Source organism: Macaca thibetana, chromosome 1 (genome assembly GCF_024542745.1).
Source record: "Macaca thibetana thibetana isolate TM-01 chromosome 1, ASM2454274v1, whole genome shotgun sequence".
Classification (NCBI taxonomy): domain Eukaryota; kingdom Metazoa; phylum Chordata; class Mammalia; order Primates; family Cercopithecidae; genus Macaca; species Macaca thibetana.
This window is the reverse complement of record NC_065578.1, coordinates 88,458,748-88,530,836: the sequence shown is the minus strand read 5'-3', so window position 1 is coordinate 88,530,836 and position 72,089 is coordinate 88,458,748. Positions and strand designations below refer to the sequence as shown.

At 39.2% G+C, this 72,089-nt stretch overlaps 1 protein-coding gene and 1 pseudogene across 4 annotated transcripts; both read left to right on the top strand.

Moving 5' to 3' along the window:
* The first annotated feature begins 15,846 nt into the window (after positions 1 to 15,846).
* On the top strand, positions 15,847 to 46,198 carry LOC126963792 (guanylate-binding protein 6-like). Of its 4 annotated transcripts, XM_050806439.1 has the most exons (13): positions 15,847 to 16,122; positions 25,840 to 25,901; positions 26,549 to 26,751; positions 27,512 to 27,639; positions 33,640 to 33,749; positions 33,954 to 34,150; positions 34,697 to 34,942; positions 35,982 to 36,262; positions 36,983 to 37,195; positions 38,110 to 38,212; positions 38,537 to 38,730; positions 39,708 to 39,906; positions 43,428 to 46,198. In XM_050806439.1, exons 2-13 carry the CDS (start codon positions 25,891 to 25,893, stop codon positions 43,457 to 43,459), a joined length of 1,917 nt encoding a protein of 638 aa, XP_050662396.1. In that variant the 5' UTR covers positions 15,847 to 16,122; positions 25,840 to 25,890; the 3' UTR covers positions 43,460 to 46,198. The 4 variants fall into 4 exon arrangements, with proteins under 4 accessions (XP_050662396.1, XP_050662414.1, XP_050662405.1 ...); XM_050806457.1 differs by lacking the exon at positions 25,840 to 25,901 and having other exon boundaries at positions 15,849 to 16,122; XM_050806448.1 differs by lacking the exon at positions 25,840 to 25,901 and having other exon boundaries at positions 15,850 to 16,122; positions 26,539 to 26,751.
* A 3,245-nt stretch (positions 46,199 to 49,443) lies between these two features.
* Positions 49,444 to 50,143, top strand: LOC126949477 (calpain small subunit 1-like; annotated as a pseudogene).
* The last annotated feature ends 21,946 nt before the right edge of the window (positions 50,144 to 72,089 follow it).

Sequence of the window (72,089 nt, the reverse complement as noted above, 5' to 3'; positions counted from 1 at the left end):
CTCTAGGCTTAAAAACCATAGAAGAGGGAACAAAATGGCAGAATAGAAACCTACACTGTTCTCCTTCCCCACCACAAAAATGCCACTGTGAAAATATGCTTCACACATTATTTCAAGGATCCTCCAAAAATCCTTCAAGGATTTTTGTCTTCCAAGACAAACAAAAGCTGAGAGATTTCATTAAAACCAGACCTGTATTACAAGAAATGCTAAAGGCAGTTCTTCAATCTGAAAGAAAAGGATGTTAATGAGCAATAAGAAATCATCTGCAAGAACAAAATTCACTGGTAATAGTAAGCAGATGGAAAAAACAGAGTATTTGTAGCACTAATTGTGATGTTTAAACTACTCTTATTTTAAGTTGAAAGATGAAATGATCAACGAATCAAAAACAATAACTACAGCAACTTTTAAAGACACAGACAGTACAATAAGACATAAAGAGAAACAATAAAAAGTTTAAAAGCAGGGGGATGAAGCTAAAGCACAGAGTTTTTATTAGTTTTCATTTTGCATGTCTATGAATTCAGTGTTAAATTGTCATCAATTTCAAATAATGGGTTATAAGATAGAATTTTCAAGCCTTAGAGTAACCTCAAATGGAAAAACACACAATGGAGACACAAAAAATAAAAAGCAAGAAATTAAATCATACCACCAGAGAAAATTACCTGCATAATAGAAGAAGGCAGGAAGGAAGGAAAAAAAAAAGACCACAAAACAACCATAACACAAACAAAATGGTAGGGGTATGTTCTTATTTATCATTAATACTATTGAATGTAAATGAATTACACTCCACAGTCAAAAGGCATAGAGTGGATGAATGGATGAAAAAACAAGACCCAATAATCTGTTGCCTACAAGAAACAAACTTCATCTATACACATACATGTAGAGTGAAAATAATGGAATGGAAAAATATATTCCAAGCTAATGGAAACTGAAAAAGAGCAGGGGTAGTTAAACATATCAGACAGAATAGACTTCAAGACAAAAACCATAAGAAGAGACCAAAAAAGGTCATTATATAGAGATAAGTAATTATGGCAACAAGATTTGACTGTAAACATATATGCATGCAACACTGGAGAACTCAGAAATATAAAGCACATATTATTAGAGCTAAAGAGAGAGATAGAGCTAAATACAATATTAGTTAGAGATTTCAATAACCCACTTTCAGCATTGGACAGATCTTTCAGACAGAATCTCAACAAAGAACCACTGAGTTTAATGTGCACTACAAAACAAATGGACATAATAGATACTTATAAGGCACTTCATCCAAAGGAAGCAGAATACACATTGTTTTCCTCAGCACTTAGATCATTCTGAAGGATAGACCACATGTTAGGTGACAAGTCTTAAAACATTCAAAAATTTGAAATAATATCAAGAATCTTATCTGATCAAAATGAAACAAAACTAGAATTCATCACCAATATAAATTTTTTAAAATCTGTAAACACGTAAAAATTAAACAATATGCTCCTGAATGATGTGTCAGTCACTGCAGAAATTACAAAGAAAATTGAATAATTTCTTGAAATAAATTATAGTGGAAACACAACATACCACAACCCCCATGATACAACGAAAGCAGTACTAAGAGGGAAATTTATAGCTATAAATGCCTACACCAAACAAGAAGAACTTCAAATAAATAATCTAATTATGAAGCATCTTAACAAGTATAAAATCAAACCAAACCCAAATTTGATAGAATAAAAGAAGTAATAAAGATCAGAGAAGAAACACATCTATTTGAAATGAAGAAAACAATACAAAGATAAAATAAACAAAAAATTGGCTTTTTGAAAAGATAACAAAAATTGACAAAACTTTAGTCAGATTTTGAAAAATAAAGAAGAGCCAAATAAATAAAATCAGAGATGAGAAAGAAGACATTACAACTGATACCTCAGAAACTCAAAAGATCATAAGCAGCTACTATGAACATATATATGCCAATAAATTGGAAAATCTATAGGAAATGAATAAACTCCTGGACACATACAACCTACCAAGATTGAACCATGAAGAAATCCAATACCTGAACAGACCAATAACAACATCAAAGCTGTAATAAAAAGTCTCCCAGGTAAGGAAAGTCTGGGACCTGATGGCTACACTGCTAAATTCTACCAAACATTTAGATGAAGTAATACAATTCTACTCAAACTGTTCCAAAATAGGGAGGAGGAGAGAGTACTTCTAAATTCATTCTATGAGGCCAGTGTTACTATGACACCAAAACCAAAGACACACGAAAAAAAGAAAACTGTAGGCCAATATCCGTGATGAATATTGATGCAAAAATCCTCAACAATATACTAGTAAACCAAATTCAACAATATATTTAAAAGATCATTCATCATGACCAAGTGGAATTCATCCCAGAGATGCAATGATGGTTCAACTTACACAAATCAATTAAATTCATACATCATCTAAGCAGAATGAAGGACAAATCCCATATGATCATTTCAATTGATGTTGAAAAAGCATTTGATAAAATTCAACATCCCTTCATGATAAAAACCCTAAAATGACTAAGCGTAGGAGTAACATACACCAACATAATAAAAGCCATATATAACAGACCTACAGCTAGTATTATACTGAATGGGGGAAAAGTGAGAGCCCTTCCTCTAAGAACTGGAACACCACAAGGATGCACACTTTTACCACTGTTATTCAACATGGTACTAGAAGTCCTAGCTAGAGCAATTAGGAAAGAGGAAGAAGTAAAGAGCATCCAAATAGGAAAGGAAGAAGTCAGATTATCCCTATTTGCAGATGACATGATCTTATATTTGGAAAATCCTAAATATTCCACCAATAAAACTATTAAAACTGCTAAACGAATTCAGTAAAGTTGCAGGATACAAAATCAACATATGAAAATTAGTAGCATTTCTATGTGACAACAGTGAACAATCTGAAAAAGAAATTTTAAAAAATCCCCTGTACGATAGCTGCACATAAAATTAAATATGTATGAATTAACCAAATAAGTGAAAGATCTCTATAATCAAAACTTTACAACACCAGTGGAATAACCTGAAGAGGTCACATACAAAAAGGAAAGCTATTCCATATTCATAGGCTGCAAGAATCAGTATTGTTAAAATGCCTATAATGCCCAAAGCAATCTACAGATTCAATGCATTTCTATCAAAATACCTATGACATTCCTCACAGATAGACAAAAAAAAAAATTCTAAAATTCATATGGAACCACAAAAGATCCAGAATAGTCAAAGCTACCCTGAGCAAAAACAACAAAACTGGAGGAATCACATTACCTGACTTCAAATTATGCTACAGAGCTATAATATCCAAAATAGTATGGTATTTCTATAGAAACAGACACACAGACCAAGGGAACAAAAGAGAGAACCCAGAAACAAATCCACACGTCTACAGTGAACTCATTTTCAACAAAGATGCCAAGAACATACACTGGGGAAGAGACAGTGTCTTCAATAACTGGAGCTGGGAAAACTGGATATCCATATGCACAAGAATGAAACTAGACTCTTAGCTCTCATGACATACAAAAATTAAGTAAAAATGGTTTAAAGGCTTAAATCTAAGAGAAAACTTTGGGGAATATCTCCAGGACATAGGTCTGGGCAAAAATTTCTCGAGTATTATCCCTGAAGCACAGGCAACCAAAGCAAAAATGGACAAATGGAATCGCACCAAGTTAAAAAGGTTCTGTACAGCACAGTGAACAATCAACAAGGTGAAGAGACAACCCACAGAATTGGGGAAAATATTTGCAAAGTACCTATCTGACACGGGATTAATAACCAGAATATATGAGGAGCTCAGGCAACTCTATAGGAAAAAGTCTAATAATCCAATTAAAAGTGGGCAACATTTGAATAGATGATTTCACATTACAATAGGTGCTGAGACTTCCTAAGGACAAGATGTTTGTCATCCCTATTTTTCTCTCTGCTTTTCTGTGTTTACGAAAACAATTGACCAGATGATTGTTAGCCATGATATTACAATGAAAAGCCTACAAATAAAAATATATGTGTATGTGTTAGTCCATTTTGCCATGTTATAAAGGAATATCTGAGACTGGGTAATTGTTTTCTTTTTTCTTTTTTCAAATACACTGTATTTTTAGAACAGTATTAGGTTAAAAGCAATACTGAGCAGAAGGTACAGAGATTTCCAGTATACCCACTGCTCCCATGCAAGTATGGCCTTCCCAATTATTGACATCCTGCTCTAGAGTGGTAGTTGTGTGACAATTTATGGACCTCCATTGACATGTCATTATCACACAAAGTTCATAGTTTACATGGGGCCACTCTTGGTGTTGTGCATTCTATGGGGGCAAATGCGTAATGTCAGGTAATCACCATTATAGCTTCATCCAGAATAGTTTCACTGCCCGAATAAACTTCTGTACTCTGTCTATGCACATTGTCCTCCCTTCAACTCCTGGAAATCATTATCCTTTTAGAGTCTCCATGGTTTTGCCCTTTCCACAATGTCATATAGTTGGAATCACATATACCGAGCCTTGTCAAGTTGGCATCTTTTCCTTAGTAATATGCAAGTTCTGGTGAATTCAGATTTCCTTACCTCTTTCTTCTACCATCTTTGGTTTATCCTCCCTGAATTTCTTACTATAAATTTTCATCTTCTAAACTTTTTTCTCCAGGTAAGAACTTTCCCCTCTGGAAGCACAGTGTGCTGTTTCTTGGAAATCCAGTCTTGTCCTGCAAAAGAGAAGTATGTAAACATAGCTGTTTATTAATTCCCTCTCTTTTTCTCTCTTTGGCTTCCTCCTGCCTCCCTCTCTCTGTCTCTGTCTCCCTCTAAACCTCTGTGTTTCTCAGTCTTTCAGTTCTGTAAGAATCAATTCAACTCTCTTAAAATCCCTCTGCTGCCCTCATGTGGACATCTGCTGAGAAGCTGGCATGCTCCTCAAATCTGATGACCAAATGGTTAATAAGGAATGGGTGGAATTATCACCTGGCTCCCATCAATGGGCGCCTTGTGAGTTGCCTCCGTCTCAGGCTGCAGCCAGGACTTTGACCCACAGTCATCGCTTTACCAGTTCTTTGGTAAATTTGATAGACTCAGCTCGTTTCCTGGTGCTGTTTGTATAGGAGTAGTTTTTCCTTCTTTTCTTGTCTTAGTACTAAGGTTTGGTGTCGAGGGAGAAAGGAAAAGCAATTTCCTCATTGAGCGTTGAGGGCTGTCTTTGGAATGAGAAAGGATGCCACCTGTTGGATTGTTTCTTGGTGGGATAAGGATGGTCCTTCTCTGGTGTCCAGACCTTCATCCTGGGCACCAGAGAGTTTCTGTGGGCTCCGGCTGCTGCCTCTTATTTTTCTCCAGGGCTGGGCATAAACTATTTTTAAAGTTATAACAGTAACACATGTTTATTTATACATACTTAAGGAAAAGCAGATGGTGAAAGAAAGACAATAAAAGTCACCTGTGAATCTCAACAGACTGTCATACTGTGGTGATGCTGAGGCATAAGAATCGGGAAGTGAAAAGTTGCAGTCAGCTGAGATCTGGCCGCTGCCCTCCAGCCTGGGTGATAGAGAGAGACTCTGTTTCAAAAAAAGAAAAAAAAAGTTTGCATTCTGTCATCCTCTATATGTATATACATCTCAGAAACATCGTATCCCACTATAGATTAGAAGTGGTTTTATACCACTCTTCTCACAAAAAGCATATTGCAAGCATTTTTCTATGCAACGATACATAATTAGCATCATCTTTTTAACACTATCTAGCCTTTTTCATGCTCACATTAGTGCTTTTGCACTTGAGTTGCTATTTGTGAGGACAGGAAGATTTAGGAGGTCTTCCCCAGTTAGTTTTTTGTCTTTCAAGCTTCGGCTCAAACACCACCACCTCAACCTGGCTTCTCTCAGTCTGAGAAGACTTGTCTTGTGCTTGTCATTTCCTTCATGCCATGAGTCACTCATTCCCTGAAATGATCTTGTTCATTTATTTGTTTGCTTGTTTTGGCTCTCTCCTAAGTAGAATGTAAGCTCCCCGGGAGCTTCTCTATCTTTACCACTCCGTCCCCAGGAATTAGAATCTTATTTCATGCAGAGAATTTATTCAGTTGATATTTGGACTACACACTGAGTCTACTCAATGGCTGGACCAATGTACCAAATGAATTCAAACAATTTTTTACTGTAGAGCTCTTGATTGTACCCAGTTGTTTAATTTTCTTATTTATTTATTTATTTATTTATTTTGGTCGAGGTCTTTCTGTGTCCTCCAGGCTGGAGTAACGGTGGCATCATCATGGCTCCCTGCAGCCTTGAACTCCTGGATTCAAATGGTCTTCCCACCTCAGCCTCCTGAGTAACTGGTACTACAGCTGCATGCAACCATACCAGGCGACCCCCCTACCTTGGACTCCCAAAGTGCTGGAATTACAGGCATGAGCCACCATCTCTAGCCCTCTTTTAAGTACTTTTATAAACATTACAAAAGTGTCTTTGCACACTAGAACAGTTCTTTTCTGCCTCTCAAAATTTGACTTTGAAACATTTTAAACATACAGAAAAGTAGAAAGAATGGAGCAATAAATACCCATATAATGTTCATCAAGATTAAAAACGTGTTAATATTTTGGCATAACTGTCTCTTTGCACACATTTTTGATGAGCCATTTAAAAGTAATTTGCGAACTTCATGATACTTCACCATTAAATGCTTTAGCATGTATCTCCTAAGAATAAGAACATTTGTCTAAATAAATACAGTGCTATTAGCATACCTAGGAAAGTTAATAGTTAACAATTACTCTTTAATATAATTTAATAACCTGCCCATACTTAAATTTTCCATTTGTCTCTAAAAATACTTTAGAGGTATTTTACTCACTTACAGTTTTGAGTCAGGAGCAAACCAAGGTTTATGGCTTATATTTGTATATGTTTAGAATCAATCTAGAATAACTAGGTTTTCTTTTTAGTATTATTCATTTTAAAATCTCAATTACTTTTTGAAAAATCCAGATCAGTTTTCTCACGTTCCTCATGATTTACCTTCTTATATCCTCATGGTGTAGTTTGGCTTATTTTTCTTTCCCGTCTGTTTCCTAATCACTGAAGCTAGGTACTTGCTCAGAGCATGTGGTGTTGATCACTGATAGGCATGATTCTTTTCGATATTCACATTGTCCCGAATTTGTCTGCAGGAAGTGTCTGCAAGCTAGCTTCTGTGCCTTTTTCATGTGATCCTGTTCATCTTTGAGTGTTCCTTTCCTTTCTGGCACAGAAATATGTCATAGCCATACCTTGTGTTTTCTCCCTATTCTTGGAACCTGAGATTTCTCCAAGGAGCATTGTTTTGTTTCACGTTTCTTAAAATGAGTAAAAGTTATTTGCAAACAAAAATCTGGATACTGGCTCTACTTGTAACTATTGGGGTGCTATTGCTTCAACAATCTTTTAGTGGCCTCTCTCTCTCTCTATATATATATGCATATATATAATTTTATTTTTCAGTTCAAATTTATAAGATTTTTTGTAACCTATTTTATTGTATGTTTGTATTTTAAACACTCAGCAAACAAAATACACTGATGAAAATGTTAGATTTATTTTGCAGCAAGGGAGTATGGCACACCCTAGAGAACCATAGAGCATCTCAAAAGTGGGGATTTAAGAAAAGTGCAGGATTTGGGGCTAAACACAGGATGATCTTGGCAGAGGTGGTGAGAATTTATAAACTAGGTGGGTTGCTCTTCTGGAATCTATGTGGCTGAATGAGCTGGTTTTAAGAGTTCAAGCTTAGATCATTGTCCTGCATGTTATGATTTGGTGCAGTTTATTTGTGAAGCACAGTACAGTTTTGCAAGGTGTGGTTTTTACTTCAACTATGAATTTCCCCATCTTGACCAGCTGCCGACAAAATTATTCATATATTTATTTTTAAAACAGCTTTATTGAAGTGTAATTGATGTATTAAAAACTGCACATTTTTATTGTATACAATTTGATGGATTTCAACATATATATTCACCCACCAATCACCACAATCAAAGTAATAGAAGTGGTATTGCCCGATCACATGGTAGTTATATTTTTAATTTTTTGAGGAATCTCCATACTGTTTTCTAGCAGTCACACCATTTTACATTCTCATCCACAATGTACAAGGATTCTAACTTCTCCACGTTCTTATCACATTTATTATCTTTTAAAATTATAGCCATCCTAACAGGAGTGAGGTGTTATGTCACTGTGGTTTTGATTTGCATTTCTCTGATTATTGGTGATGTTGAGCACTGTTCAGTATATTTTCAAATATATTAAAAATTCACAGTAATGAAGATAATAGAATACTGGTGTAAGGACAAGGGTATAGACCAATGGAACAGAACAGAGAGCACAGAAATAAATTTGGGCATAGACAGTCATCTCATCTTCTAAAAGGATGTCAAGAATACATACAGAAAAAGGACAGCCTGTCTCTTCAACAAATGGTGTTGGGAAAGTTGGATATAGACAACTGGGATTACATCAGACTAAAACTGTGATATGTACCTGTTAGCCTTTAGTACACTTTCTTCAGAAAAATGTCCATTCAAGTTATTTGCCCACTTTTTAAAAATTAGGTTTTGTTTTTGTTTTATTGCTATGGGGTTGTAGGAATTTCTTATATATGTTGAATATTAGCCTGTTACCTGATATATGGTCTGCAAATATTTCCACGAGTCCAGATTGCCTTTTCATTCTGTTGATTGTTTTCTTTGCTTGGCAGAAGTTTTTTAGTTTGATCTAGTCTTACTTCTCTATTTTTGCTTTTGTTTCCTGCGCTTTTAGTGTCATATTCAAAAACTCATTGCCAAGACCAATGTCAAGAAGATTTTCCCCTATGTTTTTTTCTAGAATTTTATAGTTTTAGGTTTTACTTTTTTTTTTTTTTTTTTTTTTTGAGACGGAGTCTTGCTGTGTCACCCAGGCTGGAGTGCAATGGCCTTTAATCCATTTCAAATTGATTTTTCTTTATGGTGTAAGATACAGGTCCCGTTTCCTTCTTTTGCATGTGGATGTCCATTTTTTCCAATACCATTTGTTGAAGAACCTATCCTTTTTCTATTGTGTATTCTTGACACTCGTGTCGAAGATCAACTGTCTGCATATGTGTGAGTTTATTTTTAGACTGTCTATTCTGTTTAATTGGTCTGTATGTGTATTTTTATGCTAGTTCCACACTGCTTTAATTACTGTCGATTTGTAATAAATTTTGAAATCACGAAGTGTGATGCCTCCATCTTTGTTCTTCTTTCTCAGATCGCCTTGGCTATTTTGGGTGTTTTGTGCTAAGCTCTTGGCTTGAGTTTGTGGACCATCCATAAGATGTAACCCTGTGATAACCACATTTCTAGTTTATTTAAAGCTTTGACATCTGTGGGCTTTGCTGACCCTAGAGAGACTGACCCTCCCAGGGCTAGCCAGTTCTTAAAGACACTAAGGGATCCTCCTGCAGGTAAAATGCAAGCCAACCAATTTAGAGCCCATACCCCAACCACTTTCCTGAGTGGCTGCCACACTCTGGGTCACCTTCTACCTGCCCTAATCACTGCTAGTCCAGGAACTAGAGAGTAAGAACGATCCCTCTGCCCTAGAGCCCACTGAAATTATTCAAACTAGCCAATGCTAAACCTGCTTGCCCTGCTAGTTCTAGTTTACTCTTGCTCTGAACATTTACTGCAGTTCTTTGCATCCATGACTGCAATTGGCACCACTTGGAGATAGGGAGAGGCTTTAAAAAACATTCATATTCAGCCTCAACTCGAGACTTACTGAATCAGAGTCTCTGGTGATGTTGAAACACTCTTTGGCCTCCTCCCCTTGTTTGGGAATTTGGCCTTTAAGATTATTGATTACAAATCAGTCAACTTTTTAATATTGCTTTAAAATATAATAAACATTTCTTCAGAATTTTAAATTGTGTCCATCACATCTCTCTTTGAATAGATTATTCAGAGCAGTCTACCACATTTCCCAAATCCTCAACCTGAGTTACTGCCAAGACTCATGTCTCTGCATTCTATCTCTTGCTTCTATTCTCAAATCCATCTAGCAGTACCGCCGTGGCAGGCAGTCCCAGCATGCTGCTGTGTCCCCTGTCAAGGGTCTTTCTCCTTTCCTTACTCAGGTTTTACTCCCAGCTGTGAGCCCCTGCCTGTTTTGCCCAAGCACAACTGGGAAATTCAGAGGAGCTAAAGTCCCCTGGGCAATTCTCAACCAATGGAAACTGTGGGCTGTTGAATAAATACTCCACATTGTCCCACAAAGAGACAATTAGGAAATGCACTCTATATAACTCTCCAGAATATCCACTTTGGGGACTGATCTCCAGTTGCCCACAAGGGTAACCAACTCATTAATTCACCCGTTTGGCTTTTTCGTCATCCCTGTCTTACTCTTGCGTTCCCTATTCCTGTCATCATTTCCCAAAGGAACTAGAGACATCCAAGTCTCTTTTCCTTGGAGGGAGAAATCAAATAGAAACACATTATCCCCATGGAAACTTAAGACCTTACCATTTCTCTTCTCATTTCAATTAATCTTTAAAGAACCTCCATCAAGGCCACTGTTTACATTAGAAAATGCCTGTATTATAACAAGTTATTATGAATTTCTATAAATTCTATATTAACATCAATACATTTCTAAAAATTTTACATTGATATCCACAAATCACTTTGCATAGGAAAATTCATTCATGTTACCAGATAAATTACTAAATCGTACCACACGATGGCAGTGCCTGTAAGCACTTATCTTTTTGGTATACACTTGTGATACATCCATGATAATTGTGCTGTTCCTTAATCTGTGCTTGGGGTGAACAGGCCAAATCTAGCCAATGCAAGCAGAAATATCCCTGCAAAGTCTGCATTTATAGCCTTCATCATTGCCACCCACTAGCTTTAGTCATCATGACGTACATTCACACGTTAGGCTTCCTTGTTCACTCACAGTGGGCAGGTGTCCCCCTAGCCAAACCAGGTTCTTCCTCGCTACCACTGATTATGTTCCATCACCACTTCTTTCTCTATTGCTTATCTAGGAGGAGCTATGGGGAGTGCTATGTTTTGGGAGATAGACAATTAGTTGAGCAGACATATCAATGCATTGCCCAGGAACCAAGGTAGAAATTCCCTTCTCTGATACTCAGGTAGATGTTAGTAAACACATTCTTTTTTGGTATCTCTGCTCCAGTGAGGATTTTTACTACAAATCACCTAAGAAGCAGACACTCAGATTGGGAGTCTGAAACTGGTCCACCAACTTGTAAGACAATGATACTTGAGGAGGTGGTAATCCCATTCATGTTGCATTACATTTACCTAATCCAGAGGTCAGCAAACTGTAGTCAATAGGCCAAATTTATCCCAATGGCTACTTTAGTAAATAAAATTTCATTCAGAACACAACCACATCCACTTGTTAGATATTGTCTATGGATGCTCTAGTTGTGACAGAAACCTATGGTATGCAAATCCTAAAATATTACTATTTGATGCTTTTTTTTTTTTTTTTAAAGATAAAGTCTCGCCATATTGCCCATGCTGGAGTGCAGTGGCTATTCACAGGTGCAATTATAGCACACTATAGCTTCCATCTCCAGGTCTTAAAGGATCCTCCTGCCTCAGCCTTTGGAGTCACTGCAACTACAGATGTGACTCAATAGGCCTAGTTATTTTGCCTTTTATGAAAAAGTCTGCGTAGATAAGGACTATGGTAGGGTAAGTGGAGAATGGAAAGGAGGAGGAGAACTCCCTCTGTCTTCACAAAGCCCAGCTTCCTCAGGCATTTCCCTACCTCACCTATCATTTTCCTATTACACACTTTATTTGTTTCTTTCCTCCACAAACAGGTCCATGCAATCACTTTATTTTCTGACTAAGTAGATTCCTTTGAAACTGGGCCAATTTGCTAATTTCTGTAGAAGGGGGATATCTATGTTAAAATATTGTCTGTGTGCTAAGGATGTGCAAGAGTTTGAGCAAAATGCTAATGAGCATCTTTAGATAATGCAATTAATTAAGGATTAGTCATTTTATCTTTAATTATCCTTATTTTCTAATTATTTTATTGCAAAATGTACATAATGTTAGAATGGAGACTGGGCCTGTAAAATCCCTGAGCAAACAAAACCACCCGGGCCTTAAAACTAGCCTTAACGTTGCTTCTACTAGAAACATAAGTAAAAAATAACAGGTCATTTCTGGTTAATGCTTATGTTAGAAACAAAGTTTAAACTCAGCCCATTGAAGACATTAAAACATGCTTTTCTGGCCTACTGAAAGTTTAAAGCAAAGACACTTAAAAAAACAGCTGGTTTTGATCTTCATACTGTTTTTTAAAAGCAGAAGATGAAATTCCCATGTAAAAGATATTCTCTCTATAGTAGAAGGAAAGGCAACATCTTTAGCCCCATGGATGAGAAGTTGAAACAAACAGAATTCTGTACAGACATTGTAAATAGCTTTTATCTTTTAAGCTTCCCCAGATATTAATAATTTAGCTATTTCTAGTTAGAAATAAAGCTATTTCTAACTGCTCTTTGTCCAATCCACTATGTAAGTAACTAACTATAGGGGCTTCTCTGAGTCTTCATTTCTTTATGAGGGCTCTCATGTCATATAAAACTCATCTTATGCTTTTCTCCTGTTACTCTATCTTATATTAATTTAATTCCCGCACTGAGCTGGGATCTAAGAGGATAGACATGGGGGTTTTCTGCTTTTACTCAGTCATAAACAGCAACCTAAAATATGACTGTTTGACTAGGGAATTTCCAACAAGGTAAATAAAAAAAAATGCAATTTTGTAACTGCCATTTTCTTTATTTTGCTTCCATAACTGCTCTATAAATACTTGCCTCTGACACTTTGTCATTGTAAACACTAAGCCTCTTTGGGTTTGGTGGGTCCCAATTCACGAGTTTTTTCTTCCTCAAGTAAAATCTTCGAAAATGTAGGGCACCCCAAATTTACATTTACACATATATGTGTGTATACATACATGTACGTATGTGTGTGTGTGTACATAAGAATACATACATACAGGCATTCCTCATTTTATTACAGTACACTTTACTGCACTTTACAGATACTTTATCTTTATACTGTATCTTATAGGAACTGCATCCCTACAAGAGAGCAAACTTTTAAAATGTGTGCATTCTGACTGTTCTTCCTACTGGCTTTCCCTCTCCTTGGGCCTCCATGTTCCCTGAGATACAACAATATTGAAATTAGGACAATTAATAATCCTACAATTACCCCTGTGTTCAAGTGAAAGGAAAGGTCACAAATCTCTTACTTTAAACCAAAAGCTAGAAATGATTACACTTACTGAGGAAGGCATGCTGAAAGCTGATATAGGCCTCATGTACCAGTTAGCCAAGTTACGAATGCAAAAGAAAATTTCTTGAAGGAAATTAAAAGCGCAGCTTCGATGATCACAGCAATGATGAGAAAGTGAAATAGCCTAACTACTAATACAGAGAGTGTTTTAGTGGTCTTGATAGATCAAACCAGCCACAACATTCTCCTAAGCCAAACTCTAAGCCAGAGCAAGATCATTGCTTTCTTCAATTCTATGAAGGCTGAGAGAGATGACAAAGATGCGGAAGAAAAGCTAGAAACTAGCAGAGATTGGTTCACGAGGTTTAAGGAAAGAAGCTGTCTCCAATAACATAAAAGTACAAGATAAAGCAGCAAGTGCTGGTGCAGAAGCTGCAGCAAGTTATCCAGAAGATCTAGCTAAGATAATTAATTAAGGTGGTTACCCTAAGCAATAGATTTCCAATGTAGATGGAACAGCCTTTTATTGGAAGAAGATGCCATCTAGCGCTTCCATAACTAAAGAAGAGAAGTCAATGCCTGACTTCAAAGCTTCAAAGGTCAAACTGACTCTCTTGTTAGTGGCTAATGCAGTTTGTAACTTTAAGTTGAATTCAATGTTCACTTACTATTTTGAAAACTCTAGGGCCCTTAAAAATATGTAAATGTACTCTGCTTGTGCTCTATAAATGAAACAACAAAGCCCAGATGACAGCACATTTGTGTATAGCATGGTGTAATGAATATTGTAAGCCTACTGTTAAGAGCTACTATTCAGAAAGAAACTTTCAAAATATTAACAATACACCTGATAATTCCAGAGCTCTGATAGACATATACAAGGCGATTAACATTATTTTCATATCTGCTAACACAACATCCATTCTGTAGCCCATGAATCAAGGAATAATTTCAAGTTGCAATTCTTATTATTTAAGAAATACATTTTGTCAGGCTATAGCTACACCAGGTAATGATTCCTCTGACAGATCTGGGCAAATTTATTTGAAAACCTTCTAAAAAAAAAATTACCATTCTAGATGTCATTAAGAACATTTGCGATTCATGGGAGGATGTCAAAATATCAACGTTAATGGGAACTGGGAAAAGGTTGATTCCAGCCCCCATAGGTGACTTTAAGAGGTTCAAGACATCAATAGAGGAAGTAACTGGAGATACGGTGGAAATAGCAAGAGAACTAGAATTGGAAGTGGAGCCTGAAGATGTGGTTGAATTGCTGTCATGAGACAACTTGAATGGATGAGGAGTTGCTTTATAAGGATGAGCAAAGAAATGGTTTCTTGAGATGGAATCTACTCATGGCGAAGATGCTGTGAACATTGTTGAAATGACAACAGAGGATTTAGAATATCGCATCAACTTAATTGATAAAGCAGTGATGAGATTTGAGAGGACTGACTTCAGTTTTGAAACAACTGGGTAAAATGAGATCAAATAGCATCTCATGGTACAGATGAATCTTTTGCGAAAGGAAGATCAGTCAGTACATTAAACTTCACTGTCATCTTACGTTAAGAAATTGCCAACAGCCACCCTAACCTTCAGCGACTATCACCCTGATCAGTCAGCAGCCATTGAATTGAGGCAAAACTCTCCACCAGCACAAAGATTACCACTTGCTGAAGGCTCAGATGATCATTAGCACTTTTCAGCAATAAAATATTTTAAAATTAAGGATCGTAATTTTATTTTCAGACATAATGCTATTGCACACTTACTAAACTTAGACTACAGAATAGTGTAAGCATAAGTTCTGGAAAACCAAAACTTTGGTGTGACTCACTTTATTGCAACATTTACTTTATTGCCATGGTCTTGAACCAAATCTACAATATCTTTGAAGTATACCTGTGTCTGTGTGTTTGCAAGTGAGTGAACATATTTAAAACATTGAAAGCTACTTGTTAAAAAAAGAACCCAAGAATTCCCCTAAGAGAAAAATGCTTACAATATTCTTGGTTTCTGAAGGTTTGTTTATTGTTTCTAATATGGGTTTTCTATTTTTCTTGTGTGCCAAGGAAACTAAAGCTAACTGGGAGAGGTATCAAGAAGAAAGCCCAGGAAGACTTCCAAGGTGGGGAAGACAGAAGAAAGCTGGCAGGACTGTGCTTGCTAAGGTGTGACTGTGCAGCATCTGTGGCTTTTTCTGACCCCTGCACCCAACCACCATCCTCAAACTCAGATCAGGGCCGGGCGCGGTGGCTCACGCCTGTAATCTCAGCACTTTGGGAGGCCAAGGTGCGCGGATCACGAGGTCAAGAACTCAAGACCATCCTGGCTAACACAGTGAAACCCTGTCTTTACTAAAAACAAAAAATTAGCCAGGCGTGGTGGTGGGTGCCTGTAGTCCCAGCTACTCGGGGGGAGGCTGAGGCAGGAGAATGGCATGAACCTGGGAGGAGGAGCTTGCACTGAGCCAAGATTGCACCACTGCACTCCAACCTGGGCGATAGAGTGAGACTCTGTCTCACAACAACAACAACAACAAAATTGAGATGTGCCTCTGCTAATTCGTAACAACTGCATGAATTGCTTTTACTTTCAATTTCAGCTTTATTGCACCATCCCATTCGTGGAAATGACTAGCTTCCTCAGCTCTCTCTCTTTTTCTCCTTTATAAAGGAGGGACACAAAAGAAAAGTGGAAGGAGGAACGAGAGCAAGGGGGTACTGAAAGGCAACTGAAAACTCAAAACTTGGAGCTGTGGTGCTGAAGAGCAGGTATGTTTGCTTTCTTTTACACGCAACTTGGTCCAACTCAAGACTCGGTTTCTGATTCAGAGTGGCAGCTGAGGAAAGGGCAGGAAGGGCAGGGGGCCTGCTGCCTGGCCTGCAGGAATCTGTGACTGGCTTTAGTTCTGGGGAAGCTCAGCTTCTCCCCTTGAACCAGTGACAGCCAAGAGGTCACAGCCAGGCACACCATGTCCCCCTGGATATGCTCCTCCCTGATCATCAACTCAGGACAGCAGTGAGTGGCCTGGAATGAGCCCTGGTGGGCGCCTGCCTGGCTGTCTCTCTCAGGTCCTGCGGCAGGCCCAGAAATGCAGAGAACAAGGAGCTTCCAGGCAATTATAACCTGAAGGGAGAGTTTCTTTTCTATTTGTCTAGTGGTCACACTTAGGAAAGGTTCAGAGTAAGAGCTCTATTTAAGTCTCTATGTAGAAATAAAAGCTAGTCCTTACATCGCTTGTCTTTATGACTTAAAAATAATTACATAGTCTCTCTCTCTGTGTGTGTGTGTGTGTGTGTGTGTGTGTGTGTGTGTGTGTGTGTGTGTGTGTTAGTTTCCCACAGGATCATCAGAGTTACCTGTAGCTCTTGATAAACAGATAGATACTTAGGCCTGGGAATCTGGGTGTTAATCCCCTCAGGTGATTCTTATGTAAATCAGAGTTTGAAAACCAGTCCTGAATAGGATTGAACAGCTGTATTTCATTTAGTAGAAGTTAAAAGTTCTCTGTTTCCTCACAGCTAAGAAACCAGAGACCTGATTTATATAAAGATGTTTGCAGGAGCAGCCACATCTTTCTAGAGCTTCCTTGATTGCTTACTCTAAAGAAGGGACTGTACAGTTGCAGTCACTGTAATGTGATGAACACGTTACAGTGCATTTCATCGTAGAAATCAGGGCCTCATGTTTGATCTCCATTCTCCTTACTCCCCTCAGTGAAGAATCAGACAAGAGCAGGTTGTACAGCAACAGCGTGCTTAAACTTTACTATTTTGCTCTAATGAAAAATTTATCTGTAGTTTTGGTTTCTTAGTAATTTACAGTTTGCATATTTTGTTGAACTGTATAAGCTAATGGACCAATTGTTATTGTAATTATGTAGCTTAACCTCCATTTAATTCAACTTTTACTAAAATCCTATTTTGTGCTGTATGTCATGTTAAGATATAAGCTTGTAATGTCTCATTTTATTACTAAAACACCCTCCGGGTTAGATGTATGATTTAACTCACAGACCCCTATAATTAACAGGCTCATCTAGGTGATGCTCCTTGGTCAAGGCCATATAAGTAGTGAATGATAGAGCTGGTATTTTTGATGGCATTAGAAGCATCTTGAATATTTGACATATGAATACAAAAGTGAGTATATGAAGCATTTGAAGACAATATTATATTTACATATTCTGATTATAAAGAAATACAAATATCATAGAAAATCATTTTAATATAATGGCAATAAAAATGTGCCAGGAGATCTACAGAATAATTGTACTTTCAATACTAAATTTATGGAATTAAACTTCACCTCTCAAAAGCTTGCAATGAAATCCCGTATGCCTTTCACCTCAATTCACTCAACAGTGACACTGACATTATCTCTCAAAAGGAAATCTCTCTAACTTATCTGTGTATAGATAAACCTCTCTCTCTTTATATATCTCTAATCTATCTCTCTGTATAATACGCAATGTTATACGTATTGTTATTCTAATTCTTTTTTTTTTTTTTTTTGTCATCTGTGGGAGTAACTCACTGAGAACCTGACCCTTCTAGGCTAAGTGCTTCAGCCTGTATTTTAATTCTTTAGATCTAGACATGTTTCTGCTTCCCTTTTGAAAAAGGTAGCCTCCATTCTCTAAAAGATTCTCATCCCACGTTGCTTCTTCCCCTTCTCCCTCCAATTTCTATCCCTCTTCTAAACCTGTAGATAAAAGATGAGCACATACAGTCACATTGACAAAGTAGAGAGCATGTTTCAGTGTATGATAATCATTAAAAAGTTACTGCAGGTTACTGATCAAAGAACATATAGGATAACCACTGTCTTTGATTGTCAGTTTGTCAAGGATTTTGTCTTTTACTTTTTTTGTTTTGTGGTGAAATAGGCATAATAAAATTAATAAATTTTACAATTTTAAGAGTATACTTCAGTGACACTAATATGTTCGCATTGTTGTGCAACCGTCTCCAGAATCTATTCATTATTGTAAACGGAGTCTCTCTACCTTTAAACAATGATTCGCCCTTCCTTCCTCCCTCAGCCCATGGTAATTATGCTTCTACTTTTTGTCTCAATGTATTTGACTATTCTAGTACCTCATCCAAGTGGAATCATTTAACATTTGTTCTTTTGTGTCTGGCTTATTTCACTTGGCATAATGTCTTCAAGACTGATCCATGTTGTAGCATGTGTCATAATTTCAGACATTTTTATGGATGAATAATATTCCACTGTAGGTATGTACTACATTTTGTTGATATCATCTGTTAATGGACATAAAGGTTGTTTTCATCTTTTAGCTATTATAATGCTACCATGACCATTGGTGTGCAATTATCTGTTTGAGTCCCTGCCTTCAATTTTTTTGGTGTATATACACAGAAATGAAATATATCTTTTTAATTATTATTTTTTTATTATACTTTAAGATCTAAGGTACATGTACAGAATGTGCAGGTTTGATACATAGGTATACATGTGCCATGTTGGTTTGCTGCACCCATCAATTCATCATTTATATTCGGTATTTCTCCTAATGCTATCCCTCCCCCAGACCTCCACCCACCAACAGGTCCCATTGTGTGATGTTCCCTGCCCTGTGTCCAAGTGTTCTTATTGTTCAGTTCTCAAGTATGAGTGAGAACATGCGGTGCTTGGTTTTCTGTCCTTGTGATAGTTTGCTGAGAATGATGGTTTCCAGCTTCATCCATGTCCCTACAAAGGACATGAACTCATTCTTTTTATGGCTATATAATATTCCATGGTATGTATGTGCCACATTTTCTTAATCCAGTCTATCATTGATGGACATCTGGGTTGGTTCCAAGTCTTTGCTTTTGTGAATAGTGCCACAACAAACATATGTGTGCATGTGTCTTTATAGTAGCATGATTTATAATCCTTTGGGTATACACCCAGTAATGAGATTGCTGGGTCAAATGGTAATTCTAGTTGTAGATCCTTGAGGAATTGCACACTGTCTTCCACAATGGTTGAACTAATTTACACTCCCACCAACAGTGTAAAAGCAGTCCTGTTTCTCCACATCCTCTCCAGCATCTGTTGTTTCCTGACTTTTTGATGATGGCCATTCTAACTGGTGTGAGATGGTATCTCATTGTGGTTTTGATTTGCATTTCTCTGATGAGCAGTGATGATGAGCATTTTTTTCACATGTCTGTTGGCTGCATGGATGTCTTCTTTTGTGCATTGTCTGTTCATATCCTTTGCCCACTTTTCGATGGGGTTGTTTCTTTTTTTTTTCTCATAAATTTGTTTGAGTTCTTTGTAGATTTTGGATGTTAGCCCTTTGTCAGATGGGTAGATTGCAGAAATTTTCTCCCATTCTGTAGGTTGCCTGTTCACCCTGATGGTAGTTTCTTTCACTGTGCAGGAGCTCTTTAGTTTAATTAGATCCCACTTGTCAATTTTGGCTTTTGTTGCCATTGCTTTTGGTGTTTTAGTCATGAAGTCCTTGCCCATGCCTATGTCCTGAATGGTATTGCCTCGGTTTTCTTCTAGGGTTTTTGCGGTTTTAGGGCTAAATTTAAGTCTTTAATCCATCTTGAATTAATTTTTGTATAAGGTGTAAGGAAGGGATCCAGTATCAGCTTTCTACATATGGCTAGCCAGTTTTCCCAGCAACATTTATTAAATAGGGTTCTTGTTTTTGTCAGGTTTGTCAAAGATCAGGTGGTTCTAGATGTGTGGTGTTATTTCTGAGACCTCTGTTCTGCTCCATTGGTCTATATCTCTGTTTTGGTACCAGTACCATGCTGTTTTGGTTAATGTAGTCTTGTAGTATAATTTGAAGTCAGGTAGCATGATGCCTCCAGCTTTGTTCTTTTGGCTTAGGATTGTCTTGGCAACGTGGGCTCTTTTTTGGTTCCATATGCACTTTAAAGTAGTTTTTCCAGTTCTGTGAAGAAAGTCATTGGTAGCTCAATGGGGATGGCATTGAATCTATAAATTACTTTGGGCAGAATGACCATTTTCATGATATTAATTCTTCCTATCCATGAGCATGGAATATTCTGCCATTTGTTTGTGTCCTCTTTTGTTTCACTGAGCAGTGGTTTGTAGTTCTCCTTGAAGAGTTCCTTCACATCTGTTGTAAGTTGTATTCCTATTTTATTATCTTTGTAGCAATTCTGAATGGGAGTTCACTCATGATTTGACTCTCTGTTTGTTAATAGTGTATAGGAATGCTTGCGATTTTTGCACATTGATTTTGTATCCTGAGACTTTGCTGAAGTTGCCTATCAGCTTAAGGAGATTTTGGACTGAGACGATGGGGTTTTCTAAATATACAATCATGTCATCTACAAACAGGGACAATTTAACTTCCTCTTTTCCTAATTGAATACTCTTTATTTCTTTCTCTTGCCTGATTGACCTGGCCAGAACCTCCAACACTATGTTGAATAGGAGTTGTGAGAGAGGGCATCCCTGTCTTGTGCCAGTTTTCAAAGGGAATGCTTCTGGTTTTTGCCCATTCAGTATGATATTGGCTGTGGGTTTGTCATAAATAGATCTTATTATTTTGAGGTATGTTCCATCAATACCTAGCTTATTGAGAGTTTTTAGCATGAAGGGCTGTTGAAGTTTGTCGAAGGCCTTTTCTGCCTCTATTGAGATAATCATGTGGTTTTTGTCATTGGTTCTGTTTATGTGATGGATTATGTTTATTGATTTGTGTATGTTGAACCAGCCTTGTATCCCGGGGATGAAGCCAACTTGATCATGGTGGATAAGCTTTTTGATGTGCTGCTGGATTCGGTTTCCCAGTATTTTATTCAGGATTTTCACATCGATATTCATCAGCGATGTTGGTCTAAAATTCTCTCTTTTTGTTGTGTCTCTGTCAGGTTGATGTTGGCCTCATAAAATGAGTTAGGGAGGATTCCCTCTCTTTTTCTATTGATTGGAATAGTTTCAAAAGGAATGGTGTCAGCTCCTTTTTATACCTCTGGTAGAATTCGGCTGTGAACCTGTCTTGTCCTGGACTTTTTTCGGTTGGTAGGCTATTAATTATTGCCTTAATTTCAGAGCCTGTAATCCGTCTATTCAGAAATTCAACTTCTTTCTGGTTTAGTCTTGGGAGGGTATATGTGTCCAGGAATTTATCCATTTCTTCGAGATATTCTAGTATTTGCATAGAGGTGTTTATAGTATTCTCTGATAGTAGTTTGTATTTCTGTAGGATCGGTGGTGATATCCCCTTTATCATTTTTTATTGTATCTATTTGATTCTTCTCTCTTTTTTTCTTTATTAGTCTTGCTAGCGGTCTACCAATTTTGTTGATCTTTTCAAAAAGCTAGCTCCTAGATTCATTGATTTTTTGAAGGGTTTTTTTGTGTCTCTGTCTCCTTCAGTTCTGCTCTGATCTTAGTTATTTCTTGCCTTCTGCTAGCTTTTGAATTTGTTTGCTCTTGCTTCTCTAGTTCTCTTACTTGTGATGTTAGTGTGTCAATTTTAGATCTTTCCTGCCTTCTCCTGTGGGCATCTAGTGCTATAAATTTCCCTCTACACACTGCTTTAAATGTGTCCCAGAGATTCTGGTACGTTGCATCTTTTTTCTCATCAGTTTCAAAGAACATCTTTATTTCTGTCTTGATTTCTTTATTTACCCAGTAGTCATTCAGGAGCAACTTGTTCAGTTTCCATGTAATTGTGTGGTTTTGAGTGAGTTTCTTAATCATCAGTTCTAATTTGATTACACTGTGGTCTGAGAGACCATTTGTTGTGATTTCTGTTCTTTTACATTTGCTGAGGAGGGCTTTACTTCCAATTATGTGGTCGATTTTAGAATAAGTGTGATGTGGTGCTGAGAAGAATGTATATTCTGTTGATTTGAGGTGGAGAGTTCTGTAGATGTCTATTAGGTCTGCTTGTTTCAGAGCTGAGTTCAGGTCCTGGGTATCCTTGTTTACCTCCTGTTTCATTGATCTGTCTAATATTGACAGTGGAGTATTAAAGTCTCCCATTATTGTGTGGGAGTCTAAGTCTCTTTGTACATTTCTAAGGACTTGCTGTATGAATCTGTGTGCTCCTATATTGGGTGCATATATGTTTAGGATAGTTAGCTCTTCTTGTTGAATTGATCCCTTTACTATTACGTAATGGCCTCCTTTGTCTTTTTTTGATCTTTGTTGGTTTAAAGTCTGTTTTATCAGAGACTAGGATTGCAACCCCTGCATTTACTTGGTAAATTTTTGTCCATCCCTTTATTTTGAGCCTATGTGTGTCTCTGCATGTGAGATGGGTCTCCTGAATACAGCACACTGATGGGTCTTGACTCTTTATCCAATTTGCTAGTCTGTGTCTTTCAATTGGGGCATTTAGCCCATTTACATTTAAGTTCAATATTGTTATGTGTGAATTTGATCCCATCGTTATGATGTTAACTAGTTATTTTGCCCATTAATTGGTGTAGTTTCTTCCTAGCATCAATGGTCTTTACAATTTGGCCTGTTTTTGCAGTGACTGGTACTGGTTATTTCTTTCCAAGTTTAGTGCTTCTTTCAGGAGCTCTTGTAAAACAGGCCTGGTGGTGACAAAATCTCTCAGCATTTGCTTGTTTGTAAAGGATTTTATTTCTCCTTCACTTAGGAAGCTTAGTTTGGCTGGATATGAAATTCTGGGTTGAAAATTCTTCTCTTTAAGAATGTTGAATATTGGCCCCCATTCTCTTCTGGCTTGTTGGATTTCTGCCAAGAGTTCTGTTGTTAGTCTCATGGGCTTCCCTTTGCGGGTAACCTAACCTTTCTCTCTGGCTGCCCTTAACACTTTTTTCTTCCTTTCAACTTTGGTGAATCTGACAGTTATGTGTCTTGGGGTTGCTCTTGTTGAGAAGTATCTTTGTGGTGTTCTCTGTATTTCCTCAATTTGAGTGTTGGCCTGCCTTCCTATGTTGGGGAAGTTTGCGTGGATAATATCCTGAAGAGTGTTTTCCAACTTGGTTCCATTCTCCCCATCACTTTCAGGTACACCAATCAAATGTAGATTTGGTCTTTTAACATTTTTCCATATTTCTTGGAGGCTTTGTTCATTTCTTTTTACTCTTTTTTCTCTAACCTTCTTTTCTCACTTTATTTCACTAATTTGATCTTCCATCACTGATACCCTTTCCTCCACTTGATCAAATCAGCAATTGAAGCTTATGCATGTATCACGAAGTTCTTGTGCCATGGTTTTCAGCTCCATGAGGTCATTTGAGATCTTCTCTACACTGTTTATTCTGGTTAGCCTTTCATCTAATCTTTTTTCAAGGTTTTTAGCTTCCTTGTGATGGGTTTCAACATCCTTTAGCTCAGAGAAGTTTCTTATTATTGACTTTCTGAAGCCTACTTCTGCCAACTCGTCAAAGTCATTCTCCATCCAGAAAAGGTTTGTTCCCTTGCTGACGAGGAGCTGTGATCCTTTGGAGGAGAAGAGTCACTCTGATTTGTAGAATTTTCAGCTTTTCTGCTCTGGTTTCTCCCCATCTTTGTGGTTTTGTCTACCTTTGGTCTTTGATGTTGGTGACCTACAGGTGGGGTTTTGGTGTAGATGACCTTTTTGTTGATATTAATGATATTCCTTTCTGTTTGTTAGTTTTCCTTCTACCAGTCTGGTCCCTCAGCTGCCGGTCTGTTGGAGTTTGCTGGAGGTCCACTCCAGACCCTGTTTTCCTGGGTATCACTAGGGGAGGCTGCAGAACAGCAAATATTGCAGAATGGCAAATGTTGCTGCCTGATCCTTCCTCTGGAAGCTTTGTCTCAGAGGGCAGCTGCCTATATGAGGTGTCTCTCAGCCCCTACTGGGAGATGTCTCCCAGTTAGGTTACATGGGGTTCAGGGACCCACTTGAGGAGGCAGTCTGTACGTTCTCAGAGCTCAAACGCCATGCTGGGAGAACCACTGCTCTCTTCAGAGCTGTCAGACAGGGACATTTATATCTGCATAGGTTGCCTGCTGCCTTTTGTTCAGCTATGCCCTACCCACAGAGGTGGAGTTTAGAGGCAATAGGCCTTGTTGAGTTGCAGTGGGCTCCTCCCAGTTCCAGCTTCTCTGGCCACTTTGTTTACCTACTGAAGCCTCAGCAATGGTGGACTCCCCTCCCCCAGTCAGGCTGCTGTCTCGCAGATGGATCTCAGACTGCTGCACTAGCAGTGAGCAAGGCTCTGTGTGTGTGGTAGTCACTGAGCCAGGCACGGGAGAGAGTCACCTTGTCTGCCGGTTGCTAAGACCTTGGGAAAAGCACAGTATTTGCATGGTAGTGTCCCATTTTTCCAGGAAGTCTGTCATGGCTTCCCTTGGTTAGGAAAGGGAAATCCCCCAACACCTTGTGCTTCCCCGGTAAGGCAACACCCCATCCTGCTTTGGCTCGCCCTCCGTGGGCTGCACCCACTGTCCAAGCAGTCCCAATAAGATGAACCAGGTACCTCAGTTGGAAATGCAGAAGTCACCCCTCTTCTGCATTGATCATGCTGGAGGCTGCAGACTGGAGCTGTTCCTATTTGGCCATCTTGGAATTACCCCAATCAGAAATGAAATATTTTGATGTTAATTCTATGTTTCATCTTTTTTTAGGAACCACCATACTTTTTCTTTTTCTTTTTTTTTTTAGAGACGAAGTCTCGCTCTGTTGCTCAGGCTGGAGGAGTGCAGTGGCGTGATCTCGGCTCACTGCAAGCTCCGCCTCCCGGGTTCATGCCATTCTCCTGCCTCAGCCTCCTGAGTAGCTGGGACTACAGGCGCCCACCACCACGCCCAGCTAATTTTTTGTATTTTTAGTAGAGATGGGGTTTCACCGTGTTAGCCAGGATGGTCTCAATCTCCTGACCTCGTGATCCGCCCGCCTCAGCCTCCTAAAGTGCTAGGATTACAGGCATGAGCCACCGTGCCGGGCCACCACCATACTTTTATTCTTAGTGGCAATACCATTCATATTTCTACTAGCAATGGACAAAGATTCCAATTTCTCCACATCCTAGCTAACACTTGTTTTCTGCTTAATTTTTTTTTGAAAATATTAGTCATCTTAATGGGTGGTTGTGGAGTGGTACCTCACTGTGGTTTTGATTTGCATTTCCCCAGTGATAACTAATGTTGCACATGTCTTCATATGTGTATTAAGGTCATTTATAGGTCCTCCTGGGAGAAATGTTCATTTCAGGGCATTTTCAATTGGGATTTTGTCGCTGTTGAGTTGTAACAGTTCTTCATGTAGTCTATCAAATATATGGTTTGGAAATATATTCTCCCATTCCATGGGTTGCCTTTTTACTACATTGACAGTGCTCTTTGATGCACAAAAGTTTTTAATTTTGATTAAGTGTGGTGTATCTATTTTTTTTTTTTTTTCAGTTTTCTGTGGTTTTGGTATCATGCACAAGAAATCATTGATACTGGAAATCTGAGTAAGGCAGAACATATACTAGAAAGGACAGCCCCCAGTCAGAATAGCAGGTTATAAATAAAGTCTGTTCTACTCCCTTCAGTTCAGGGAAGGGAAGTGAAAACTGGACTGCCACCTCCTCCAGACCACAACCATGCCCTTGAGGTGAGTGGATAGGGAAAGGGCAAATGAAACACCTTGGAATTTCCTACTATTTTGAATGTGCCTTTTTTTTTTCTACTGGACATTTTCTTGGGTGCTGTAGACCTTTGACTGTTTTCTAGAGCTTCTATAAGATAATTTTAGTCATTTTTTCCAGTTGATTTTGATGTCTCCAAGAGAGAAGAAGGACTTGGAACTTCTTAGTCTGCCACTTTGCGCAATTGTCTGGGTTTGTAATCCTGGCTCTATGACTTATGCATTCAGCCTTTGTGAGACTCATTTATCTCATTTACATATATAGGGATATAATAATCTCTAACTTGTAGGTTCTTGTAAGTGTCAATGAGGTCAGATATTTAAGGCAGGCATCACAGGGCTTGGAGTATTGTAGACCCCCTATTATGATAACAATTACTTGAGTTTTATTATTACTATTGAAGAAAAATTATGGAGATGATAATATACTATGTTTCATTGCTAACACCATTACGGATTTGGGAGAATGATGGAGGAAGCCTTTTGTAGTTCACTAATGCTAGGTTACATGTTATCTCAAAGAAATGCAAAAGTCTTATCGGTCCTAAATTTATGGGTGTTTGCATTACTGAGGCAGAGAATGTAACCTTATTTCTACTGGGAGGCTCTTCTAGGTTGGCGGTTGCCATGGAATCTGGACCCAGAATGTTGGCCCCCATTTGCCTGGTGGAAAACAACAATGACAAGCTGTTGGTGAACCAGCAAGCTATACAGATTCTTGACAAGATTTCTCAGCCAGTGGTGGTGGTAGCCATTGTTGGACTGTACCGTACAGGCAAATCCTACTTGATGAACCGTCTGGCAGGAGAGAATCATGGTGAGTGGTATCCTGGGACACAGGCCAATTGCTTGATTCCAGTATCTTAATGCTCTAACCTAGGCATGTGAAGCGCGAACCCAATTCCTTTCAATAAACCAACCTTCTCATTCTGATTCTCACCACCAAATCACTACCTTTCTGTAACCTTTCCCCATATTTTTTCCTTTATTCCCATTAAGGAAAATCTCCCCTACTAGTACTCAGAATCCTCCCATGTCTTGTGTATTCAAGTCCTGGGCTCCCATAATTGTGTCTCCTTTCTCTTATAAGATATTTTACTTTCTTCACATAATATTCCCATCAACATACAAGGATGTTTGAAGGTGTATCATCTTAAAAACTCTTCCTGAATTTCTTGTGTTTGTTTTTGTCTTTAATCACGTTCAATGCAAAAAACATTGTCTCAATCTGCTTTTTTGAATTATTTTTCTTCTCATGTCTTTATTCAACCTACTCCTGTCTGACTTTGAACCCCACCACTTTTCAGGATGTTCTTGTTATCAGTGACCTCCATTTTGTCTGATTCATGGATTCCTCTTCGTCTCCATTTTGAGCACTTTCTTGGCATCGTTCTCACATTTAATGTCCCTTGCTTTTTGAAATTGATGAATCACAGAGAGAGACATTCTTGAGGAAATATAGAAAGCACCATCTTGTATGCTGGGTTAGTTACAATCCAACCAGTCTGAATCCATGGCCCCAGGGCTGCTTGGCTGCTCTGCTGTCCCCATGCTTAGCTTCCTCCTCTTCCCTGCAGGCTTCCCTCTGGGCTCCACGGTGCAGTCTGAAACCAAGGGCATCTGGATGTGGTGCGTGCCCCACCCCTCCAAGCCAAACCACACCCTGGTCCTTCTGGACACCGAGGGTCTGGGCGATGTGGAAAAGGTAAGGCAGGGAGTCATAGGCAGGTTTTTTTTATTCCAGACATGATTCTTGTAATTTAATTGTTGTGATATATTTGTGAAAACTAGAAATCCAACTACAGTGAATAAGGCAAACTTTGACCTGTTTGAGTCACACTTCCAGACAAGATTAGATATCATGGTATATTAGGTAAAACATTCTTTTATTTCTTGGCACAGTGGTGAATGATTTGATTCAATTTCATAAAATCTTGTTAAGCAGTTGAGTTCCAGGCCTTTGGGCTGAGTAGCGTAGACATTGGTGAACAAAGTAAAGGTCCTGCCCACAAAGAGCCCTCAGGGTGTAGAATGATTGGGAAAGAAGTAGGTTGCCGAGAGGGAGGAGATTGGAATGCAATGCAGTCCCTGCCCTCCGTCAATTCCACCTGGAGCTCTGTGGCTGGAATGGTCCTTTTGAGTTACCATGTTTTGGGACAAGGGTGTTAGGTCTTCATCCCTGGTGCTGGTCAGTCACTGGAAGTCTGTCCTGGAAAACTCTCTCATTAAGAGAGCTGACACCTGTGATCCAGGCAGCACCTCACAACTTTCACCATGTACAGTTGCGTATAACAGTGCCTTGATAAGAAAGAGAAGAGGTATTGACTCCAATCTCAGGAGATGAGGAAAGGCCTCTCACCCACCTTCTGAGCTACCACGTGAAGAGTACATTTGAGGGTTGGAATTAAGAGAGTTCAGTTTATATTTCTCAGGATGAAGCTCATCAGCTACCCACAGAGCATTCTGGAAGGCTTTGAGACACTTCTGATTGTGCTCGTCATATAAAAGTATTTGTTCTTCCTACAATAAACATTATAAGATGAATTTTTGGTGTTTAGCTTCTTATGAATGGGTGAAATAAATAATTTCTCTCTTTTTTTGTCTTAGTTTGAGACTTATTTGGGAATAGTTTCTAAATTTCTATATATATACACTTTATTTTTGCCCAAACAGGCATTGGAAATTCTGTTTGTTTTTTGGCTTTAGTGTTGTATAATTGACAAATAAAAATTGTATATAATTAAGCTGTACAACTTGATGTTTTGATATGTGTATACACTGTGAAATGATCACCATAATCAAGCCAATAATATAGCCATTACCTCACATAGTTATCATTTTGTTTTTTCTATGCCCTTTTTTTATTTTTTGGTGTGGTAAGAACAATTAAGATCTGTTCTCTTAGCAGAAGTTAAGGTCACAATCAATATAGTATTGTTAGTTACAGTCACACTGCTGTACAGTAGATCTCCAGAGTTTATTTATCTTGCATAACTGAAATTTTATACTCTTTGACTAACATTTCTTCATTTCTCCCATCCCCAGCCCGTGGCAACCACTATTCCACTCTGCAGCTCTGAGTTTGACAGTTTGACTATTTTAGATTCCACAAATAAGTGAGATCATGCAGTATTTGTCTTTCTATGTCTGACTTATTTCACTTAGCCTAATGACCTCAGTGTTCATCTATGTTGTTGCAAATGACAAAATTCCCTTTTCTGAGATTGAATATATATTATATATAATATTCAATATTCAATAAATATATATATGCATGCTATGGATGGGTTGGCTGTGTCCCCACCCAAATCTCATCTTGAATTGTAGTTCCCATAATCCCCACATGTCGTGGGAGGGACCCGGTGGGAGGTAATTGAATGATGTGGGTGGTTTCCCCCCGCTATTCTTATGATAGTGAGTAAGTTCTCATGAGAGCTGATGGCTTTATAAGGGGATTCCCCCTTTACTTGGCTATCATTCTTCTCTCTCCTGCTACCATGTGAAGAAGGATGTATTTGCTTCCCCTTCCACCATGATTGTAAGTTTCCTGAGGCTTCCCTAGCCATGCTGAACTGAGTCAAACTTCTCGCCTTTGTAAATTGTCCAGTCTTGGGTATGTCTTTATTAGGCAGCATGAGAATGGACTAATACAATGCATATACATGTACTCTGTGTTTTCTTTTCTGTTTGTCCATTGATGGACATTCAGGTAGTTTCCATATCTTGGCTATTGTGAATAATGCTGCAATTATTACGGATATATTTAAATATTCATACTTCCTTATGTAAATATAAATATGAAAGTACAGATATCTCTTTAAAATATTGATTTAATTTCATTTGGATTTATACATAAAAGTAAGATTACTGGATCATATTGTAGTTCTATTTTTAATTTTTTGAGGAACCTCCATATTTCTTCCATAATAGCTGCATGAATTTACACTCCAAAAAACAACAATGTTCCCTTATTTTATATTCTTGCCGATAATTGTTATTTTTAATTCCTTTGGAAATAGCCATCTTAAATGTGTCAGGTGATATCTTATTTTTGTTTTAATTTGCATTTCCTTGATAATTAGTAATTTTATACACCTTTACATATACATATTGGCCATTGGTATGTCGTCTTTTGAGAAATGTGTATTCAGGTTCTTTACTCATTTTTTAATGTTTATTTTAACTTCAGGGGTACATGTGCAAGACGTGCAGGTTTGTTACATAGATAAACATGTCATGGGGGTCGGTTGTACAGGTTATTTTATCACCCAGGTATTAAGCCTAGTGTCCATTAGTCATTTTCTCTTCTTCTCTCCTTCTTCCCCTCCCACACCCTCCCATAATCCCCAGTGTGTGTTGTTCCCCTCTAGGTGTCTGCATGTTCTCATCATTTAGTTCCCACTTATGAGTGAGAACATGTAGTGTTTGGTTTTCTGTTTCTGCTTTAGTTTGCTAAGGATAATGCCCTCCAGGCCCATCCATGTCCTTGAAAAGGACATGATTTTGTTCTTCTTTGTGGCTGCATAGTATTTTATTGTGTTTACTTACCACATTTTATGTATCCAGGCTATCACTGATGGGCATTTGGGTTGATTCCATGTCTTTGCTATTATGAATAGTGCTGTAATGAAAGGAAGACATGCATGTGACCAACAATCATATGAAAAAAAAGCTCAGCATCACTGATCATTACAGAAATCCAAATGGAAACCACAGTAAGATACCATCTCACACCAGTCAGAATAGGATATTAATAGAAAGTCAAAAAATAACAGATACTGGTGAGGCTGTGGGCTTTTACACCATTAGTGGAAGTGTAAATTAGTTCAACCATTGTGGAAGACAGTATGGCAATTCCTCAGAGAGCTAAAGACAGAACTACCATTGAACCCAGCAATCCCATTACTGGGTATATACCCAAAGGAACATAAATCATTCTATTATAAAGACACATGCACGCAAGTTGTTGCCGCACCTTTGCTCATTTTAAATGAGGTATGAGGTTTTATTTGCTATTGAGTTATATAAGTTCCTTATATATTTTGGATATTAACCCCTTATCAAATATATGGTTTGCAAATATTTTTCTCCCTTTCCATTGGTTGCATTTTCACTCTGCTGCTGGTTTCCTTTGTTACCTGAAGCATTTTAATTTGATGCAATCCCACTTGTCTAATTTTGCATTTGTCACCTGTGCTTTTGGTGTCATATCTAAAAACATCATTGCCCAAACCAACGTCAAGTTTTTTCCCTGTATATTCTTCTGGTATTTTTATGGCTTCATATCTTTTTTTCCCTCTTCTATATAACTAAAATTTTGTGTCCTTTAGCTAACATTTTCCAACCTTCCTTTTCCCCTCTCCACTAGCTCCTTGTAACCATCATTCTACTTTCTGCTGCCATGAGTTCAACTCTTAGATTTCACATGTAAGTAAAATCATGCAGTGTTTGTCTTTCTGTGCCTGGTTTATTTAACTTAGCTTAACATCCTCTAGATTCCTCCAGGTTGTTGCCAATGACAGGATTTCCTTCTTTTTGGAGGCTTAATAGTATTTCATTGTGTATAGATTTCACATTTTTTAAAATTCATTCATCTGTTGATGGAAACAGGTTGACTCCATGCCTTGGCTATTGTGAATAGTAAGCAATAAATATAAAAGAACAGATATCTCTTTGACATAGTCACTTCATTTTCCTTGATGTATACACAGTAGTGGGATTTCTGGATCCAGTTTCTAGCTGTCCATTTAAGTCTTTAATCCATTTTCATTAGTTTTTGTGTATGGTGTAAATGGGATCAAATATAGATCTCCTGCATACATGTGGATATCTATTTTTCCAGCACCATTTATTGAGGAGACCATTGTTTCTTTAATGTATATTCTCAGCACATTAGTAAAAAATGAGTTCACTGTGGATGTATACATTTATTTCTGCATTGTCTATTCTGTTCCATTGATCTATATGTCTGTTTTTATGCCAGTATCATACTATTTTGGCTACTGTGGCTTTGCAATATATATTGAAATGAAGAAATATAATGCCCCAGGCTATGTTCTTCTGGTTCAAGATTACTTTGATTATTCAGGGCATTTTGTGATTCTGTTTTAATTTTAGGATTGTTTTTTATATTTATTTAAGAACATTATTGGGGCCAGGTTGAGACAGTGGAGATGGCTTGAGGCTAGGAGTTAGAAACCACCGTGGGCAACATAGTGAAAGCCCATCTCTACAAAAAAATAATAATAATAAACAAAATGCCTTTGGGATTTTTATAGGTACTCTAAAGTCATCTATCAAACAGTAATATACTCCTGTCTAAATAGTTTATTGTTTGTCACGAGTCCCACTTCTAAGAAGAATCCTCATTGATTACTTTTTTTAAAATTAGGGATTGTTGGGCATAAAGTAATGAATAGGCTATTCTTCCTACCTCTAAAATTTCATATAGAATCTTCTGGAATTATGTAGAAATCTCTAGATCTCAATTTGTATATTTGTTTTAGGAACTAGTTACATATGCTTTTTAGGGTAGAAATAATTCCTGGACTATCTATAATTTAGACATGCTCTAATTTATAAAACAAATTTAGCCTGACATTTAGTGTCCTTAATCAACCAGGTACTGGAGCTCCCTATTCAGTCTTATCTTCTGCACTTACCCTCTGCTCAGTCAGACCAATAAACTCTATTCTTATTGCAAAGATTCCTGAAATCTACAATCTCTAATTTTGTTTCTGTGGGTCTTTCTACTTGCAGAATCACCTTCATTTCTTCAAATCCACATTCTATCAATTCTTTAACATTCAGCTCATGACTTCCAGGAAGCCTTCATACTACATACACTTTCTTCAATTTTCATAGCTCTTATCTTCTAGGATAGACTTGTAATTTTTAATTTAACATTATAGCTATGGGTTCCACTTCTTATGTACATTACTAAGATGTTATCTCTTTAAAAATATTGTCATTTTTATTGGATTCATCATTATGAATGTTTGTCACAACTTTGAAATAGTCATCTTGAGAGTAAATTTATTAAATTTGCTTTTCTAAACATAAGAACAGTGAGAAACATTCTTCAGTTTCCTATAAGTGTTTGCTGAATTTAATTGAATATAATTACAATCCCCAGTTATGCATACTATGGTATGGTTTTTTTATATGATGCATGGCCAATATATATGTTTAGACTGAAGAAGTGTTAACACTCATCATGAATATCCAACTGAGAACCAGATATTTTACTAGTTTTTCCATATATGCATCTTATTTCATCCAATTGAGGAAAAGAATAACCCTATGAAGATTAGAATCCTTTTATATGTAAAGAAATTGTGATTAGATACAAAAAAAAAAATTAGCCAGGCGTGGTGGCGGGTGCCTATAGTCCCAGCTTCTAGGGAGGCTGAGGCAGGAGAATGGCCTGACCGGGGAGGCGGAGCTTGCAGTGAGCCGAGATCACGCCACTGCACTCCAGTCTGGGAGACACAGCAGGACTCCGTCTCAAAAAAAAAAAAAAAAAAAAAGAAATTGTGATTAGAAGACATATTGTACTATCAAATTGTTGTTTACATTCATGTCTATCTTCTTTGTACAGCAAGTACATTAGCTGAAATCATAAATGAAAGACTGACAAAATAAATGTCTCTGTGAATTTCCAAAGACTACACTCCTAAGTCCTTTGCTCTAATGTGCTTTTTAGGGTGACCCTAAGAATGACTCCTGGATCTTTGCCCTGGCTGTGCTCCTGTGCAGCACCTTCGTCTACAACAGCATGAGCACCATCAACCACCAGGCCCTGGAGCAGCTGCAGTATCCTTCCAGGAATAGAACAGAATCACCAAGTTTCATTGATGTTATAGGAATGGAGATCAAGTCATTTCCTCCTTCCCTTTAATTGAATTACCTTTGGTGCAGCCTAGGGAACCCAATACAAAAGAGAGTGTTTATAATATTTTTTTAAAAGAAATGTGTGAATTGTGGGCAGACAGTTGCTTTTCCTTACCTAAGTCCTAGTTATGTGACGGAGCTCACAGAACTCATTAAGGCAAAGTCCAACCCAAGGCCTGATGGAGTAGAAGATTCCACAGAGTTCGTGAGTTTCTTCCCAGACTTTATTTGGACTGTACGGGATTTCACTCTGGAGCTGAAGTTGAATGGTGACCCTATCACAGAAGATGAGTACCTGGAGAATGCCTTGAAGCTGATTCAAGGTATCAGCAGGTGGCCTGGGTTGTGGGTGGTCCAGTGGGTGTGTGATCTGCTAAACACTGCCCATCATCTCTTGGGTTTCATTTGTATTTGAGACTAGATTGAGGTCTGTAGAAATGGGGACTGAGGGGTGTGTCGAAGAGCTCTAGGAATGGAGCCTAGTTCACTTAAGAAAAGTAGAGTCTAAAGTGCAGATAAATTATTCAAGACAGATTTGTTCTTTGTACAATTAGTACTGTAGCATTCAGATTACAACGGGTGCTAAGACTTTCTAAAAACAAGATGCTTGTGATCCCTGTTTTCCCCTCTGCTTTTCTGTGTTTAGAAAATGACTGACCAGATAATTGTTAGACATGAAATTACAAAGAAAAGCCTATCTAATAAAAATATATGTCTGTGTTAGACCACTTTGCATGAATGTTTATGTTAAAGGAGGTCTGTAAACCTAGAAGATGGCAAAAAGACAATATAAACCCTGTCAAAAATACCTTTAGCTCTCTTATACCAAGACTATTTTCACTATATTCTCCATTTTTCTTATCCTTCAGGCAAGAATCCCAAAGTTCAAGCATCCAATTTGCCCAGGGAGTGCATCAGGCATTTCTTTCCAAAACGGAAGTGTTTTGTCTTTGACCGGCCAACACATGACAAAGACCTTCTAGCCAATATCGAGAAGGTGGCAGAAAAGCAACTGGATCCCACATTCCAGGAACAAACAAACATTTTCTGTTCTTACATCTTCACGCATGCAAGAACCAAGACCCTCAGGGAGGGAATCACAGTCACTGGGAATCGTGAGTCTCCTTTTTACATTTCTATGGTCCCGCATGTGTGTTGAATATATTGTATAATGTGTTTCTCAGAATTTTTGTTAGATTCCATATAGAACTATGTGTATACAGGAATCCATGCTCAATGAAGAAATGTGTATAATTATCACACTTACTGCAATTTACAAATTCCTCTCCAATATTGCAAACTCTGTCACTGATATCTGTGACTTCCTCATATCTGAAAAAAAAAATCCTCTGATGATAAAATAACTAACTGAATATAAAAACAGACATATAATATTTTCTTAGGGTAAGTCTTATATGTTCAATATTCTTTGCAAAGAGAATACAAAAGATATGTTGAAGTTTAAAAACCTCTAGAAGGCTGGGGGTGGTGGCTCACACCTGTAATCCCAGTACTTTGGGAGGCAGAGGCACGCAGATCACTTGAGCTCAGGAGTTTGAGACCAGCCTGAACAACATGGTGAAACCCCATTTCTACAAAAACTACAAAAATCAGCTGGGCATGGTGGTACATGCCTGTAGTCCCAGCTACTTAGGAGGCTGAGGCAGGAGAATCACTTGAGCCTCGGAGGCGGAGGTTGCAGTGAGCCAACATCACACCACTGCACTCCAGCCTGGGCTTCAAAAAAAAAGTCTAGAAATAAATAAATATTAGCCCATAATTCCCTGAAAATACATTGGTAGCTTCAGAATTAGGAATAAATGCGATATGATTTGCCCTGCATCATTTTATCTGTGTAAACTACCTTTCTTATAATCTTTAAATGAGAATTTGTACTTCCTGTATACCCTCTAGTATGTTAGATAAAAGTAGATATTTAAATTTTTTAGCAGTGTGGACTGGTGATCCATAAAAATGAAGAGTCATTATGAAAAAAAGTGATAATAGCAGAAAGAGATAGGGATGTGGGTGTATGTGTTTGTATGTGTGCACATGCGTGTGTGTGCATGCATGTGTGTGTTCTCAGAAATGTAGCCTAGGATCCCATTGAGCTTTAATTTCATATTTAGCCCCTAAATCTCCTGGTCCATTTAGGTCTAGGAACTCTGGCAGTGACTTACGTAGATGCCATCAACAGTGGAGCGGTGCCTTGTCTGGAGAATGCAGTGATAACTCTGGCCCAGCGTGAGAACTCAGCTGCCATGCAGAGGGCAGCCAACTACTACAGCCAGCAGATGGCCCAGCGAGTGAAGCTCCCCACAGACACGCTCCAGGAGCTGCTGGACGTGCATGCGGCCTGTGAGAGGGAAGCCATTGCAGTCTTCATGGAGCACTCCTTCAAGGATGAAAACCAGGAATTCCAGAAGAAGCTCGTGGTAATTTGCCTTAGTCATTACTGTTCATCATCCTTCCCCTTGAAGAATGAAGCCTATACTTGCCTTTATTGACACCAATGCTCATCTGTCACTGAGGAATAACTTATCATGGATTCTCATGAGGGATAGAGTTTCAAAAGACTACATATCCCTCTTTTATCTCCCCAAACCTTAAGCACTTAACCAGAAAACCTTCTGATAACTGAGGTAAAAATCAATACAGATCCCTTAAGATCCTCCTTAAGTGAACACTTCTAAGGATTCCTGGCCTGCTCTGAACACGCACAAGTCATCCCTGAGCGGTGCAATTTTTCTGTGCATAGTCTACCTTTCCCAGAAAAACAAAGATTCTCTTACCAGATCTTCATTCCGGGCCGTTGTTTAACTTACATTGCTCCTTCTTGTATCCTTGTACCACTGAGGACAGGAGCACAGGATGCTACCGCTGCAACAAACCATAGAGATTATGGGATGTAGTCCCATCATGTCACCGATGAAGAACCTGAAGCTCAGGAAGGTTAATGAACTTTTCCATAGCCTTGAATAGAATTTTTAGCATTGTGAATATATGAAATTTTGTGTTTCTGATTCCACATCTACTCCACTAGAAAGTTTTTCTCATGAGGACCACAGTTAGATTGACTCTTCTACCAGATTCTTTAGAATTTCATCTCCTCCATATGTTTCTTCTGGTGACATCTCTCTACATTTCCCTTGCAGGAAATCACAATGAATAAGAAGGGGGAGTTCTTGCTGCAGAATGAAGAGTCCTCTGTTCAGTACTGCCAGGCTAAACTCAATGAGCTCTCAAAGGGCCTAATGGAAAGTATCTCAGCAGGAAGTTTCTCTGTTCCTGGAGGGCACAAGCTCTACATGGAAACAAAGGAAAAGATTGAACAAGACTATTGGCAAGTCCCCAGGAAAGGAGTAAAGGTGAGGAATAAGGGGAACATGGGGAAGTTTATAGGATAGAGTGAATGGAGTCTTTGGCACCAGCCGTGGGTAATAAGAGGGCAGAGGGATAGCATAATGCCTTAGCTTTCAATGTCCACTATTTATTATTTATTTCTTAGAATAAAAATTTTCATCCCCACACAAAGAATATAGTATCAGAAATCCAGGAGAGACAGAACGAAAATTAGCCATGTGCCAAGAGCTGGTGATTTGTGTGGTTAAAGTAGAATCTTTGCATTCAAAGTTGATAAAAATGAGAGTATGAAATAAATAGACAATTGCACACAGAGTAATGATATTTATGGACCTGTGGAAAATGGGCTACCTATCTGGTGTTTATTACCACCACCTAGGTGATGGTAATACAACTAACTCACAATGAGCTGTTATTACCTACAGTGTATTGTTAAACTCTTCCCTAGACATTTTAATTTCATCTTCCTAATGACTTTAAGAAGCACCCTTATTTTGGAAATTTTGCAGATCTGAATTTATACCCAAGGATGATTATATAACTTGCCTAAAGTTGTAGCCAGCAAGTGGCAGGAGAAAGCAAGAGCATAGATTAGAGGCAGCATTGCATAGTGGAAGACAACCATATATAAGCATCAGAGATTGGGAGTTTGTACACCTGTGCACATAGTTCTGCCTGGCCAGAACCCAAAGCAGGTACAGGGAGATATTATAGCCGTGGGAGAGGCACGGGAGGGAGACAGGAAGCAGGAGTTGAGGAGGGGCTCTGGTCACACTTAAGAGCCTGCACACTTTGTAGGGGGCCACTTTAGAATTTTAAGCATCAAGCAAAAGTTACAAGACCATAATTATTTTTGCAACACTAATACCCAGAACATCAATTTTCAAAGAAATCTAAGTGCTTTTTCTTGCTTCCATAGGCAAAAGAGGTCTTCCAGAGGTTCCTGGAGTCACAGGTGGTGATAGAGAAATCCATCTTGCAGTCGGATAAAGCCCTCACTGATAGAGAGAAGGCAGTAGCAGGTATGGGGCAGGGCTCAGCTGACAGCAGGAGGACTATGTTTATACAATGCCCTCTAACAGATCCAAAATGAGGAATTTCCTCTTGTGTGGAGCACACACTCTGCTAAATCTGAAAATAACAAGGGGAGCTATGATTGTACCTCAGCCAGACAGGCAGAGCCTTTCCCATCACATTCTCAAATGTGCTCTTAATGGTGTGGACCTGGGTAAATTCTGTGATTTCTCACCCTGCCTTTCAGATTTGGTTTAGTCTCTGAGCTCAGAAAAGTGGAGATGAATCTTCACCTATTATTTTCTTCTCTTTCTAATACCTTCATGGAGCAGTGGATCGGGCCAAGAAGGAGGCAGCTGAGAAGGAACAGGAACTTTTAAAACAGAAATTACAGGAGCAGCAGCAACAGATGGAGGCTCAAGAGAAGAGTCTCAAGGAAAACATAGCCCAACTGAAGGAGAAGCTACAGATGGAGAGAGAACACCTCCTGAGAGAGCAGAATATGATGCTGGAGCACAAGCTGAAGGTAAGTCTGCCCTTGGCCTCAGCAGGCCAGACGGTCCTTGCCCAGGTACCTCAGGAAGGGCTGGTGAAGGTTACAGCAGCATCTTGGAAGGAAGCACATCACCATTTGCTGCTTGGGAGTCACTAAAAGCCCTGAATCCTTCTGTGTGTGTGTGTGTGTGTGTGTGTCTGTGTCTGTGTGTGTGTGTGTTTCATTGTTTCAGTAAGACTTGGAATTCTTCTCTATATTCTCTATACTTAGATTCTGGAGAGGTGAGGTTGACTATGATCCCTACAAGTCCTTGGGGAATATAAATACGGTTGGAGCTGCTGTTTGGGGAGATTTTAAAAGTAATCTCAAGAGGTTAAACATACATTCCACACAGTGTATTAGATGTGAACGGCAACTGGTTTCCTTCACCAAGCACATATTACCAGGAGCTCTACTACCACCCAAACACCCTGAGGTGGATCTATGCTGACGTACAACTCTCAGAAATTTCCGGACTTAAAAGGACAGAAAAGGGAAACTTGCTGCAGTTGTTACCCTGTGTGGGTAGCCTGCCCAAATTAGCACACAGTGTAGGGAGAATTCTTGCGTTGTCCATCTGAAAGTTCTCTCATAAGGGATTTCTGCATCAGCTTATAAGTTCCTTTCATTCCTACAATATGGGTGACCATGCTGCCCAATTGGGACTGAGAATTTATGCAATCAGACCAATGACTACCTCCCAACTGGCATCTTTTGGGCAGGAGCATGTAGAATTTGTCCTCATACCTGAGTTAGCACCATAGCAAAACCATAATGTGGGTGAATATTAGTAAAGTTGTAAACTATGCTTCCTCATAATGTCTAAGTCCAAATTCTCCTCTAATCATTGATAAAATGTTTTTAGGAGTAAAATAAAGGAAGTTTCACACAGGTCTTAAATACAAAATGTAAGTCTTAAGAGAATAGGGATTTTTAAAAATTTACTTTCCTTCCTACATTTTCTTTAGGTCCAGAAAGATTTGCTTGATGAAGGATTTAAGAAGAAATGTGAGGAGATGAATGCAGAGATAAATCAACTAAAACATATGATTGATACTACAGAAAATGATGATACTTCCTGGATTGCGCATACCTTGGACAAACTTGTCAATGAGCTAACTTCAATATTGTCTGGTCCTGCTAAATTAATTGGTCAGGTTGTCAAAGGTGTGAGTTCGCTCTTTAAATAGCATGAGTTCCTCTATTAAGGATATTATAGATCATACATATATGCTTTGCACTATTTTTGATCCTGATCTGTACGTTTTTCATTTTCATTCAGCAAAGTTTTTTTTTTTTTTTTTTTTTTTTTTTTTCAGAGAGTCTTACTCTGTCGCCCAGGCTGGAGTGCAGTGGTGCAATCTCGGCTCACTGCATCCTCTGCCTCCTGGGTTCAAGAGATTCTCCTGCTTCAGCCTCCCTAGTAGCTGGGATTATAGGTGCACACCACCACACCGAGTTAATTTTTGTATTTTTAGTAGAGACGGGATTTCACCGTATTGGCCAGGCTGGTCTCGAACTCTTGGCCTCAAATGATCCACCCGCCTCGGCCTCCCAAAGTGCTGGGATTACAGGCATGAGCCACCACGACCGGCCCTCATTTAGCAAAGTTTTAAACATAAAAGGTGCTTGTTAGAGGATATCAGTGCCTGGCCCACATGAGATAGAACAGATCCATACACACTTTGAAAAACTATGTTCACTTTTAGGAAATATAATTTTGAAAAATCATTTACATACCAGAGGTCCACTGGGCCATTGCTTTTAATGGCAAAATATTGGAATGTACTTGAATGTCCTTCACGTAAGATTGGTAAGATAAATTTTAGTATGTGCATGTACTGGAATACTATATAGCCAGTAAACAAATTGACAGTGAAGCTCTCTTTATACCAGTAAAGAATGGTCTTGAAGAGATATTGTAAAATGAAAAAACAAAACAAAAAAAACAAGTTGTAAAGCAATGTAGATTATCTTATCACCAATGAAAAAATGCAATTATTATATACAAGCATGCAAATATATCTCTGGAAAGATTAATGAAAATCTATTATTATTAGCTCCTTCTGGGAAGAACCAGGTGAATGTAGAGGTTGAAGGACCACATACTCTTCACTTTAAACTCTTGAATTTTGTAAGGAAATCTTATTTTACCTATTCAGAAATAAATAAGAAAATGTAAGAGACAATGCTAATAATGATAACAATAAAAAAAATGGTGAAATTGGCTATCAGATGATGAAATTGCTTGTTGCTTCTAGGAATTCTATCAGCCAGCCCAATGAGGGGTCTAAGACTAAGATCTGAGTACTAGAATGCAAAAAAAATTGAATCCTATTCTTGTTTTCCTTTTGGCCTGGTTTTCCGATTGCTTCTATTTGTTTTGAGACTAAGGCATACACTTTTCTGTGGCCTTTGAAATCTCAGCTACAGTAGCCTCTACTTCCTTTCTCTGAATTCAAGTGTTAAGGTGTTAGAAGCATAAATTACCAAACATTAAGATTAAGCACTGATAACAGGGATCCTGCCAACCTTGTCACTAGTGGTCTCTTTGCAGTAGCCTCAGATAGAAAGGACAATGTGCCTTTCCAGAACCGAACACCCTGATGGGGGATGATAGACCCAGACACATAGAGGCCTGGTGTTGACCCTTCATTGTTAGAATCTAAGAAGATTCACTTACAGTAATGAGTGGCAGACAGCTAGGCCTGAATGAATGACATAATTCTGTAGATGGCCAATACAGTGGACCAGCCATAGGGTTAAATGGAAAGGAGAGAAAACAATCAAGTGAAATAAATGCTGTCTACCAGGAGGTTGAGAGGTAGCCCCGATAAAGTGTCACATCCATAGCCTTGATCTGAGCTAATTTCAGACCCTGAACTCAGCTGGAGTGGAGGGCAGTACCCCAGGAAAAGGACACTGCAACTCCAGGACCCAAATAAATGATAATGATTTCCCAAGTTCTCCCCCTAGGAAACCTCTGGAGCCATTTACTGGATACCCATATACTAGGGAAATACAAACACTCAAATATTTCAAGGACCCTTGGAATCTGGATCCAAGTTGCCCATGGTACCCAGATCATGGAAAATCATCATAAAATACCTGTTAAAATAGGAAGTTAGGGCCTCCAGGTTATAAATATAGTCTTGGCCCACATGAACTTATTGCAATATAGTATTTGTTCAAATTAAAAGATAAGGTTTGCTTGAAGACAGATACCTTGCTTATTTTTCTGTCCATCCCCTTGGGAGTATGTTCAGACATAGGATGTGCTAAAGAAGCTTCTTTTATAAAAACAATAGGATGATGCATGAATGATTATTTTCAATTGGCAAAATCTCGTGAACTTCCCAGAGATCAGTGGTAATAAGTTGTTTGAATTCTCGACACCAGGTTAAGGTCTCTGAGGTGATTTAAAGGCTATGAGGCCAGGTGCAGTGGCTCACGCCTATAATCTCAGCAACTTGGGAGGCTGAGGCAAGTAGATCCCTTGAGGTCAGGAGTTTGAGACCAGCCTGGCCAACATGATGAAACCCTGTCTCTACTAAAAGTACAAAAATTAACCAAGTGTGGTGGCACATGCCTGTAATCCCAGCTACACAGTAGGCTGAGGCAGGAGAATCATTTGAACCTGGGAGACAGAGGTTGCTGTGAGCCAAGATTGTGCCATTGCACTCCAGCCTGGGCAACAGAACCTGGGTGACAGAGCGAGGCTCTGTCTCAAAAAATAATATACAATACAATACAATACAATACAATACAATACAATACAATACAATAAAAGCTATGAGAAGAAAAGAAATTTTCCTGGTACAGTGTACTCTCAAACTCATGTCTTACAGTCTCTGTGAAACTGGGCCAAAGATGGAATTTTTTTTTCTCTGCTTTATGCAGTGAGTCAGACAAATCTATGAGCTCACACAAATCTGTAACTTCATGTATCACAGTCTCTATAAAACTGTATCAAAGAATTTTTCTCTGTGCTTTATAGAGTGATTCACCCAGATCTGTAAAGAAATGAAGACAATTTTAGAGCTTTCAATATCTGATATTTCACATCAGGTCAAATCTGATACTTACAAAACTGGATAGATCTATTTCAGATAGCTTTGATGCTTATAATAAGAATCTCATTCAATGTTATCTAAGGACTATAGTTCAAGAAGACTAAGACACTATTCAGTCGGGGCACAGTAAGAACACCTTATAAGCACCACTCATCCTTCCTTTTCTGAGCATGCTTTTGGCATGTTTCAATGATTCAGAGACATTCTAGTGAATCCCATTTTGACAGCAAAGTGGGATCAAGAGACCCCAAGGCCATCCTCAGGATCAATGACTCTTTAGAAGACATGGAACTCAGAGATACATCCCATCAGTATCTAATTTATTGAGAGTTTTTAGCATGAAGCGCTGTTGAATTTTGTCATAGGCCTTTTCTGCATCTGTTGAGATAATCATGTGGTTTTGTCTTTGGTTCTGTTTATGCTGGATTACATTTATTGATTTGCGTATGTTGAACCAGTCTTTTATCCCAGGTATGAAGCCCACTTGATTGTGGTGGATAAGTTTTTTGATGTGCTACTGGATTCAGTTTGTCAGTGTCTTATTGTGGATATTCACATCAATGTTCATCAGGGATATTGGTCTAAAATTCTCTTTTTTTATTGTATCTCTGCCAGGCTTTGGTATCAGGATGATGCTGTCCTCATAAAATGAGTTGGGAGGATTCTCTCTTTTTCTGTTGATTGGAATCCACAGCCAATATGATACTGAATGGGCAAAAACTGGAAGAATTCCCTTTGAAATCTGGCACAAGACAGGGATGCCCTCTCTCACCACTCCTATTCAATATAGTGTTGGAAGTTCTGGTCAGGGCAATCAGGGAGGAGAAAGAAATAAACGGTATTCAATTAAGAAAAGAGGAAGTCAAATTGTCTCTGTTTGCAGATGACATGATTGTATATTTAGAAAACCCCAACGTCTCAGCCCAAAATCTCCTTAAGCTGATAAGAAACTTCAGCAAAGTCTCAGGATATAAAATCAATGTGCAGAAATCACAAGCATTCTTCTGCACCAATAAGAGACAAACAGAGAGCTAAATCATGAGTGAACTCCCATTCACAATTGCTTCAAAGAGAAAAAAATACCTAGGAATCCAACTTACAAGGGATGTGAAGGACCTTTTCAAGGAGAACTACAAGCCACTGCTCAATGAAATAACAGAGGACACAAACAAATGGAAGAACATTCCATGCTCATGGATAGGAAGAATCAATATCATGAAAATGGCCATACTGCCCAAGATAATTTATAGATTCAATGCCATCCCCATCAAGCTACCAATGAGTTTCTTCACAGAATTGGAAAAAACTGCTTTAAAGTTCATATGGAACCAAAAAAGAGCCCACATTGCCAAGATAATCCTAAGCAAAAAGAACAAAGCTGGAGGCATCATGCTACCTGACTTCAAACTATACTACAAGGCTACAGTAACCAAAACAGCATGGTACTGGTACCAAAAGAGATATATAGACCAATGGAACAGAACAGAGCCCTCAGAAATAATACCACATATCAACAACCATCTGATCTTTGAAAAACCTGACAAAAACCAAAAATGGGGAAAGGATTCCTTATTTAAAAAATGGTGCTGGGAAAATTGTCTAGCCATACGTAGAAAGCTGAAACTGGATCCCTTCCGTACACCTTGTACAAAAATTAATTCAAGATGGATTAAAGACTTAAATGTCAGACCTAAAACCATAAAAACCCTAGAAGAAAACCTAGGCAATACCATTCAGGACATAGGCATGGGCAAGGGCTTCATGTCTAAAACACCAAAAGCAATGGCAACAAAAGCCAAAATTGACAAATGGGATCTAATTAAATTAAAGAGCTTCTGAGCAGCAAAAGAAACTACCATCAGAGTGAACAGGCAACCTACAGAATGGAAGAAAATGTTTGCAATCTATTTATCTGACAAACGGCTAATATCCAGAATCTACAAAGAACTCAAACAAACTTACAGGAAAAAAACAAACAACCCCATCAAAAAGTAGATGAAGGATATGAACAGACACTTCTCAAAAAAAGACATTTATGCAGCCAACAGACACATTAAAAAATGCTCATCATCACTAGCTATCAGAGAAATGCAGATCAAAACCACAATGAGATACCATCTCACACTAGTTAGAATGGCGATTATTAAAAAGTCAGGAAACAACAGGTGCTGGAGAGGATGTGGAGAAATAGGAACCCTTTTACACCGTTGGTGGGACTGTAAACTGGTTCAACCATTGTGGAAGGCAGTGTGGTGATTCGTCAAGAATCTAGAACTAGAAATACCATTTGCCAGAAATCCCATTACTGGGTATATACCCAAAGGATTATAAATCATGCTGCTGTAAAGACACATGCACATGTATGTTTATTGCAGCACTATTCACAATAGCAAAGACTTGGAACCAACCCAAATGTCCATCATTGATAGACTGGATTAAGAAAATGTGGCACATATATATCATGGAATACTATGCAGCCATATAAAAGGATGAGTTCATGTCCTTTGTAGGGACATAGATGAAGCTGGAAACCGTCATTCTCAGCAAACTATCGTAAGAACAGAAAAACAAACACTTCATGTTCTCACTCATAGGTGGGAATTGAACAATGATTACACCTGGGCACAGGAAGGGGAACATCACACACCGGGGCCTGTCTGGGGTCGGGGAAGGGGGAGGGATAGCATTAGTAGATATACCTAATGTAAATGATGAGTTAATGGGTGCAGCACACCAACATGGCACACATATACATATGTAGCAAACCTGCATGTTGTACACATGTACCCTAGAACTTAAAGTATAATTTTAAAATATTAAAAAATAAAGACATGGAACTCAGAAAAATGTTATGCTCGCAGTTACAGCTCATTACATTGAACAGCTACAAATTGAAACCAACAAAAACAAAAGGGACATGGACCAGAGTCTGACACCAAGCATAGGCTTGCATTTGTGTTCTCCCTTGAGAGTTGCACAGACATTATTTAATTCTCCCACAAATAATGTGTGACACATGTCAACCAGGGATGGTCACACAAACTTTAGTGTTTTTATTAGAGGGCAGTCATGTAGGAATGGGGTGCCCATGTGGCTGATCTTATTTGCTCAGACTCCTGCCTCTTCAGAGGTCAAACTGGTGTGGTATATCCTAAGACCGCCACCATAAATCACATTTTTAGCATAAAGTACCCGGTATGGCCCAAGCCCTCAACATGTCCAAACATTTATTATAAGGCTGGTTGTTCTAAGGGCCTACCCTTTATGTCCCAGGAACCAGTTGAGGGCCAGACCTTTCTTACAGAATTAACCTTTTATTAGATAGTGTTAAAGAATGAAGAAGGTGATAACATGAGAAATACAAAATAAAGATTTGTATTGTCTTACTGGAAGAATATGTCTATTTTTTTCTTGACTTTTGAAAGTATAAATATTCTCTCTCTGAAAGATGTAACTAGGCTCTAGCAAAATATGCTGTAAGTGTATGTTTTTGAAAGTAGTTTATTTTATTTCATTGTTATTCTGTGCTTAGCAACTTCCAATCTGATTACAGTTGACCCTTGAACAACGTGGGTTTGAACTTTGAGTTCACTTACCATGGATTTTTTTCAAGTAAACACAGTATGAAAATATACTGTTTGAGGAATGTGAAACCCATGTATATGGAGGGCCATCTTTTGGTATACACGAATTCTGCAGGGCCACTGCTGGACTTGGGTATGCAAGGATTTTGGATGGATTATCCACAGTGGTCCTAGAACCAATTCTCTATGTATGCTGAGGGATGACTGTAGTTATTTTTCTTGATATAGAATAGAAAAAGTATTTAATAAGGAATATATGTATATGAGACTTAAGAAGTTATAACACTGATTATAACCTGGATATGGTACAAATTTCATGGTACTAATTGGCCTAAAATCACTTGATCCAACATCGGGCCCAAATTTCCTTAATGTGTTCAAACTCAAGCTGCTGGAGTTTCTCAAGGAATCATAACCCATGAAAATAAATTATCAATCACCTTTCAACAACCAGAAATCACCACTGAAACAGGCTTTGATCAATCTTAAAAATTGACATCAAATTTTTAGGTTGATTCCCACCTCCTATTGAATTTTCTACCACCAAGGTCATGCTCTGTCACCTAGAATCAGTTTTAAAACATCCTTCAGATAGTCATCTCTGGTAGTGGGGCATTGAACTATCTTCAGTTACAGCACAAAATCCCATACAATTTAAACTAAGCTAAAAAGAAATTCCAAACTCAGTGAAGTTTTCTCCTCCACTCTAAGTGAGGATCGTGCCCTGGTTAGCTTTGTTAGTTCAACCACATAGATAGACCTTATCTAAGGAAAGATAAGTACCCTATCCCACAATTTCCAAATATCACTTAGAAACGAGTTTTATGAACTTCTCTTTGGCCTTGTATCCTCTTATCTCCAATCTTGATTTTGAGTTATAGGAAAGAGGAACAGTCTTAGTTGCCACTCCTGTAAAATCAGTAAATCATGGTGGTTCAGGTCCTAGAAGGATGCCACAGCTTCTCCTGAGCCTGGTGAGTGATGGTACTCATGGTGTTGTGACAAAGTGCCCATTCGAAAGCACTATCAGTGCAAAAATCCACAAGTCGTTCTTGCAATCAATCTAGAAAGTATATGGCAGCAAGAGATTTAGGCATCTACTCTTCGTTCATTCATTTGTTCACTTGCTATTTCAGCTAGGCTATATACAGCTAGATAATGGGACAAAAAACACGTATTTTTGAAGACAGTCTTAAGTTCAAACTTCAGATGTGGATAAGCATTTCTTTAGCAAATTTTTATCAGTTATGGGCTGTATTGAGGATAAAAATGCTATGAATTAAACCCAACAAGTGTTTATTGTTCATCCACTAAATGCCAGGCACTGAATTTTATTTTATGTATGATTCAATATACCAGTCTCTGCCCTCATAAAGATGACTTTTTGGTGAGGGAAATAAAGAAGTAAAACTATAAATGCAACCAGGGTGATAATATTTGCCAGAAATGTTATGAAAAACTACAATGTAAAAGAAAATGTGGTAATTCCAATAAATGGGAACAAGTACTCTGTGAGTTCAGAACAAGAAGAGACTATAACCATAAAAAACAGCCCTAGGCTTAAAATAACTGGTCTTTTAAAAAGTTATACAAGGTGTAATTGTAGAGATAAAGGGACCATTCAAGTGGAAAGACCAGCATAAGCCAAGTCAGATATGTTAGAAAGTGTAGGTCTTACTAAAGGTACTGTAGAATTATTCCATTTGCCTGAAGCACTGAATAGGTGTGTTGAAATGAAAGATGAGACTGGAAATGAGATTAGGGCTTGACAAAAAGGGACTTGAAGATCAGGAAAATAGAATTAGACATCTTCAAACCATACCAGAATTCCAGATTTGGCTTATGGTTTTACTGCCATCAAGAGCTTATAATTTGGTATAATGTGGGGTTTTTTTATCAGATTCTTAACAGATTCTATCTGGAAGATTGGAAATAATTTATATTTTGAGGAAAAATCATATCCCCAGATCCCTTTGTATTATTCCTAAAGTAATCAATTTAAATTAAAAAACAAACAAAAATAGGACTTATTTCAACAAAATCAATTTATTTTAACATTGGGAAATCATATGGGTGTTTTCTGAGATTATTATTGAAAATTCAAACTGGGAAATCCATGTTTTAAAAGTATAGGAAGCCAAAGATCTATTTATGAACTACTTTCAATTTATATTTAGAATAATGTACAATAAAGAGAAATGATTCATTGCAAATAATACTATAAAATTATCCCATGTATAATTTTTTCAATGAGTCCATTTTATAATATCAGACAAACAAAAGCTGAAGTATTTCATCAATAACAGACCTGTCTTACAAGAAATGCTAAGGGATTCCTTCAATCTGAAAGAAAAGGATATTAATGAGCAATAAAAAAAAAAATCAACTGAAGGTACAAAACTCATTGGTGGTAGCAAGTACACAGGGGAAAAAAAGAATATTACGTCACCATAATTGTGGTGTGTAAACTCCTCATATTGCAAGTAGGAAGACTAAAAGATAAACCTATCTAAAATAACAACTATAACAACTTTTCAAGCATTACACAGTATAATAATAAATAGAAACAACAAAAATTTGAAAAGCATGGAGATTAAATTAAAGTGTAGAATTTTTATTCATTTTCTCTTTGCTTGTTTGTTATTTGTTTATGCAGTCAGGGTTGTCATCAGTTTGAAATAATAGCTTATAAAATATTATTTGCAAACCTCATTGTAACCTCAAATCAAAAAACATACAACAGATACACAAAGAATAAAAAGCAAGAAATTAAAACATACCACCCGAAAAATCACCTTTGCTAAAAGGAAGACAGGAAAGAAAAGACCACAAAACTACTGGAAAACACATAAAATAGCAAGATTAAGTCCTTACTTATCAATGATTACATTGAATGTGAATGGACGAAACTCTCCAATCAAAAGCCATAGAGTGATCTTCCACTGATCAGGCCTCCAAGCACGTTCCCCAGGCCCCTATCCAGGTCTTCATCTCTCCCATTCCTGCCACTGCCACCTCCACCCTTCAAGAATGAGTTAACTAGGAACATGTCTCCTCACACCCAGAGGTCTGGCAATCAGTTCTTCAGCAGAGGCAGAAGAGGTGGCAGAGTGGCCATGTGCTTCCTAGGTGGAATCATTATCTCCATCATGGAGGTGGCTACACAGCACAACCTAGAGCCCCTGCCTCCACACACACATTGCTCCAACACTGAGGCCAACAAGAGTGTGGAGGTCCATCATTTCTGGAGAGTCTTTGCCCAGTTGGCTGGAGATGGCATCAAGGTCAGCGGCGCAGAACTGATGAATGTTCTCAACAAGGCTGTTATCAGTAGGACTGAACTGAAGACTCATGGTTTTGGCATTGATACATGTCAAAGCATGATAGTCATGATGGATAGTGACATCACAGGCAAGCTGGACTTTGAGGAATTCAAGTACCTGTGGAACAACATCAAAAGGTGACAGACAATATACAAGCAGTTTGATGTTGACTGATCTGGAACCATTTGCAGCAGTGAACTTGCAGGGGCCTTTGGGGCAGCAGGGTTCCACCTGAATGAACAACTACAACATAATATTCTGACACTATTTGGATGAAGGAGGGAACATGGATTTTGACAACTTTATCAGCTGCTTGATCAGGTCAGATGCTTCGTTCCATGCCTTGAAATCTCTTTACAAAGATGACACTAGACCCCTCCAAGTGAATATCCAAGAGTGGCTGCAGCTGACAATGTGTTTCTAAATGGGAAACCCAGGCCTGCCCCTTCACTGCCTTACTACAGGAGTCACCTTGGAGCCTCAGCCTCTCCCAGCGCTGATCCCGTTTGCAATCACATCTTCATGGGTCCTGCTGAAAAATGGGCCTTTTGTTCTTCCAGCCCTTGGCACCCAGCTTCTCAGTCAACATCCAGGGTCAAATGTGCCCCAACATGCCATGCCCTGATTGGCCCCAACTCTAAAACATGCTAACACGCTCTTCCAACAGTCACCCCACCCCACCATACCCATCTCACTCTCACGCCATAACCTCACTCTTGTACCTGTGCCAACCTCAACACTTGCATTGCTCGAATGCCCCAAGGGCCCTCTCTCAGTTCTGGGAGGATGACTCCACTCCCTACACTCCCTGGTCCACGCATTCACAGTTACCACCCAAGCAGTCAAACATCAGGCTATTCCAGTCCCACATGTTCCAGTGCTTTCGTCTGTATTCTGCTCCTAGCCTGCCAGGCCCAGGAGGAAGAAAAAATGTATGAAAAAAAGAAAGGGAGAGAGAGAGAGAGAGAGAGAGAGAGAGGAAGGAAGAAAGGGAGGGAAGGAGGGAGGGAGGGAGGAAGGGAGGGAGGGAGGAAAGAAAACAGAGTGGTTGAATGGATTTTAAAAACCAAACCCCAATGATCAGTTGCCTACAAGAAACACACTTCACCTATAAAAATACACATCAAATTAAATAAATGGATAGAAAAGATACTCTATGCCAATGGAAACCAACAAAAAGCAAAAGTAACTATACTTATATCAGACAAAACTAATTTCAACACAAAAACTGTAAGAAGAGACAGAGAGGGTAATTATATAATGATAATGGAGTCAATTCAGCAAAAGAATAGCATAACTGTAAATCTATATGCACCAACATTGGCAGCTGTTAATGTATTGGGGTCTATCTCTCTCTTTAGCTCTAAAGAGATAATAGCTGGAGATTTCAACACCCCACTTTCAGCATTGGACAGATCTTCTAGACAGAAAATTAACAATAACAAAAATCAGATTTAATCTGCACTAGACAACAAATGCACTATAGACCAAACAGATACTTAAAAACTTTTCATCCAATAGCTGTACAATGCACATTCTTCTCTTTAGCGTGTGTATCATTCTCAAGAATAGACAATATGTCAGGCCACAAAGTAGCCTAAAAAATTGAAATTATAAATAGAAATGAATAATAAGGTGATCATTGAAAACCATACCTATATCAAAAAAGTAGAAAAATGTCAAGTAAACAACATAATAATGTATCTTAAAAAACTAGAAATGCAAAAGCAAACCAAATCCAAAATTAGTAGACATAAAAAATAAGAAAGATCAGAGCAGAAATAAATGATGTGAAAATTAAAAAAATACAAAAAACTAACAAAACAAAGTTGATTTCTTGAAAGATAAAATTGACAAACCATTAGTCTAAGAAAAACAGGGAGAAGATGCAAATAAATGAAATCAGACATGAAAAAAGAGATATCACAATGGACACCACAGAAATTCAAAAGGTCATTAGAGACTGCTATAAGGAGCTATATGCCAATAACGTGGAAAGCCTAGAACAAATGGATAAATTCCTAGACAAATACAATTTACCAAGATGAAGAAATCCAAAATCCAAATAAGTCAATAATAAGTAATGAGATTGAAGCCATAATAAAAAATCTCCCAGCAAATAAAGCCTGGCATTCAATAGCTTCACTGCTTAATTTTACCAAACATTAAAAGAAAAACTAATATCAATCCTACTCAAACTATTCAAAAAAAATAGAAGAAATGGGAATACCTCAAATTCATTCTACAAGGCTGGTATTATGACACATCATGATACCAGATGAAAGACATCAAAAATAGAAATAGAAACATACATCAAAAATAGAAAACTACAGGCCAATATCTCTGATGTATATATATTTTTAATTTTTATTTTTAATTTTTGTCAGTACTGAGTAGTTGTATATATTTGTGGGGAACATGAGATACTTTAATACAGGCATGCAATGTGTAATAATCACATCATGGTAAATGCAGTATCCATCCCTCAAGCATTTGTCCTCTGTCTTGCAAACAATCCAATTACATTCTTTTAGTTATTTTAAAATGTACAATAAAATTATTATTGACTATAGTCTCCATCTTGTGCTATAAAAAACTAGGCCTTATTCATCTTTTCTAAGTACTTTTTCTACCCATTAATCATCTGGGCGATGTGGAAAAGGTAAGGCAAAGTGTCACAGACAGATTCTTTCCATTCTGGATTTTCTCCTAATCTCTTCATGATCCTTGTAATTTAACTGCTGTGATCTATTTGTGAAACTTAGAAATCCAACAAGTGAGGCAAACTTTGGCCTGTTTGAATCACACTTTTCGGTAAGATTAGATATCATGGTATATTAGGTAAAACACGCTTTTATTTCTTGGCACTGTGGTGAATGATTTGATTCAATTTGATAAGAACTTGTCAAGCAGCTCAGTTCCAGACCTCTGGGACCAGATATATGCATTCGGATTTAATGTTGTGTGACTAAGAAAGAAGCAGGTTGCCAAGACAGCGGAGTTTGGACTCCAGCGCAATCCCTGCCCTCTGTCAATTCCACGCGGAGCTCTGTAGCTGGAATGACTTTTTTCGGTTTTTCCTGTTTTGGAACAAGGGTGCTAGGCCTTCATTCCTGGTGCTGATCAGTCATTGGAAGTCTGCCCTGGAAGACTTTCCCATTAAGAGAGCTGACACCTGTGATCCAGGCAGCAAATCACAGCTTTCACAATGTACTGTTGCTTATAAGAGTGCCTTGTTAGGAAAGAGAAGTATTGACCCAATCCCAGAGCATGAGGAAAAGCATCTCATCCACTTTCCGAGCTACCACGTGAAGGGTACATTTGAGGGTTGGAATTAAGAGAGTGAGGTTTATATTTTATATGGTAAAGCTAATCAACTACCCACAGAGCATTCTGGAAGGTTTTGAGACACTTTCGACTGTGCTGGTTCTATGAAAGTATGTGTTCTTCCTACAGTAAACATTTTAAGATGAACTTTTTAGCTTCCTAAGAATGTATGAAATGAACAATTTCTCTCTTTTTTGTGTTAGTTCAAGACTTATTTGGGAATCATTTCTGAATTTCTCTACTCTTCATCTATGTCCAAACAGGAGTTAGAAATTCTGTGTTTATTTTTCAGCTTTAGTGAGGTAAAACTGACAAATAAAACTGTATATAATTAAGGTGTGCAGCTTGATGTTTTGATATATGTATACATTGTGAAATGATCACCACAATTAAGCCAATAATATAGCCATCACCTCACATAGTTACTATTTTTTTTTCTATTCTCTTTTTTTTTTTTTTTTTGAGGTGGAGTGAGAACACTTAAGATCTATCCTCTTAGCAAAATTCAAGGTCACAATTAATAAAATATTGTTAATTATAGTCACACTGCTGTACAGTACATCTCCAGAGTTTGCCTTGCATAACTGAAATTTCTTTCTCTTTCTTTCCCTTCCTTCCTTTCCTTCCTTCCTTCCTTCCCTCCCTCCCTCCCTTCCTCCCTCCCCTCCCTCCCTCCCTCCCTCCCTCCTTCCTTCCTTCCTTCCTTCCTTCCTTCCTTCCTTCCTTCCTTCCTTCCTTTCTCTTTCTTTCTTTCGAGACGAAGTCTCACTCTGTCACCCAGGCTGGAGTACAGTGGCGCAATCTTGGCTCACTGCAATCTCCACCTCCCGGGTTCACGCCATTCTCCTGCCTCAGTCTCCCGAGTAGCTGGGACTACAGGCACCCGCCACCATGCCCGGCTAACTTTTTTTTTTTTTTTTGTATTTTTATTAGAGACAGGGTTTCACCGTCTTAGCCAGGATGGTCTCAGTCTCCTGACCCTGTGATCTGCCTACCTCGGCCTCCGAAAGTGCTGGGATTACAGACGTGAGTCACCACGCCCGGCATGAAATTTTGTACTCTTTAACCAACATCTCTCCGTTTCTTCCACCTCCAGCCCCTGGCAACCACACTATTCTACTCTCTGTTGCTATGAGTTTGACTATTTGTTTGGCTATTTTAGATTCCACAAATAAGTGAGATCATGCAGTATTTGTTTTTCTGTGTCTGGCTTATTTCACTTAGGACAATAACCTCAGTGTTCATTCATGTTGTTGCAAATGGCAGGATTTCCTTCTTTTTTTAAGATTGAATGTATATGTGTGTGTATATATATATTCAAACACACACATTCTATATATAGAGAGAATCTACATACACACACACATATATATATAAATGTGTGAATATATACAGATATATAAAATGCATGTGTAGGTATACATATGTATATATGTGCATACAAACACACTTTATGTATCTATCTATATATATACACTCTTTTTGCATTTATCTATTGATGGGGATTTAGGTAGTTTCCATTATCTTGGTTATTGTTAATAATGCTGCAATTAATATGGATATGCTTAAATATCTGTACTTTCATATTTAAATATAAGTATGAAATTTTACAATTATTTACATATAAATGTGAAAGTACAGATATCTCTTTGAAAATACTGATTTCATTTCATTTGGATTTATAAATAGAAGATTTCTGAATCACATGGTAGTTCTATTTTTAAATTTTTAGGAAACCTCCATATTGATTTCATAGTGGCTGCACCAATTTACATTGCAAAAATTACATCCCAAAAAACAACATACCAAAGTTATCTTTTAAAAGTATTCTTGTTGGCCAGGCACAGTGGCTCACTCCTGTAATCCCAGCAATTTGGGAGGCCAAGGTGGGTGGATCACCTGAGGTTAGGAGTTCAAGACCAGTCTGGCCAACATGACAAAACCCAATCTCTACTAAAAATACAAAAATTAGCTGGGCATGATGGTGCATGCTTGTAATCCCAACTATTCAGGAAACTGAGGCAGGAAAATCTCTAGAACGCGGGAGGTGGAGGGTGCAGTGAGTTGAAATCACACCACTGCACTCCAGCCTGTATAACAGAGCAAGACTCCATTGAAAAAAAAAAAATCTTGCCAACAATTGTTATCTGTGGGGGGCGGAGCAAGATGGCCAAATAGGAACAGCTCCAGTCTCCAGCTCCCAGCACCAGCGACAAAGAAGATGGGTGATTTCTGCATTTTCAACTGAGGTACTGGGTTCATCTCACTAGGGAGTGCCGGACAATCGGTGCTGGTCAGCTGCTGCAGCCTGACAAGCGAGAGCTGAAGCAGGGCAAGGCATCGCCTCACCTGGGAAGTGCAAGGGGAAAGGGAATCCCTTTTCCTAGCCAGGGGAACTGAGACACACAACACCTAGAAAATCAGGTTACTCCCACCCCAATACTGTGCTTTACCAAGGGTTTTAGCAAACGGCACACCAGGAGATTATATCCCACACCTGGCCGGGAGGGTCCCACACCTGCAAAGCCTCCCTCATTGCTAGCACAGCAGTCTGTGATCTAACCGCAAGGCAGCAGCGAGGCTGGCGGAGGGGTGCCCGCCATTGCTGAGGCTTAAGTAGGTAAACAAAGCCCTGGGAAGCTCGAACTGGGGGGAGCCCACAGCAGCTCAAGGAGGCCTGCCTGTCTCTGTAGACTCCACCTTTGGGGACAGGGCACAGCTAAACCAAAAAAAAAAAAAAAAAAAAAAAAAAAAAAAAACAGCAGAAACCTCTGCAGACGCAAACGACCCTGTCTGACAGCTTAGAAAAGAGCAGTGGATCTCCCAACACGGAAGTTGAGATCTGAGAACAGACAGACTGCCTGCTCAAGTGGGTCCCTGACACCTGAGTAGCCTAACTGGGAGACATCCCCCACTAGGGGCAGATTGACACCCCACACCTCACACGACAGGGTACACCTCTGAGATGGAGCTTCCAAAGCAAGAATCAGACAGGTACACTTGCTGGTCAGCAATATTCTATCTTCTGCAGCCTCCACTGCTGATACCCAGGCAAACAGGGTCTGGAGTGGACCTCAAGCAATCTCCAACAGACCTACAGCTGAGGGTCCTGACTGTTAGAAGGAAAACTAACAAACAGGAAGGACACCCACACCAAAACCCCATCAGTACATCACCATCATCAAAGACCAAAGGCAGATAAAACCACAAAGATGGGGAAAAAGCAGGGCAGAAAAGCTGGAAATTAAAAAAATAAAAGCGCATCTCCCCCTCCAAGGGAAGACAGCTCATCTCCAGCAACGGATCAAAGCTGGACAGAGAATGACTTTGACGAGTTGAGGGAAGAAGGCTTCAGTCCATCAAACTTCTCAGAGCTAAAGGAGGAATTACGTACCCAGCACAAAGAAACTAAAAATCTTGAAAAAAGAATGGAAGAATGGCTAACTAGAATAATCAATCCAGAGAAGGCCATAAATGAACTGACAGAGATAAAAACCATGACACGAGAAATACGTGACAAATGCACAAGCTTCAGTAACTGACTCGATCAACTGGAAGAAAGAGTATCAGCAACTGAGGATCAAATGAATGAAATGAAGTGAGAAGAGAAGTCTAAAGAAAAAAGAGGAAAAAGAAATGAACAAAGCCTTCAAGAAGTATGGAATTATGTGAAAAAACCAAATCTACATCTGATTGGGGTGCCTGAAAGTGAGGGGGAAAATGGAACCAAGTTGGAAAACACTCTTCAGGATATCATCCAGGAGAATTTCCACAACCTAGTAAGGCAGGCCAACGTTCAAATTCAGGAAATACAGAGAATATCATAAAGATACTCCTCAAGAAGAGCAACTCCAAGACACATAATTTTCAGATTCACCAAAGTTGAAATGAAGGAAAAAATGTTAAGTGTAGCCAGAGAGAAAGGTCAGGTTACCCACAAAGGGAAGCCCATCAGACTAACAGCAGATCTCTCGGCAGAAACTCTACAAGCCAGAAGAGAGTGGGGGCCAATATTCAACATTCTTAAAGAAAAGAATTTTAAACCCAGAATTTCATATCCAGCCAAACTAAGTTTCATAAGTGAAGGAGAAATAAAATCCTTTACAGATAAGCACATGCTTACAGATTGTGTCACCACCAGGCCTGCCTTACAAGAGACCCTGAAGGAAGCACTAAACATGGAAAGGAACAACCGGTACCATCCATTGCCAAAACATGCCAAAATGTAAAGACCATTGATGTTAGGAAGAAACTGCATCAACTAACGAGCAAAATAACCAGTTAATATCAAAATGACAGGATCAAGTACACACGTAACAATATTAACCTTAAATGTAAATGGACTAAATGGTCCAATTAAAAGATGCAGACTGGCAAACTGAATAAAGAGTCAAGACCCATCAGTTTGCTGTATTCAGGAGACCCATCTCACATGCAGAGACACACATAGACTCTAAATAAAGGGATAGAGGAAGATCTACCAAGCAAATGGAGAACAAAAAAAAGCAGGGGTTGCAATCCTAGTCTCTGATAAAACAGACTTTAAACCAGCAAAGATCAAAAGAGACAAAGAAGGCCATTACATAATGGTAAAGGGATCAATTCAACAGGAAGAGTTAACTATCCTAAATATATATGCAGCCAATACAGGAGCACCCAGATTCATAAAGCAAGTCCTTAGAGACTTACAAAGAGACTTAGACTCCCATACAATAATAATGGGAGACTTCAACACCCCACTGTCAACATTAGACAGATTAACGAGACAGAAAGTTAACAAGGATATCCAGGAATTGAACTCATCTCTTCACCAAGCGGACCTAATAGACATCTACAGAACTCTCCACCCCAAATCAACAGAATATACATTCTTCTCAGCACCACATCGCACTTATTCCAAAATTGACCACAAAATTGGAAGTAAAGCACTCCTCAGCAAATGTACAAGAACAGAAATTATAACCAACTGTCTCTCAGACCACAGTGCAATCAAACTAGAACTCAGGACTAAGAAACTCAATCAAAACCACTCAACTACATGGAAACTGAACAACCTGCTCCTGAATGACTGCTGGGTACATAATGAAATGAAGGCAGAAATAAAGATGTTCTTTGAAACCAATGAGAACAAAGATACAACATACCAGAATCTCCAGGACACATTTACAGCAGTATGTAGAGGGAAATTTATAGCACTAAATGCCCAGAAAAGAAAGCAGGAAAGATCTAAAATTGACACTCTAACATCACAATTAAAAGAACTAGAGAAGCAAGAGCAAACACATTCAAAAGCTAGCAGAAGGCAAGAAATAACTAAGATCAGAGCAGAACTGAAGGAGGTAGAGACACAAAAAACCCTCCAAAAAATCAATGAATCCAGGAGTTGGTTTTTTGAAAAAATCAACAAAATTGATAGACTGCTAGCAAGACTAATAAAGAAGAAAAGAGAGAAGAATCAAATAGACGCAACAAAAATGATAAAGGGGATATCACCACCAACCCCACAGAAATACAAACTACCATCAGAGAATACTATAAACACCTCTATGCAAATAAACTAGAAAATCTAGAAGACATGGATAATTTCCTGGACACTTACACTCTCCCAAGACTAAACCAGGAAGAAGTTGAATCCCTGAATAGACCAATAGCAGGCTCTGAAATTGAGGCAATAATTAATAGCCTATCAACCAAAAAAAGTCCCAGACTAGATGGATTCACAGCTGAATTCTACCAGAGGTACAAGGAGGAGCTGGTACCATTCCTTCTGAAACTATTCCAACCAATAGAAGAAGAGGGAATCCTCCCTAACTCATTTTATGAGGCCAACATCATCCTGATACCAAAGCCTGGCAGAGACACAACAAAAAAAGAGAATTTTAGACCAATATTCCTGATGAACATCGATGCAAAAATCCTCAATAAAATACTGGCAAACCAAAGCCAGCAGCACATCAAAAAGCTTATCCACCATGATCAAGTGGGCTTCATCCCTGGAATGCAAGGCTGGTTCAACATACGCAAATCAATAAACGTAATCCAGCATATAAACGGAACCAAAGACAAAAACCACATGATTATCTCAATAGATGCAGAAAAGGCCTTTGACAAAATTCAACAGCGCTTCATGCTAAAAACTCTCAATAAATTCAGTATTGATGGAATGTATCTCAAAATGATAAGAGCTATTTATGATAAACCCACAGCCAATATCATACTGCATGGGCAAAAATTGGAAGCATTCCCTTTGAAATCTGGCACAAGACAGGGATGCCCTCTCTCACCACTCCTATTCAACATAGTGTTGGATGTTCTGGCTAGGGCAATCAGACAAGAGAAAGAAATAAAGGTATTCAGTTAGGAAAAGAAGAAGTCAAATTGTCCCTCTTTGCAGATGACATGATTGTATATTTAGAAAACTCCATCATCTCAGCCCAAAATCTCCTTAAGCTGATAAGCGACTTCAGCAAAGTCTCAGGATACAAAATCATTGTGCAAAAATCACAAGCGTTCTTATACACCAGTAACAGACAAACAGAGAGCCAAATCATGAGTGAACTCCCATTCACAATTGCTTCAAAGAGAATGAAATACCTAGGAATCCAACTTACAAGGGATGTAAAGGACCTCTTCAAGGAGAACTACAAACCACTGCTCAGTGAAATAAAAGAGGACACAAACAAATGGAAGAACATTCCATGCTCATGGATAGGAAGAATCAATATCGTGAAAATGGCCATACTGCCCAAGATAATTTATAGATTCAATGCCATCCTCATCAAGCCACCAATGACTTTCTTCACAGAATTGGAAAAAACTGCTTTAAAGTTCATATGGAACCAAAAAAGAGCCCACATTGCCAAGATAATCCTAAGCAAAAAGAACAAAGCTGGAGGCATCACGCTACCTGACTTCAAACTATACTACAAGGCTACAGTAACCAAAACAGCACGGTACTAGTACCAAAACAGAGATATAGACCAATGGAACCGAACAGAGTCCTCAGAAATAATATGACACGTCTACGGCCATCTGATCTTTGACAAACCTGAGAAAAACAAGAAATGGGGAAGGGATTCCCTATTTAATAAATGGTGCTGGGAAAATTGTCGAGCCATACGTAGAAAGCTGAAACTGGATCCTTTCCTTACTCCTTATACAAAAATTAATTCAAGATGGATTAGAGACTTAAGTGTTAGACCTAATACCATAAAAACCCTAGAAGAAAACCTAGGTAATACCATTCAGGACATAGGCATGGGCAAGGACTTCATGTCTAAAACACCAAAAGCAACGGCAACAAAAGCCAAAATTGACAAATGGGATCTAATTAAACTGAAGAGCTTCTGCACAGCAAAAGAAACTACCATCAGAGTGAACAGGCAACCTACAGAATGGGAGAAAATTTTTGCAATCTACTCATCTGACAAAGGGCTAATATCCAGAACCTACAAAGAACTCAAACAAATTTACAAGAAAAAAACAAACAACCCCATCAAAAAGTGGGCAAAGGATATGAACAGACATTTCTCAAAAGAAGACATTCATACAGCCAACAGACACATGAAAAAATGCTCGTCATCACTGGCCATTAGAGAAATGCAAATCAAAACCACAATGAGATACCATCTCACACCAGTTAGAATGGCAATCACTAAAAAGTCAGGAAACAACAGGTGCTGGAGAGGATGTGGAGAAATAGGAACACTTTCACACTGTTGGTGGGATTGTAAACTAGTTCAACCATATGGAAAACAGTATAGCGATTCCTCAAGGATCTAGAACTAGAAATACCATTTGCCAGAAATCCCATTACTGGGTATATACCCCAGGATTATAAATCATGCTGCTATAAAGACACATGCACATGCATGTTTATTGCGGCACTATTCACAATAGCAAAGACTTGGAATCAACCCAAATGTCCATCAGTGACAGACTGGATTAAGAAAATGTGGCACATATACACCATGGAATGCTATGCAGCCATAAAAAATGATGAGTTTGTGTCCTTTGTAGGGACATGGATGCAGCTGGAAACCATCATTCTCAGCAAAACTATCACAAGAACAGAATACCAAAACACCACAGGTTCTCACTCATAGGTGGGAACTGAACAATGAGACCACTTGGACTCGGGAAGGGGAACATCACACACCGGGGCCTATCATGGGGAGGGGGGAGTGGGGAGGGATTGCATTGGGAGTTACACCTGATGTAAATGACGAGTTGATGGGTGCTGATGAGTTGATGGGTGCAGCACACCAACATGGCACAAGTATACATATGTAACAAACCTGCACATTATGCACATATACCCTAGAACTTAAAGTATAATAATAATTAAAAAAAGACTAAAAGCTTCAACTATGAAAATGTTAGTCAAATATCGACATTTTTTTTTTATCAGGTTTTAAGGAATATTCTGTTATTTAAACTTTTCTCACATGTTTCCCCTACTTAGTGGTTCCTCACTACCTTGTTTCGCATTTATAGATAAGAACAATTTCACAATTTTAGAAACGTATTTCCTCATATCACAACCTTAATTGGAAATTACCATATGTTAAATGAGCATTAAAAATAACTTTAAGATTTTAATTTACACAAAAAGTTTACCTAAAACATTTATCCCATTCATTGTACTCAATTCTTTCACTTTTAACAAGGGAGACATGAGACATCAATCAACATAAGTAAAATGAACCTTGGTTCAGTCCAGAAAAGTGGGACAACTCAAAGTGGGGAGGGGGTTTAGGGGCTTCCAGGTCACAGGTAGGTGGAAGACAAAGGGTTCATTCTTTAGAGTCCCTGATTAGCCTTTCCAAAGAAGGCAATCAGATATGCATTTATCTCAGTGAGCAGAGGGATGACTTTGAATAGAATGGGAGGAAGGTTTGGCCTAAGCATTTCCAGCTTGAATTTTCCCTTCAGCTTGGTGATTTTGGGAGCCCAAGATATCTTCCTTTCATAAATTACTCTCATTCATCAAAAGGAAGCATACAAACCAAGATCATCTTGTATATGATGTGTTTAGCTTGTATATCTTGTATAGCTGTGTTTATATTTTATAACCTTCTATGCCAAGCACTGACATCCCAAAATATCTAGCAAAGACATACTAAAATCCAGACAAAATGTCTGCTAGCAATTCTAAAGGCATTTCTATTTTTATTCTACCAATAATTTTAAAGCCAGCTTGTTCAGTAAAGATTTAAGTATAAATCACATGAACTTGAAAATTGCTTAGACTTGTTTATTTAATTTATGTGTGCTCTTTTACTTATAAGCTAATTTGGTAGACACATATAACAATAAATGTACATACAAATAAACACATCTAGACATGTATACACACACATAAATGAAGATCCAGTAGCTTGGAACCTTAGTATTGAGACAGCAGTATAAGCTTAGTGGTTTTACTTTGTTTGCCCCAATAGATAATCCAATGAAGGCTGTGAACCAAAATTTTGGGTAAAGCAGTTTCCATGGCAGTTTGATTTTTAGAGGTCAAACCTACCTGGACTCCAAAGAGCACTGGGGCCAAACAGCACCAAAAGAGAGCATCACACATTAATCAGGTCCCCTGCTTAGAACAGCAGCACAAAGGCCTGGATACATGCAACGCCATCTCACTTTCCCATTCAACAGTAAACTCCAGACTCCAAACAATATTGGGCCAAACAGTATCGCAACTCCAAGAGAAAATTCTAAGGAGGGCTTAGTACTAGAACTCAGAAACTCTGCAGAGAGTGTCCCCTTTGGAGAGGCTGAGGTGTGGGGGATTCCCAGTGTAAAAAGTAAAGTAGAGGTTCCTCTTCAAAGACTTTCCTCCCCATCTAATTAGGAATAAATAGTAACTTCTCCTAGAAGCAAACTTCATTCAAAGATCTGTGCTCCTAAATATTTCCCCTGGCATGCTTATACTGGTCCAAGCTAGCACTAGGTCATAGCCTGTTCCTATTCTTTATTTAAAAGTGTTTTTACCTTTCTCAGCATTCCACAAGTTACATCCTCCTTCCTTTGTTCTCCTCTACCTTTGCCTCTTTTAAAAAGTTCTAAGTTGCTAACCAATCGGGACAAATACAGAATGTGAGGTCCTGTTCCATCCAATGGAAACCGGTCACAGCAGTAGAGTGGATGTATCAAGTTATAAATGACCCTGTCTCCTTTGTTCGGTGTACTCTTGTGGTAAAACTGCTGGCAAGTGTACCCTTTCTGCAGGAAGTAAAAATGGCCTCACTAAATAAATTAAATTTATGTTCAAGTGCTATTTCTTTACGGCACTGGGGAGGAAGGATTTCAAACACCAGGGTGTCTCCCTGAGGGGTTCAATCTTAGAGTGTCAGTTGTCTCTGACCTTAGGTGGGCACCAGTGCCACGTGCATGTTTTCCCTCCAGGTGCAATGGCCTACTATGAGCTTTATAAGGATAGCCATGAACTCTAATTATAGGAATTGGAGGTTGGGTGGGCTTCTTTAGTCCTTAGCTAGTACAGTAGGGGAAGGGAAGAATTTAGCATAGGAAAAGGAGGTTTAAGTCACCTGAAACATGTGTGAGTTTGCTCCAAGTTGCACCACATGTAGGGATCAGGTACCACAACTGGAAAAGATAAAAAAGAGTCCTTCCCCCTTCCAGGCAGGGCAGTTACCCCCGTTGACTGCTTGGCCTTCAGGCAACACTGGAGAGTGACCCCCAGCCAGTTGCCCACAACTTCCAAGGAGCTGCTAGGAAGCAACCACTGAAAGACTGAAAAAGAAAGAAAAGAGGAAAAAAAAAAAAAAAAAAAGGAAAAAGACTCTGGTCACTTAAGTGAATCTGGAGGTGGTGGTTAGGTGCTTCCACATGGAAACCCCTTAGTTTCACTGGTCACGGCAGAAACTTGCAGTTGCCTTCATGTTTAGGTGCTGCCCACCAAGGGTCCTGAGTCGGAAAGAAAAACAGAGAGAGACTGAGACAGATGGAGAGAGAGAGAGGTTGATTCTTTGTAAGGAGCAGAAAGGAAAAGGAGAAAATAAATCCCAAACTTTGGGCTTACCTCCTCCTGGCTGGCTTATCAAAATATGTTACCAGTGGAGGGAGTCCAGATTTTTGGCATCCTGAACAAAGAATTAGACAAAATGCACAAACAAAGCAAGGAAAGAAGAATCAACGAAAGCAGAGATTTATTGAATGAAAGTACACTCCACAGTATGGGAGCAGGCCCAAGCACAGAGGCTTAAGAACACCATTACAGAATTTTTAGGGGTTTAAGTACCCCTCTAGAGGTTTCCACTGGTTACTTTGTGTATGCCCTATGTAAATGGAGAGGATGAAGTAAAGTTACAAAGAAATTTACTCAGCTTACACCTTATGTAAATGGAGAGAATTGAAGTACAGTAACAAAGTCATTTACTCAGCTTACATCTTACGTAAATAGAGAGGATATTTCCTGTCATAACTGAAGTGTGAATTAGCCTTATGTTCCTGGCTTTCAGACCCTATTTTCCTACCTCAATATCACCCATGATAATTAATTTTCAAGGAATGAAGTCACCACCGTTAGGTCCCTGCACAATCATGATGTTTAAAATAATAAAGAAAGTGCCAGTATCATGCAAACCTCTCACTTCTACCATATTTCTTCTATGATTTCAGGCCACTTCTGGTGAAATAAAACTATTCTCTTGTGAACCCCCAAAATTTGAGGCAGGTCTCAGTTAATTTAGAAAGTTTATTTTGCCAAGGTTGAGGATGCACACTCGTGACACAGTCTCAGCATGTCCTGATGACATGTGCCCAAGGCAATTGGGGCACAGCTTGTTTTCATACATTTTAGGGAGACATGAGACATCAACCAATATATATATGAAGTGCATTGGTTCCATCCAGAAAGGCAGGGACAACTTGAGGCAGGGAGAGGGCTTCCAGGTCAGAAGTGGGTAAGATCAAATGGTTGCATTCTTTTGAGTTTCTGATAAGCATTTCCAAAGGAGGCAATCAGGACATGCATCTATCTCAGGGAGCAGAGAGATGACTTTGAATACAACGGGAGGCAGGTTTGCCCTCAGCAGTTTCCAGCATAAATTTTCCTTTTAGCTTAGTGATTTCGGGGACCCAAGATCTTTCCTTTTCACACTCTTCAATATGATGATCAAAACCTCTCTGAAAATGAAATCCACAGGCTGACAGAGTAGAATAATCTACACATTGTCCATAAAGCCATCAGATAGCAACACTGTGATTACTCATTTCTTCCTTCCCTCTAAAGTTGTAATAGCCTAGCTCCATTTTTTCAGGGCTTTGAAGCAATGCATAGGCGCCTTCCAGTTTCCCCAACCCAAACCACTAGAATAAGTCTTGCAGCTGAGCCAGTCACCAAATAGCCATTGGTACTACTCAGAGGAATGCCCTAACACTGCCTATCTGGGTGGTCTGGAAAAGGGCAATGAGGGGGCAAGAGAGAACCCTTCTTTCCCATTAATTCTCTCCAACACATGACCAGCAATGGAGATATAAAACAGTGACTAGAAAATGCTGGCATGAAATTATAGCTGTTTATACATCAGGAAGGCATCATATTGGAAAATGTTCAGTGCCACCAAGTGAAAATAGCACTCAGGCAAAAGTTTTCTCAGCAAGGCAATTTACTTCTATAGAAGGGTGTGTCTCGTGGGTGGAGCAATGGTGAGAACACACCATACAAGGGACGGGAAGGGGTTCTTATCCTAATGCAGCTAGACCCTACTGCTATGTCTTCCCCCTATTGGTTAGGGTTGAACTGCACAGTCTAAGCTAATTCCAATTGGCTATTTTAAAGAGAGCAGTGGTATGAGCCAGAGTGGCAGGGTAAGCAGTTTTGGTAGGAAGGATGGTTACAGAGCAGGTGACTAAGGATGCCTAAGGACGGAACAAGTGATAGAAGCTAAGAGAGGGTTGTTTACTGGAACTAGGGGCAAGGAAGGTAAAGAACAAGGAAGTTAAACTTTGAAATGGAGGACAAAGAACAGGGAAGCTGACATGTTAGTTCTTTGAAGAGGAACTCAGAACTCCTACTTAACAATTTTTCTCCCTCTTGAATTTTAAAGGAAGTTAACAGGCTAAACTTTGAAGAGGAATTTACTGTATCCTACAATCAAGAGTGAGAATAAGGACAATAAAAGCAGAGAAAATGATTCTCCACCCACTTTGATGTTCAAGCATAAGTTATCATTTCTTGAAATAAAGTTATATACATCCAAAATAAGGCACCGGGCAAAAGGCCTCTCACATACTTAAAAATTACTAAATAATTGGTTAATTGCTGAATTTCTCAGACTTTGTCTGAAGAAGAAATTAATGAAATCAACTATAACCAAATAGTAGTAGTAATATAAATTTTAAAATCCTCCTAAAGTTGCTGCAAACTGTGACCCCCCCCATCCCTTACACTCAAGTTAAAAGAGAATATTAACAGCCTGTCTTCTCTTTGTGGTCAGCGGACCTTATCTATACTCCCCAACTCCACATTCCTCAAAGTTTATTCCTCAAAGGCCCAGCGAGTTCCTACTTACCTCCTGCATGGCTGCAGGGTCACAAGACTGATAAGTTTAAGTTGCAAGACATGTTTCTCTCAAGATGTAAGAAATGTTTAATGCTGCCTTTGTTTCTTGCTTCTGTAACTCACTTCCCGCCTCACGTAGTTCTCGCTTTAAGATGTTTAAAAGTAGGAAAAGCCCTTTGTTCGGGGCTCAGACTTTCTGGACCTATGTCCAGCTGAGTCGGTGATCACCTTTAATGTAACAAACTCTCCTGAACCTTTTTCGGTCTTTTAAGTCTTTGATTGTCCCACAACATTTCTGGGGGCCTATCCAGGATTCGGGATTGGAGACAGCAGATTTTCTGTCTCCTTTGCCTGTGGGTTAGAGCCCCAGGACAGGGGAGACCTGGGGTCCTTGGCACCACCGGGAGAGTTTCAGCCCAGAAGGAGAATGGCCCTCCTGTGTTCCAGAGCCTTCCACCAACAGTGCAAATGGAACCAGTGGAAAGGGTTGCAAGACAGTCACGGGAGCTGTGTGCAGACATCTGAACAGCAATAAGGTTTGGGCCCTAAGGCAAGACCTGTCCCAAAAGGATGGAAGGGGAGCCTGATCACCTCCCAGGGCATGATGACTTGTCCGATCTGAGGGGGTTGGGACAACGGGAGAGGTCCGTTAATTCGGATGAAACTCACACCCTAACCAACACCAGACGCAGGTAGGGCTCGCAAGTCAGTCAGAAAGGAAAACCGTTTTGGGGACGGGGGAGGCGTGTGAAAGTGTGTGAAAGAGACGGCCTCAGGAGGGACCAGTGTGGGGCATGGTGTGGGGAGGCAGAGATCTCTTAGTGTGGACTGTGTGCTGTGAGGCGAGTGTGGGAAATACCAGACCTAGGACACTGCATACAACCTATAGGACCAGTTCCATGGCTGCATCGAACTGTGACAGGAATTAAGGCACACTCCTGGCTAAGCAGTGTCTGAACCTCCGGTGATAGGACCCAGTCTGGTGGATCCAAGAGTGAAAGTGTGAGTGAAAGTGTGCCATGAGGTAGGAAACGGGAGGAAAAGGGTCAAAGCCTACGCCACTGGAGTGCATGCTGAAAAACTTTAAAAAAGGTTTTAATGTGATTATGGGGTTAAGCTAACTCCACAGAAACTGAGAACCCTTTGTGAGATAGACTGGCCATCTTTTAATGTAGGGTGCCTGTCTATGGGGACAATAGATGGGGAGATAATCGGCCAAGTGTTTTGGGTGGTCACCAGGCTTGGAGAACAGCCCAGGCACCCAGGTCAGTTTCTGTATATCCACTCCTAATTAAGTGTAATTCAGACCCACTCTAAGTGGCTGCAGACCAGCATTGAGACCTACTGTAAGACTCTAATGGCCCATACAAAACCATAGAAAGAGACTGCAAGGCATCAGAAAAAGAAAAGGAGTCACAGGAAAAGAAGAAAAAAAACATGTCCTACAGGCTTCACCTGTTAGGTGAAGAGTTAGAAAGTCCACCCCTCTATGCACCAATTTATCCATCCCTGGCAAGCCTTAGACAGGAAACTGCCCCAGCTGCTTCTGGAGATTCAGACTCCGAAGAAAGCACCTCTCAGGCAACACCATGCAGAGAGGAGCCAGTGCCCTTTCCTGAAAAGCCAAGGGAATAACTCCAGGGGGATGAGGTCAACTGCCTTAGTCAGGCCATGCCCGAGCAATGCTGATGCCCCTCCAAGAAACACAGGGACAAATTTACTCGAATGCACAGAATGAAGTCCAAGGAGAACCGTTTGTCGTTTATCAGCCCTTCTCTACTACTGATTTCTTAAATTGGAGACAACATACTCCCTCCTATACAGAGAAGTCTCAGGCTCTTATAGATCTAATTCAGTCCATTTCCCTAACTCACAATCCTACCTGGGCTGATTGCAAACAATTTCTGTCATTATTTAATATGGAAGAGTGCTGTAGAGTTATACAAACCACTCTCCAGTGACTGGAGAACAATGTGTCTGCAGGCACAGGAGATATCAGGCAATATGCACAACAAGCACTCCTGATAGAGGCTGACCCAGGCTGGGGCCCTAACCGGGCTCAAGGGCTACAAAGTTTGCAGCGGTATCGAGAGGCACTCCTAAATGGAATAAAGGCTGGAGGGAAAAAGGCCACCAATATTGAAAAGGTCTCAGAGGTCTGCCAGAAGCCAGAGGAAGGTACCAGTGAATTTTATGAAAGGTTCTGTGAGGCTTACCAGCTTCACATGCCATTTGACCCAGAGGCTGTGGGTAATCAGTGTAAGATTAAAGCAGCATTTGTAAGCCAGGTGCAAGGGGACATAAAGTGAAAGCTTCAGAAGATAGAAGGTTTTGAAGGAATGAATATTACCCAGCTTATCCAGGTGGCTACTAAGGTGTTTGTAAATCAGGATGATGAGGCCAAGAGAGAAGCTAGACGCAGAGCTAAGGAAAAGGCAGACTTGCTGGAGGCGGCCTTAGTTGGAAGAGAAACTGGTTTTGTAAGAGGACATGGTTGTGGTCACGATCATGGTAGAGGACAAATTAGGCAACCAGGAAGCTAAACCAGGACAAGAGGGCTGACCTAAGCTTGAGAGTGATCAGTGTGCAAGATGCAAGCAGATGGGACACTGGAAGAATGAATGCCAAATTGTCTGGTGTCCTTGTTAGGAAAGGACTTGCTCCAGAAATTGCAAGTACAAATCTCCTTTACACCAAAAGGGGACATGACTCTAAACCTAGGTCAAAGAAAAGCCATAATAATGACCCTTACTGTCCCAACAACAGAGGAATGGTAATAATTCGGGTGCCCCACATGGTCATCACCCTGAAGGAGCAGAGGGGGCATCGCTGGCTTTCTAACCCTAGGTTGTTAAGATATCAAGGACTTTTGTGTGAAAATCCATGCATAACCTTGGAGACTGTGAATACTCTAAATCCAGTCACACTGTTGCCAATAGAATGGGTGGAGCATGGAAAGCCCCTGTTGTGTTTTCTCAAGCTGAAAAGACTGAAAGGACCAGCCCTTAAAAGATCCAGATGTTGAATACTTTACTGATGGAAGCAGCTTCATATCTGAAGGTGTCAGCTGGGCTGGATGTGCAGTGGTAACACTAAACTCAGTAGCCAAGCCCACCCTCTGCCAGTTGGAACTTCAGCCCAAAGAAATGAGCTAATAGCTCTCACTAGAGCATTGATCTTGGCCAAAAGAAAGTCAGTAAACATCTATACTGACTCAAGGTATGCTTTTGCCACTTTGCATGCCCATGGAGCCATATATAAAGAAAGAGGATTATTAACTACTGAAGGAAAGGAAATCAAAACTAAAAAGGAAATAGAGCAGCTCTTAGAAGCCATATGGGCTCCAAAAGAAGTAGCAGTCATCCATTGCAAAGGGCATCAAAGAGGAGGAGGTGATGAGGCTGGAGGAAACAGAAAGGCGAACAAAGAAGCCAAAAGAGCTGCAACGACAGAGGTAACTAAGAAGGAAGAGGAAACCCTTACCATGCTCTTACAGGAGCATCCCCTTACAGAACCCCCTAACTACTCCTCTAATGAAAAGGCTTGGTTTGAGCAGGAGAGTGGAAGTTACCAGAAAGGAGGATGGTGGAAGTTCTCAGATGGGAGGCTTGCCATCCAGAAGCAATAGCCTCCCGGTTCATAAAGCAGATTCATCAAGGAAAGCATATGGGAAAAACTGCATTAGAGACTCTTGCAGGATGGCATTTCTATGTGCCACGACTAACTGCCATCGCTTGAGCCGTTTGTGAGCAATGTTTAACTTGTGCCCAAAACAATCCATGGCAGGGGCCAATACAATGGAAACTGCGTACAGCTTATCACCCACAGAGTTCTGGAAAAGTTGAAAGAATGAACTGGACACTCAAACAGCTGTTAAAGAAGTCTTGCCAAGAAATTCATCTAAGGTGGGATCAGGTGCTGCCCATTGTCCTTCTCCGAGTTAGGTGCACCCCTACTAACTTAACTGGTTTTTCGCCCTATGAGATAGTGTTCGGCCTACCACCCCCGATCATAACTCAGATAAAAGGGGATTTAAAAGAAATTGGGGAATTAACCTTAAGAAGGCAAATGCAAGCCTTAGGTGAGGCCATGCAGGAAATACAAGGGTGGGTAAGAGAAAGAATACCTGATAGCCTCACAGATGCAGTACATCCCTTCCAATCTGGAGACTCTGTCTGGGCCAAACGATGGAACCCAACCACTTTAGGGCCTTTATGGGATGGTCCCCATATTGTGATCTTGTCTACCCCCACTGCTGTTAAAGTTGCAGGTATCACACCTTGGATTCATCATGGCCAGCTGAAACCAGCAGCAGCTGCCGCCCAGCACCAGTGGACCAGTCACTAAAACCCAGACCACCTGACACAACTGATCCTGCAGCAAAACCAAGCCACTACTGACAAGGACAACTGCCCTGCTCTCACCACACCGGAGGCTGGTTGGTCCACGCACAGCTGAAGCTTGAGGAAACATCGAGCCCTGCTCCAGTCACACAACGGGAAGCTGACTAGTCTACACATGGCCGAAGCCTGAGGAAGTCAATGATAGATAAGTAAATGTGGATTGAATTTACAAACGTAGTTATACTCTTATTTGTACTGATTTTTGCTGTCATGTTATCCTTGCAAATACTGCCAAGCTTGTTGCCCAAAAGGGTGCCCAAACATAGTATAAGTTTAATCATATTAGTAATATTAAAGCCACTGACACTTTCACCTATGGTTATAAAAAGGGACCAGGAAGACTGTCATCATTATATGATAGAAGCCTGGTCTGGAAAATGTGTGACTAAAACTCTGTTATACCAGATCTACTATGAGTGTACAGGGACTCATAGGAACTTTTGTCTACAATCAGACCAGTTATTTTCTCTGTGATCCTGGCCATGGGCAGCCCCAAGTATGTTACGACCCAGAGTTCTTATCCAGTGACTTCTGGTTTCAAGTCCAAATTGGTGAACCCCTAATGTCATCATATACAAACCCTACAAAAACCAGAGTCTGTAAACTTGTAAAGAAAACAAAATTTCCCTTACTCGCATAAAGGGCCTGTGTCCATATATTTTGATGCCTGCAAAGCTGCACATCTCAGTAAACTAAATAATATTGGACCGTCTGTAAAAATCTAAGACAAAAAGAGTAAGCAGCAGAGCCACCAAGGACAGACATACCACCACCTGAATAATGGCTCTGCAAAGCTACCCACCAGTATCCCAAGATGAGTACGTACTCACTCAAGAAGAAATAGCTAACTGTGGTGCTCTTTACTAATCTACGTTTTTGTCGAGCACCAAAAGCAGGGAATGAAGAAGGAATTAATGAAATCAAATATAACCTAATAGTAACAGTAATATAAATTTAAAAATCCTCCTGAAGTTGCTGCGAAGTGTGACCCCCCCACACCCCTTACACTCAAGTTAAAAGAGAATATTAACAGCCTGTCTTCTCTTTGTGGTCGGTGGACCTTATCTATACTCCCCAACTCCACATTCCTCAAAGTGTATTCCTCAAAACCCAGC

Bases quoted from the DNA above. Each gene is read 5' to 3' on its own strand.
- LOC126963792 (XM_050806429.1), top strand. From the start codon at position 26,487: ATGGGTGTTTGCATTACTGAGGCAGAGAATGTAACCTTATTTCTACTG. The intron at 36,263-36,982 runs GTAATTTGCCTT...TTTCCCTTGCAG, and splicing joins AATTCCAGAAGAAGCTCGTG to GAAATCACAATGAATAAGAA. The intron at 37,196-38,109 runs GTGAGGAATAAG...TTGCTTCCATAG, and splicing joins TCCCCAGGAAAGGAGTAAAG to GCAAAAGAGGTCTTCCAGAG.